Genomic DNA, 72,089 nt, shown 5'->3' with positions numbered 1-72,089 from the left:
TCCAATTGACCACTAGCAAGCAACATCGCCTCTCTCTCCTTTCTCTCTCTCTCGCTCAACACGGTGGAGAAGGATGTGGGGTCTTCGAATCTAGTGAGCTGTGACTGCTGCCTGGCTACAACAATGATAGCGGCGAAGCCACAACGGTCTACATTGGATCCTTGGCGCGACAAGGGCAGCGGCGGTGGCAAAAGCCTTGCTGGTATGCATTGTATCCATGGCACGACGGGGTTGGCATTGGCTTTGACACTAGATATAGAAGGTTTGGTGTCGCCCCATTCGCCCCTTGTATCTCGAGCAAGCGGTGTCCATCTCCCTCTTGGATCTCGGCAAGTGGTGTCCCAATCTAGCAGCCACGAGCTCAAAGGATGTTGGATCTGGCCTCCATAGGCTCTCCTTGCAGTAGCGTGCAACCATAAGCATGGTGAGTCTTCTGTCACTGATGACAATGAGTTCGAGGAGTTTGAGATTGACAAGGCATGCTAATATGGTATTCTATGGTTTTACTTGTATGTTGTGGCTCGTAGAGTTATTGTGAGTTTACTTGAATCACGTGACTAGGTTGTTCTTGTTCTTTGATGTGGATGGTGATATATGAGTGCTATAGTGATCAACACTTATTTTGATCTTCTTAATCTTGTTATGTGACATGGTGTGGATGTGAATCTCTATGGTCGCTTGGAGCATTGGCTTAGATAGAACCAATGCATCAAGCATACCTCCTTATTTTGGGGCACACATTAGGACCGATCAAACAACCGACACTAATGGGCCTCTCTCTCATTAGTGTCTTTTTGGTAGATGGCACCGGTGAACTCTTCGAACCTGCATTGATATGGACAACTATGGTAATGTCGACCAGTTAATCATCTTGCCCCTCTCTGCCTTGCTAGTATTTAATAAAAAACCCTTTAAATAGATGAGATGTAAATTATGTTTATATTATTATTCGGATACTATAATCCGAACATACCAAGAAAAAAATTATTGAATATACACGACCATTGTATTGGTTACAATTAAATCTTTATAGTAATATCGTAAGAGTAAAAGATATCGTAAGAGTAAAAGATTAAGACGCAACGTCAAATTTAATAAGTTTATTGGGTGTCAGTTTGGTTCTCGATGTTAGGGCAGGCGACGAACTATCTAGAAGCTCCCATTGTTGAGGGGTAGACGCCTGCCCAAGTGCAGCTGCCTGACAAAAGTGACTGCATTATCCTTAGCTTCTTACCCCTCTCTGCGTATGCACATCGATTTTTTTTCCATGTGGGGTTATCTTTATTGGCTTTTTAATAAAAAAATATGAAACAATATATGTGCAATGAAAAATAATTTATGAGTAAAACTTTTATATACGTGTTCTTAGCGATCTAAAAGTTAAGCTGAAAAATAAACTATGATTAAAAAACTTCAAAATTAAGATTAAAAATTAAAAATTTAGTTTATAAGCATAAGTATTAGTGAAAAGATGAGTGTCATAGATACAAAGATATCCATAGAACGAGATGAACATAGATGTATTTTTATTATTTATGTATCTTTTTATTTTTTTTAATTTTAAAACTATCTTTTTCCAAAAACTTGCTTATTTTTAAAAATTAAAAGGATCGACAGAGACAGGGAGCAATATCCATTGGACGTGTGGGCCCTCCTCCCCGTGCATGCCACGGGAGGACCAAGCTGTGGTTGGGCTAGGGTGGCATCGGGGGCGGGCGTGTGGCGGTCGCGTTCCAACGACGCGGAGGCGAGGACATACGTTTGGCTGCGCCCGACCGGGTTTCTGTCTTGCTCGGCCACAAATGCCGTCTCCACTTTATTGTTCGGTGCGGCGCACGATCGGGATATATAGATACGAGCATCGTTTGGCGTTTGTTGCTCGCGCGCTGTATACGCATATATACCTGAAGTAGGCGGTGCGTAGTATCTCCGTTTCTTGTTTCCTTCTTGTCAAAAGGACAAAAACTGAACTTGACAGTAGTTGATGACGGAACCACGAGCTAAGTAGCGATATATAGGAGGGAGACGAGACGACTACATGTGCTACCGGTGTAGGTCAGAGCATCTCCAGGAGGATGATAATGTCTAACTTTTAAAAACTCAATATTGAGATCATCTAAAAAGATTTTGGGTCCAAAAATTACCACTTCCTCCCAGAAACCCTAAAACTGAATCTTATAATTTGTTGGCTAGCCACGTAGACATGATTGGACACATGTTCCTGAGTGCTCGAGCCATGGAGGGCACAACAGTGACGCTACTCGGAGCTGATTAATCAATTAGTTAATTGTTTAGTCAATCAAGAAGGAGAAGCTAGATTAGATGATTATTGCTAAACCCAAATACAGGGTCCACACACATCATCAGATCCCCATGGCTTAGAAATATAGACCGGCGGGGTTGCGGTTGCGTGGTCTGTGAGTTGGCACGAGAGAAAAATATGGCGTGATTTTCTGAATTGGGGATGCCACCGGTTCATGGAAAATATGGCGTGGTTCATGGAACGTTGGTATTTGGGAATGCTAAAAAATTAGAAGTTACTTTGGGCAATTATTGGAGAAACATTTTTAATCTAGAATGCCAATATTTGCTTTTTAGGACTCCTATTGGATTGCTCATCTTCTCTCAGTGTAGCTTAGCTTTGACCTAAACAGATGGTGGGGTTATTATTGCACTCGTATTTTCACGCAAGGTTATACATATAAGCTAGTAAAATTTAATTTTTTAATTATAAATTTAGAGTTAGTTTTAGTGGTTTTTTTCCAATATTTGTTTTTTAATTAAAAACACATATATAAAGTTTTATCCATAAGTTATTTTTTATTTATAAGTATACTATCACATTTTTTTCATAAAAAAACAAACGATAACAACCTACTACTATATTAGTAGTAAAGGCAACACCTGCAGGAGTCGTTAATTAACAACACTACGTGGATTTGACTGGTCAGTGGCAAAAGAATTCGAATCGATGTCCGGATACATATAATCACTTATGTGTGATGACATACGTACTTCATCCGTCCAGTAGTAGTATTTGTAGCATTTGAATGTTATTTTATAATATAATTAATTATAGTACTATTCCCAACAATATTGTTTGATATAAATTAATTTTTATTCAAGATTTTTCTCATTTTATCTCCACCCACCTTCTCCCTCCTAGTTATATTCATTCCATATTTATTAAAGAACATCATAATATTTTATTCTTAACCTTAGTTTCTGTTATAGAACCTGAAAATGCTTATATTTTCTAACAGATGTTGTGTATCCTATTCTATGCACCTAAAATTGTACTTATATATATGTTAATTTGATTGTGATCCTTGACTATGGTGCATGAAAATTTTCTTATAGATTTGTTTTTGTTAAGATGTGATATGCTTTGATAATGTATCGTTAAAATACTCATATTTTTCCTTAAAAATAATATCTAATTTAGTTGCTTTTTCCCTTAAAAAACAAGTGTTAGAGTTTGGAAATGGATAGTTTTGTTCTCGTTTACTAGTATAGGGTGTCGTAGTACTTTTAATCTAACTATGGAATTTGCACGAGCAACTTACTTCCACCTCAGTTTTAAAATACATTTATTTAGTATTTAAAATTTGTACAATAATATAAGTATTCATACATGGATTTTCTTATTTCAATCAATCTTATGGTTCTAAGACCAATCAGGTGTTTAGAAACATAATAATCCAGTTAATTCAAATATTAGAAATTAACCACCAAAGTGACTGAATGAGAATATTTTGACATATCATTAATATTTGTTAAATAATATAGAAATATCTATTTTTTGGACCGGATGTAATATTCACTCCATCCCAAATTGATTGCACTCTCCTAACAAATTATTTTGGAAGGGAGGTGGTCAGTAAAAGTAGGCCAACAAATCTGGCGTGTAATTGGTTCTGTTCCAGAAAAGACTTTATGGCTTATTTGAAAATTTAGGGGACGAGAATTGAGATTTTAGAGGAGGAAATTAAATGGTGAGATTATGGGAATTCGATTTTTGGTCTAAGTCCCTTGTTGAGTAAAACGGGTAGGAATTGCGAGAAATTCATTTGTGGACTAAATTCGAAGTGACAATGGACATCTGAGATTTACTAGTCAATGTAAAAGGAAATTCCCTCCCAACTTAATTCTATGCACCTTAGGTATTAAAAAGTTAAAACGTAGGGAGTATGCCTCAATTCCCCATCCCTATACCTCTAAAACTCTCTTGATCCCTAATCAATCAACCCTTTAACTCTCCTGTTCCCTAACAAAACAAAAGAGTTAGTAGCACAATCCCTATCAACTCACATTTCCTTCTAAAAATTCCCATCAAACAAAGACACCCCTAAAGTATGCTATTGATTGGGCCTGACCCTGATTGAAGATGACTAGAAAGTCTTTGTTCTATTGTAGTGGTTGACTTTTAAGGACAATATGGTTTTCAAGTTGGCTAGAATAATTTGACTTGTCAAAAGTATGGATATCTTTATACATGCACGACCCTTTACGGATGATTCACTGCCCTGGAATATATATTTAAAATGACTAGCACGCACTGTAAAGCAGTAAAGGGTATTTAAAAGATAGAGCCGATAGGTCCCGATATAGACATAGAAATGCACATTTATTTAGAGACTTTGCTTTTTTCAATAATAGCTGAGATAACAAATACTCTAACAATTAATAGAAGAGTAAGCTTCACAAAATATGGATACACGTATCAAATTATCACAAAACTATGTATTTAAGATTTTTTGTCAGAAAACTACAGTTAAATTTAACATCAACTTTAATTTACAAAACTACATATCTCACGAAAATACATATTGCAAAATTAAGTTACCAGAAAACTACATATTTTAGAGCTTAAATCTCTACCACTATTACTGTTTTTCTTAAGTTCCAAATGGAGTTTGGTGATTAAGTTGGCATTGAAAATGTAGTTTTAAATTGGTTATAAAATATGTAGTTTTACAATATTTACCTTAAAGTTATTTGTAGTATTATGATAAAGTTAATGTTAAATATGTAGTTTTGAAATACAAAACTTAAAAATGTAGTTATGTGATAGTTTAATAAAATAAATATATTTTTGGTAAACTTTCTCTTAATATAAATTATTTCTATCCTTACCCTTTTTTTCCAGCCTTGTGCGACAAACTAACTTTCTGTTGTGTAAAGGCTAAAATTTGTATGGTAAGAGTTACTATTAAGAGCCATTGTGGGAGCATTTGCCTGCTGTTTGTGTGTGTACGAACACCATCTACAGTGCGTACATGTGACTCCACATATTATAGATCTATGCTATACACACAAACAGATTCAAGCGTATTGGGCGCCAAAGCAAATACCTACAAATATTTTATCACCTAGTGTTCGACAGGTAGTACCACCGATTCACTAACCTCCTTTTAGGCCCTCTTCGGATTAGAGGGTATTCAAAGGATTTTTGGAGGAATCCTGTTTATAGGGATTTTTTTTCCTTTTCTATCATTTGGACCATGCAAACCAGTCGTGAAAAATTGAAGGGAATATTCCTTTGTTGCTGATTTCACCGGAGAACACACGAAAGTTTTCATCCACCCCAATCTCATTTTTATTTCCTTCGCATAATACCGAGGAAATCGAACATCCTAGAAGCTCGTGAGGATAAGATCAAAGATAAGACTTTTCTGTGTGACCCATTCTTAGAGTCCAGATATAAATTAATATGTATTGCTTAGTTAGACTAAAGTATATGGATTACTGTTGATCTTGAAACTTGTGTGGTGTATATATTCCTTTGTTTTGAACGCTCAGAACCATTCAATTCTTAAGTTTTTCAATCCTCTGTTTTGCATATGAATTCCCATACTACTAGATGGATACCTCACGTGTTGCTGCAGAAGAACTCTGGAATAATGTAGTAGATACGAATTCTAAATATTTTCTTACCTACTATATGATTTTTTTCATGTGTTTATATATTTTTGTGCCTTTATTAAATATCTATAGGTTATAAATAGTTGAGTTGTATGGTGTGTTTTTTGGGGAAAAGAGATATAATTTACACTCTTGATGAATCATCCAAAGGCTAAAAACAATTGAGTTAATGTGAAGAGATGAAATACATGCTTGATGTATCATCCTAAGGCTAAAAATAATTGAGATGATGTGGCTTAATTTATATCCGCGATGTATCGTCCTAAGACAAAAAAAAATTGAGTTGATGCCGCTTCATGAGAGAAGAGATAATGACATTAACTTTATAGAAAATAGAGATTCTTGTGTTTTTCTATTTCTATATTATTCCTATCCTGTGTTCCGAATAAGCGACAACACCACATGATCGATCCTCACAGTCCAAACTGAGAGGGATCACTTGCCTGCACTTCGTAATTATCTTAATGTTTCATCCATTCTAAAATATATTTATTTTAAAATATAAGTATTTTTATATTGTTTTATAGGAATTAAGGTTAAGAAAAAAGAGCATAGTGTCTTTTAATAATGATAAATGGATAAAGATGAGAGGTTAGGTGGGGTTGAGTGGAAAAAACATTGAATAAGAAGTGATGGATGGAATAAGTAGTAATGTAAATAGTGCTAAAAATGTTTATATTTTTAAATAGATTCAAATATAAGTAATGTATATTGTAGGACGATTGGAATATATAATTATAAACAATAAAGTGTTTATTTGGCTTATATTAAGAGTGCTTACCATCTATACAACATTAGATTTATTCTACACGTCCTAAAGAAAATACAAATTTGGCTATAAGCAAGGTGTTTATTTCGTTTCTCTGTGTAGAGATTGACTTTGGAGATAGAATTTTACACCTCCATCTTTTCAATTATGTTTATATTTATAGGCTAAAATTTGATTTTTTAATCTTAAATTTGAAGCTAGTTTTGGAGCATTTTTCACTATAGTCTATTTTACGACCTTTGTTTCTATATCGTTAAGAATACATGTATAATTTTTTTTTAAAAAAATATTTTTCATTTATAAATATATCATTTTACTTTTTTCATCTATACATTCTCACAAGTAGACGACAGTAGATTCTTATCTATCAATGTTCTCATTTTTATCGATTTCTTTTTGTAACGTACTATTGTTGATTAATATTTGAGGACAGATTGAGAATCAAACAAGCGAGTTGAAATTAAGAAACCGAACGTACTGTATATTCTCATTATATATATCCTGTTTCAGCACCTCAGCGCCACGTAAAGCACTGAAGCAAATCCCAGACATTCCCATGATCCGCCCGCGTGCGATCGCCGGAATCCGCCGGAAAATGGAAGCATCAGCACTCGCCGGAATCTGCTGCGAAATGGAAGCACCAGCACACATCACTCGTCGATCCTCTTTGGTGCGTGTCAAATCCGAAAGGGACGACCGCGTGCGGATCAGGTGGCCTCCGGAATCTGCCATGTGAAAGACGCCCACCCAGTCACCCTTCCTCCTCGGCTCGGCCCGCCCCCGGATGCCTTACGGTGAAAAGCCGCGAAAGCGACGGGCCGCGCGTCGTTGCGTACGTTCATCTCTCCTATCGACCACCACCACCACAACAAGCAGCAAAGGCCAGCAGCCGCCATCGCCGTCGACGAGTCGTCGTCTTCCCCTGGATACCCTGCGCTGTCAGGCTCGGCGTGATTCGCCTGTATGGCTGTATATAGCTTGTCGACGGCGCGGCGGTTACACGGTTACAACTTTCAGCTGGCTTCGAGCCGTCGGATCTGATGCTGCGCGTTACGTGCACAGGTGTGCGGAAAAAAAAAATAAAAACAGGACGGATGACTGCCCAATGACGGGTCTTTGGATGATTTACCATTCTCCCGGATGACGCATTCCTAAATGTCACTTTCTTCGTGAACTTTAACTATTTGCCACTCGTTCTATAGGTTTTGTTGATTTAGTGCCACTTTTATTTAGTTTTATAGGATTATAGCTATATATGATCTCTTATCTTGATAATAATTATTTTCTAATTGTTAATTTAAATTTAAAATTTTATAATTATATTTTTACATGGAAACCATTTATCTATATTCTAAATTGTACTTGTTCAAAGACTCTTTTCTATATAATATTTAATTTATAATTTAAATTCAAGATACTTCTAAATTGTATTTATAAGTGGTTCAAAGTGAAATTTTAGTCTTATTGGCTTATCAACTATAACCAAAACTTGATATTTAAAACTTAATCTAAAGTTGTTTTTGGTTTTTTTATCATGGTAATCCAAAGTTGATTTTGGATTTTTTTTTACCATGGTCTATTTTTCAACATCTAAACCACTAATAATATAGATATAAAAGTTTTACACATCAATTATTTTTTACTGATTTGTTGTTTTACTGGCTATTAGCCATAGCTGATTCTGATCGCTCATTATAAAATATCAGGAACTTACACAATAAATAAGATCGGTATTTTTTTACTTAGCTTGCAATATACAGCATACATAGAAAAGACCATACGATGCCCATGTTCCATAATACAACTTGGAAATCAACAATGTGGATTGTATGATTGATTTCTCTAGTCTACATACAAAGGGATCACAAATAACTTTGATTTCAAACAGTTTTAAACTGCAACAATGCAGTGAAGAGTGTACAAATAATTTAATTTCAAATTCTTGCCTTGGACTATACCATTGCCATATCCTGAGTATTCACCGTCGGATTTCAATAACTACCTCTACTGATTCTGTCGTGTCTGGGCCATCCTGGTGGCCTATGTGATCTTGATGAACTGGGAGGAACTGAGGTGTTGGATTAACAGAACTCTCAGGGAGGGTGGGCGGTTGAGAGATGCTACGCGCAGAGGATATGGCAGCTTTTCCACCAGGCAATTCTCTCAACGAGATCCGGCATATTGGGCAAGTAGTCTGCTTCAGTAACCATGCATCTAAGCAGTAAAGGTGAAAGTTATGATGACAAGTAGGTACTATTCTTAGAATGTCCTTCTCCTTGTATTCACTTAAACATATGGAGCACCTGTTACATCAAAACACTCATTACAAAAGAAAAATCCAGAAGTATTGTAAATTCAAAAGGTATGGCAGCAAGCAGGGATGGATTGTGGTAGAAAATTGCTTGAAGTAAGACCAAACTGAACCCATATTGACTCCACACTACCAAATTGGTTCCCTATCAGATTGAACTGGTGGCCATGGCCCAAGGTACTGCAAAAAAAATGAAAAAAAAATACAGCTGTGTTGAACATGAACATAACTCTTTGATCAGCTATGATATGTCTACTCACTGTCCATATTGATTCAATATGCCGCGATTTAAGCACATCTATATTTCCACATTTTCACAAGGCTATGAAATCCACCATGGCTAATATACCGCTTAACTCATTTTGTTAATATTTTTCATGAATCAGCACATTTCAGTAACCATCGTTTTTCTAACAATTTCATTGATGTTAGAAGCAGATTATATGCATTGAACTACACTACACAGAAGTTCAACAATATTTAATTCAGATGGAGGCGATTGCACTTACTGGGTGTCGTCTTCTGAATGGAAAGTCTCACAGTTATACTTCATGGTAGGAATTGCAGCAACAGCCAACGGCCCCAATCCACTGTGGGAATGCTCCACCTGGTCAATGTAAATTCCCGTATTAACTTTCAAGTCCAAAATGAACTCGTAGGGCATTAACCATTGATTAAATTGATCTAATAACTAGCAATAGCTTCCATATGAGTTCAACAATCAACATTGTACTATATGTTCAATTTACTGTTTTATTATATGTAGTAGCTAAGATAAACTGGTACAAGACCACCAACTCTGAAAGGAAAATAGTTTGTGCAATTGTGCAGTTGACACTAAACGAACTTTGCTGAAATACATTATGGCATTATGCTTTATTGAATAGTTCCTCCGTTTTACATTGTAAGTTCTTCTAGTCCTTCCTAGAATCATCCATTGATCAATGTATATGTTTCTAGACTTTCTAGATTCATTTGCATCCTTGTGAATCTGGACAAGACTAGAAAGTCTTACATCATGGAACAGAAAGAGTAGAAATTTCACCTTTATTTTAATATATAGTAAATGGCACTCGATTTTTAACTTTAGTAAAGACTTAAAAGAGAAGAATACCCCAATTTTAACCAACAGAGGAGAGATTCAGAAACAAGGCTAGCATCCATTTGTTGATATGCCTCCTCCTCCTTTTCTCCGTTAAAACAGTTATTTGTTTGTAACCAAGTGAATATAAACCATACACACTATCAGAATGATTACAAAAGATTAGATGGTAACAGCTTAATGAGTCTCTTAAGGAGTTCCACTAAAAAAATCCAAAGCCGCTTGAAAAAAATTGCAGGACCAGGGTAAAAGAGGACTAGTGTGCTAATGTCTGTATTTATCTCCCCAGTTGATTTACTACGCATCAAGACTATCATAAATTCAGTATGGTGCATGCTAAGTATACTGCCCATGAACACAGAAAATGAAGACTACTTGTGGGCTGCGGCAAACAGGATGAAAATTGATATTCCGGTCATTTTGTGCACGCGCATGCCACTACGGCACTGACACCATCAACACGAGCAAATTACTACTCCAGCCGGTGCACTAAAATCTCAACAGTAGACTATTATTGGGAGATCGAGGTGTCAGATGTTGCAAGTACCGGGCGATCGAAATCCGAGGGAAAGTCGGCCTCGAAGTCCAACGGCGAGGGGTGCGGTCGCGAGGCTCGGGCATCCGCTCGGCGGGGGCGACAGCAGACGAACCGCGCGCAGACGAACGCGACAAAGGCTGCGGTCATGCCGAAGCCGAGCGCCGCGCTGACGAGATTCAGCCCCGGCCCCAGCATCTTCCCTGCCCCCCCCCCCCCCCCCCCTCGCTGCGTCGCCTCTCTGTCTCCTCCCAGCCCGCTACCACGAGTCCACAAGGGGGGAGGGAGAGAGACAAAGCCCCTACCGCTCGAACAGGCGGCCACCGCTGCGTCGAATCGCGAGAGCCGCGAGCTCCGGCGCAGGGGTGCCCATCGGGTGGTCGGAGGGCCCGCGGAGGGGGCGGTGTCGCCGATCCGGCACCTGGCCTGGCAGCCTGCCGCGATAGGGTTGGGGAGGCGGATCGGCCGGCGTGGTGGAAAGCGGAGGCAGCGAGCGAGAGTGGGGAAGGGGGGAGCGGAGGCGGTGGCGGTTGTCGCTGAGAGGCGGCGGCCGGGCACTTTGTTCGGCAGCAGTCTTTTCAATTTCACTTAAATCCTTTATTATTGAGAAAATTGCATATTTACAGAAAGACTAAGATAATAACATTCAGATGGAAATTAACAAAACAAAACCCATCCACGCATCCCCTACTGCTCCACCCCTCAACCCCTCCACGCTTTCCCTCCGCTCGAGCCGACCCCCTGTTGCTCCCCTTCGCTCGTCTTCCTCTGCCCGTGCTCCGCAGTCCGCACTCTACCTTCCGTGCATCATCTCCATCGGCGCCGACCTTCCACCAAGTTGCTTCCGTCCAATGTCTTCACGCACCAGCACCAAAATTCCCTCGGCTTTCTGCCTTTGCGATACCTCGCCGCTGATGTTGAGTTTGTATTCTCTGCTACCATATGATATCAGTTGATATCATCTGATACCATATGATATCGATGTCTTTAGGTTACTAATTAGTATCTAATTTGGTACCATCTCACCTAATACCAAACATAAAATCGATGCAGCTTCTGCCGGCACACGTAAATAGAGGAACGTGAACGTGAAGGTGCATAGAATGAGCCAATGAGGCGGAGACATACGTGAGGAGACGAAGACAGAGGCGTGTAAGCAGATGGAGGGAGAGGTGGGCGGGCACAGAGGCGAAAGCGTGTCTCCTCCCGGTGCGAGGAGCTGGAGACGAAGGCGTGTTGACGCAATGGCATATGCATGTCCTCCCGTCCAACGGTGTCCCGTGGTATAACCAAACCGTTAATATTATTATTTGATCGTTACGTATATTCTCTGACCACTATCTTAAAAAATAATTTATAGTAGTAAATCAAATCATAACCAAATAATTAATAACTATATAATTTTTTTAATAATATGAATTTGTATCAAATAAAAAATTTTTCAAATAAATTTACGCAGGCCAGTCTAAACCTAACTACTTGGTTAGGTCTATCCTGTACAGACATACCCATACAAAATCGAAACTAAAATACTCTTCATTTTATCAAATGTAATTGCAACGGTTCTTTTTCCAACACATTTATTTTACTACGTTCACAAAATCTAATATAACAATTATTTAAATATAAGACTATTTTGAGATAAATAAGAGAGGATAAAGATATCTTATTTTATATTTATGGAGTTGTACGTTGCGGATTTGCGGATATATTTTCACTTAGGTCCATCTTTCCGACACGTCCGAGTCGCTAATCAAGCCCAACTCGTAACAGACCCAACTTGATTCGACCGAGGCCGGCTAATGCGGCCCAACTCGATCACAGCCATTCTGCAAGAGGTTCAAAGGTTCATATTCCCTGTTCTGATTTGAAATAAAGCAGTCAACTTGATCGATGTTCACTAGTAGCAAGAAGCTCAGAGGTTCATGTCCCTATTCTAATCCGAATAAAACTAGCAGTTCACTTTACGAACTTCATTGGCTTGCATTTATATGCTTTTACTGTTACTATGACAGTCGTAAACCTGAAAGTCCGTTGGTTCTAGTTTCAGAGCTACGGGGTACGTGTTCTATATCTATATAGTGCATCCACTGAAGAGTTGAACTGAGATTCGTTTAAGATTCAGACTTGCTATATGCCTGCTAGTTGTTAGGCAAGCAGTACGAGGTAAAAGTGTTAAACCACTCCAATTCATGCAGTATGCATTGATCTGTAGGAACAATCATGTTGCATTCCCATGCTGCTGTCATAACTAAGTACTTACTCTCTTTTTTCATATTATAAGATATTTTGGCTTTGTTTATATTTCTTTATAGATCAATGTATATATATTATGTATAGAGTGATTTATTAGTATTTATATGTATATAGGATGTGTTTGGTTTCAGGTATGGGATGGGTTAGGACAGAGCCAACCCATCCCTGACCTTGTTTGGTTGGCGAATGGGTGGGATGAGTTGGACCCAGAAGAGGAATATTCTTTCCAGATCTAGGTCCAACCCATCCCACCAAAACGGTAGAACGGATCCATGCCAGGACGACCACGACGCACATAGGGATGCTCATTTTATTTATTAAATTTATTTAAAATATATTACTTGTATAAATATACATTCAATTACTTTAGGTTATTCATATACTAATCCTAGTATTTAATATTTTATTTTAGATATGAGAGGTAACCTTTATCTCATCTCATCCCTTCAACCAAAAAAACGGGTCCAACCCATCCCATCTCATCCCTTCCACCAAACGAAAAACAGGGTCTAACACATCCATTCAACCAAACAAAAAAATAGATCCAATCTATCATAATCTAGAAAAGCTAGGTTTTCTCACTTTACTTTTTCATTTTTTATATTCTATAACTACATAGCCTAAAAATCTTAGCTGTTTAAGGAACTATAGATTCTAAAAGAAGCTGCAACTGCTAAAAATTCACCTAAACAAGTCCTAGATTATGATACTCTGAGAATTAGTAACTATAAAATCTAAAAAATAAACTACCCATTATCAGAATATCTAGTTTTCCAAAAAAAAGATCCAAGTAGTACACGTAAAGGGATGAAACGGCCTAGACTTTCACGTTGCAAACAAATCTGATCGGAAAAGTAGTTGAATTATGAAGTAGATGGGCTGTATACTTTTATGTTTGTATATAGATCTGGGCTGAGAATGTCAGTGGGCTGACAATATAGATAGATTTCTCGGACTGGCGTTGTTCCTATTTCAGTGCTACGAAAATCTGATAAACGGCAGTACTCATCTCAACTACTCCCGACCGTTTTTATGTGTGATGCAGTTGAGCAGACATATATGTTTGATTATTTATCTTATTTATTTTTATAAATATATAAAATATAAGCTTAAAGTTTTCTTAATAATAAATAATTCGTAATAAAAATCAAACTTAGTTACAAGAGTCAATAAATAGCATCAAATATACAAAACTGAAGCGAGCAGTACAAATTCTGGGTTCACGGAAAGCGTGCACAATTTTATGCATGTCACTCTTTGAAGCAGAGTTACCAGGTTCGGGTTCCCTGTCGCGACGCATGATCCACCTTCGTCCTCCCGATTCGTGGTCAGTCAATGTGGTTCATTTAGCATATCACTGCCCCTTGTAGTTGCTATAGAAACAAATATAGCACACATAGAGAGGTGGATTGAATGTATGTAGGTGTGGTTAAAAGGTTTAAGATGATAAAAGTATTTATCTAGAAGATTAATAAAAATTATTTATTAAAAATATTTTAAAATAAAAAATTCCTTCCTCATGTCTCAGCTCCGTCTCTCTTTGTGGAATTGGAGAAATTTAACTTTTTATCACGTTTAAATATGAGTGATAATATATTTGTGACTCTTCTGTCACCAGGGTTAGAAGTGGGATTAAACACCTGTGGCAAAAAAGTTAAAGCCCCGTGGAATCGTGTTTGGTGTGACCTTACTTTGAAGTGGTGGCAGTAAAACATAGCACTGTTGGTCTTTTAACAAGGAAAATAAGACCAACTGTACCATTTGCCTCAAGGCTAAATTTTATAATTCATACAAATAGTCAACCGAACTAATTAAATAATAAATTGGAGATGTCAACTTTCAGGCCATCAGAACTATATTCTAATAGCATATTGTGGCGTATTTGCAGTTTATATGTTTCTCAATCAATAGCATGTAATTGGTCAGCGGCGTGCTATACACGCCCGTAATATTTTGGTGCATTGACTTTTTTTAGATGAACATTGACTGCTTATGGGTCTTTATTATTGGTCAATAAACAATGGCGATGAATTCAGCTCATAGTAAAATACTACAGCGAGGTCAGCTTCTAAAGAATTCAGAAATGGAAGAAGCCATACATCAGGTGGCTCTGTTTTACTGGCTATCCGATCAACCATCAATCTCCTGGGGAGACAAGGACGCAAGGGAACAGCGCTGCCATTTTTTGACATTTCATTTTAGAGTATTTTTACTTGCGACTTTGTGAGCTGACGAGCAGTTGTATTAAAATTTCTAAACATGTTCCTTTCTACTGTCCAAATGGAAATTACTTCTATTATCTTGCGTGGCCTATTGCAAAATTTGCAACTTCCAGGAAAACAAAAGGAGGAAAGGAACCTTTTATTTTCATCCACCGGGCCTTGCTGTTTGCATCAGGGTAATGTTGATTTACGTGTTTTGTTTGAGTTGTTACCGCTTGCCAGGGAAAGGCCAAATACTCTACCCAAGTTGTTTTTCTTTTAGTGATGGATTTCTCTGGCTTGTTGCCGCTTAGATTTCTCTGAGATTAATGGTGGATTTGATGAAATAAATCCGATGACGGAGATGTTGCATGTTTTTTCTATAAATCTGGTTTAATATGAAAATAAATGATTTAACAATTTAAAACAGATTTAGTAAGTAGTTGCTCAGATATATAACCTATCTATACTCTTTAAGAGAATGGATGATTCACCATCCCACCTGTGGTATTTTTAAATTTTCTATTTAAACTTATTGATATTAAGAAAAATAAATCAGGACAAATAGCCACACACATAATCATAATAAGGTAAATGTTCCCTAAAAAAAGGATGGGCAACACATTTACTTATTTTAGGAAATATTATAACATAGTTTCTTTTATCCATATCAATGCACATGCATTAGCTACACATTTCATTCAAAAAAAAATTTACTTATTTTAGGCAATATCATAATATAGTTTCTTTTATCCATATCAATGCACATGCATTAGCTAGTATTTTAAGACGATTTAATATCATATTTTAGCATCTAGTAATCCATCCCAAAATAGATACACTCTTTTAGTTTAAGTAATAAGTGTATTTTTTTGGTTCAAGTGTGGACTTAAACTAAATTGTACTTATTTTTTAAATAGATACACTCTTTTAGTTTAAGTAATAAGTGTATTTTTTTGGTTCAAGTGTGGACTTAAACTAAATTGTACTTATTTTTTACAGATGGAATAACATATGACAAGCACTATCTGTATGGTTTATACAAGTTAAATGGTTTATATAAGTTAAATGGTTTATATTAGGAGTGAATTGTACTTTGGATTATATGTTATCACCTAAGACCATCTCCAGGAGAATGATCGAATTACTCTTTGTACTAAATCCTAGCAATTATATTGAAAAAAAATAATATCCAAGAGATTACTCATAAGACGTCTAAATGGCCAAACTTATCCTCTCAATGGTCAAATCTAGCAAGCCCCTCTCACCGAGCTAGATGCATATCCATGGGTTCAACATGGATAAGCACACATTTTCTAGAGAAATATAGATAGTGGATATGGAGAGTTCGTCGGAAGTTTTAGAGTTTCTAAAATTTATATATAGTGGTCATTAACCGTTAGGATTTTGAAAGTGGGATAAAGAAACTATTACGGTGTATATTAATTTAGAGATAAAATCTTTTCATATAATTGGGTAGATTGAGATTTAAAGAAGTAAATTCTAGCTATCCTGTGGAGGATGCTCTAACACTTTGGACCACCAACCTCTTTTTTTACTTTAGACCTTCCGCATTTTCTTTACTTTGAATCTGATAAATGTATTGTTGTTATGGTCTGTACCAACCCTAAGACATAGTGAGAGAAGTTATTTATGGTAGTTTAAACCAAAATAATAACATAACTAAGGATGAAAGTAAAATATAAATAGTACTATACATATGGTTATTTTTTTTATTTTTAATAAAATTTTTAATAAGATAGATGATCAAACGCTAAATATAGAAAACCAGAAATTGTCTTTTTTTAAACGGAGTAGTAAGTAATAAGAGGTGGTCTAAATAATTTTTTTCCAATATGTTTGTTTCGTATAAGCATTTTTCTATTTTTAAAAAAATACGATACCAAATTTTATATATAAAATATTCTTACTGTTAACCTCTCAAGTGAATGGGTATGCCGTGAGATTATTTAAAGTGATCGGCTGTCCTCGGAAAACAGCGCCTTTACCGAACAACTTTGGATATGTTTCAATATTCTGCAAGTGCGGCTGTGCTACTTTTGGTAGATAATATCTCCTTACTTTTGTCCACATCTACAAACAGTCTTCGATGGATGATAGCACATTACCGTATATTTTTCATTTTAGATTATAAGATGATTTTGATTTTTTTTAATTTATCTGCTAACCAATATATTTTCTAATTTTTTATTTAATATCATTGATGTTTAGATTAACGTTTAACCATTTGTCTTTAATTTTTTTATAGATATGTGAATTATAAGTAATGCTTATAAAGTATTTAATAATAAGTTAAATCATAAACAATAATTAATAACCATTATTTGTTTGGAACAAGATAAATAGTTAAATATAGACTTAAAAGTTAATAATGTCATATATATATATATATATATATATATATATATATATATATATATAATGATCAGATTTATTAGCACCAATAAAAATTTAAGACAATTCGCAACATTTTATAAGATGAAGCGAGAGGTAATACTAAACAATATCACTGTGTGGTACCAAGATCGCTGACACAGGTCCATGTATATCTGCTATAGCACTAGCCACCTTCAACTGAATTGTCAATGGATGAGACCAATCCGGATGGAAATTGGTGCGGGTTCCAATCATCTAAAATCCGCACTAATAAACTGTTGAGGAGCATAACTGCATAACCAATAGTCAACCCATCTATCATCTACTTGAGTATGGCTTTTTGTTGGTCTACTTCCTTTCATCGAGATTCTGATTCCGCGATTGAAGTAATGGAGGCCTTAGTTGAGTTCTGTCCTACTACTAGGATTAAGGTGATCATGTTGTTTTACTAGCTTATCCAAACTACTGTACTTAAAAAACAGTACCGGACATAATTCCTCGCAAAGAAAAGCTTATCCATCGTAATACATTACAAATTTAGGCGGCTAATTGGCGTATTATAGAGTGGCTAGATACATTGTTATATTTATAAAATATCTTATGTCTGCAGGTCTAACTTCTGTTGTACCTTTTTGTCGTAGGGATTGATATTCTGCAGCCCAGCAAACGTGCGCTCTGAAGATGGATGAGGAATCAGGGGACAGAAAAACGCTATCTCCTCTTTCGCGCTGTACCCATCGCAAGTTGACGAGGCGTGGCTAATGAGGTAAACAAAAACATGGATTCAAACCTTAAATTATGGCATAAATCTGGCTATACAGCGCCAGCAATTCTATTGATATATTGTACAAAGTCAGCGACGTACGTACAATTGGTAAATCAAATAGGAACGAAAAACCAAACGCTCCATCATGTGGAGTGCTAATCAGAAAGATATTAGTGATGATAGGCAGGCGAGACAGAAGTACAAACGCGAATTTGTCAGAGAGAAACGGATGGCAACATGACAAGTCTGACGCTAGGATCAGGTTCAAGTCCGGAGTTAGATATATGCCAGATTTTCGAGTGCTGACTGGTTCATACGAGTGAAATCATGTGGTTCGGCGTTTTTGGAAGGAGGAGATGGGTTCCAGCGGTTCAAACCCCAGCTCGGAATCGAAGAAGCCACGGGCGAGGCGGCGCTGAATGTTTCCTCGGAAGGGACCAATTTACCGGTCCAGCTTTGCCGCGGGAATACGACGGCGGCGCCCGCGGCTCGGCCGCTGATGACCGCGCGCGCACTTGCCTGCCCCGCCGCCCGCGCGGACGTGTCCCCGCCACCGCGTCTATTATCTCCTGGGTCGCGCGCCCCGCACCAACCACGACTCTCCCTCGCGCGCGCGCGTCATGCGGTCGCCCTCACGGCTTCCCTTTCCACCGGTGAGACGCGCCATTCGATCCGATCCGACCCGATCGATCGATCGATCCATCAATCGACGCCACTACTGGACCCGCGGCACGCCTAGCGCGTCACCGTGTGCCCGCGGAATGGATGCGATAGGATTGGGCTGGATTCCCCGCTTGCTCCCCCGCCACTAGACACGCTCCCTCCCAGGCGCTAAAAACCACAAGGGACGTCACTCTCAGGTCTCAGCCTCGCAGGTGCAGGCGACGTGCTTGATTTCCCTTCCCGGTGGGAAGCGGCTTTTGCCCTGTTCAAAGGGGAAACCAACGCGGCGATGACGGCCGCGGCAAGGTAGGCACGTAACTGGAAGGGTTCGCTCGTTCGATCGCCAGCCTGCCGGCCGCCGGCCGGCCCGGCCGGGATTGCCGTGGCCGAATTGACCACAATAAATAACAGTTCGTGTTTTAGGCATCAGTGTATCCGCCGGCCGGTCGCAGCCTTTCGCTTGTTCCACCCCGCCACGCACATGGCATGCGTGCCTCAACTTCCGTCGCAGCGTCGTATTCGGAGGATACGTCACGGAAGCTGAAGCCGGTCGCCGGAAGCGAGTGATCCAACTGGTTCCACCCGGAAGCTGTTTCTTCAAGTGTTCTCCGGTTGAAAAAAAATTGTGCGAGACGAGCAGCTGAAATTAGTTACGACTGCCCTGCTCCTATCTGGTCTCTGCCGCCTAAGCATGCATCGTCGCGTGCACTGGATCTACGGAAGATGGTCACTTGCGACCAGCGTCGCTTTAACAAGTCGGTGGATGGGGCTCCATGATCTTGACAGAAATTTGCCAGGCCGGTCGTGGAGCCGGACTTTCCACAGCCGGTTCATGTATTATATGACGGAATTAAAGCCACGCAATTCAAGTGCGAGAGAAATAATTGAAATCGCGGCAAGGACGTAACCCGGCGGCAGGAGATTAGCCGAGGCATGTGTTTTTCTATTTGTATTTCCATTTAGATGATCCGGAAGAGACGTCGACCAGTCGACCTGCATGTCTCCACTCCACCTGTGAATGGATGGGAATGGGATATGCATGGACGCAGCAACTCGTCGGAGGTGGCCGTGAACTAGAAGCGAAACTAATTTCCCAAGAGATATACATGAGGTGTGAAAAGCGCCGCGTTTCGTCCATGTCTGCAAGTGGCTTACAAGAAACCATGAAGATATTATTGTCGTTAAAACAAGGTTCATAAGTTAATATGTTTTGATTGGCTCAACACTGAAACAATGTGTATGGAAAAGAATTGACAAGAAGGCAGCGAAGAGCAACATACACATATAGGAGTAATTGAGACTCGATCTTAACGATTGAACAACTAGCTTCCGCAAATATGTCATACTCTCTCGTTTTTTTATATGACATCATTGACTTTTAGAGTTATATTTGACCATTTATCTTATTCAAAAAAATTTATTCAATACAACTTAAAGTTTCTATAATAATAAATCAAATTATATTGAAATAATTAATAATTAAATGATTTTTAAATAAGATGAATAGTCAAACGTAAACCTAAAAGTCAATGGTGTCATATAAAAAGACATAGAGAAAGTAATTTTTTTAAGTAAATTTCATAACTACGTAGAGTTTGACCAAACTGTCCCATCCAAAATTAGGGAGTTCTACTATAGAATTGCACATTTAACACAAAATTTATTATAAATATAAGGTAAGTATCACAAAACTACATTTTTTACATTTAAGTCTTCACAGAACTACACATTTTAGAGTTTAAACCCCTATCATTTTTTGTTTACTATATATGTACTTTTTGAATTAATTGATCCTCAACCTATAGTTTTATGATAATTTTGTTACTAAAGCTATGGTTTTTATGATATGTCATTTTAAATATGTATTTTTGAGATTCTTTAATGCTAAATTTATAGTTTTCTGGTACACTAGCTTAAATATATAGTTTAGTGATAATTTGATTTAATTATTTATAGTTTTAAGAAATTTACTCCAGATTTTTTTTAGAAACATGTCATCTTGATTTCACACAAACATATTTTTTTATATGTACTCCTAGAGGTGAAAGTGTATAGGTGGTCCGCTCCAAATATGTCCAAAGCGAGGATTCGATAAGAGTGTTGTATTCGGTGGATATGGATTCGTATATGGTACCAATAATGTCCGACGGATGTAAGTTATTCAATATTTCAAGTAAATTATCCAAGAGACAGTTACTATATTTTTCCTATCAGAGCATCTCCAATAATATCTAATTTCTGCTCCTAAAACTTATTTTCGAAAATTAGTCTAAAAAATAATCTCCAATAGTACTCAATACATACTTGCAATTTTACATTGCTCCTTATACTGACCTAAAAATAAGTTAGATTTTGGAGGTCATTTGGTGTTACCAATTGCTTCGACTAGTAAAAGAAATCGTCTCCGCACACACTTTTTCTTTCTTGCTCCCTTTCTCCGTCCCTTCCATCGTTTGGCCACCACTGCCCATACCTAACCTCCTTTCCCTCCGTGTCGTTCCGACTGAAACTGATCGACTTGGTGCTGCTGTTGCGTCTGAACCCGGCATGGCTGTAGATGTGCGTGCTAGCTGAGAGCATGTGGATCGCGGCAAGATGGTGCATCTGCCGTGGGGGAGGCGATGGGTACTGTGAACGTAAGGAGGAGAAAAAAATCTTGAACCAAATGTCAGTCCCACCTCTGCCTACATATCAAACTAACTTATTTTGAGGATCTAAATATAAAAGCGATGTTGGAGATTTATGGAGGTAATTATCTAGGGACAAATATAACAATTTTGAAAATTAATTTTTGGTAATATTTTGAAGATGCTCTAGACATCGGTGAGCATATCCAACCATACTAGCACATGCATTAGTTAACACACACATACACACACACACATATATATATATATATATATATATATATATATATATATATATATATATATATATCCCTCACACCTAGGTAGGCTGGTGGGACCCCTACCTAACGATACAGGTGGGGCGGGTCGTGGGTGCCCAGAGCCTGTCTGTAGCGTCCGCGAGTTATATTGTGACAACCCGCTGACCCACGTCTAGCCCACTAGGCAGGGGCCCTACCTATCATCCCCACCCTCTCTCTGCCTCTTCCCTACCTTCTCCTCCCCATGCCACTTCGTGATGTATGGTACTATAATATTTACCTTTTGATTTCTCTTGTATAATGATGTTTATAGCAACAAAATCATACTCATATATAGGAAATTAGACCACATTCACTAGCTAGTCTCAAAGATATTAGTCTCGTATCTCAAAACACTGTAGATGTGTTCAAAATCCATTGGACACGATAGGTACGTCGTACGACCACTTAAAAACAGGTAAAACAAATACAAATTACTATACCTAGAGCAATCTCAATAGGTAGAGTACGTCTTGAGATAGCGCCTAGAGATGTGAGAGAGTATTAAATGTCTACTTAGACTAACCTCCCAGAATGTACATTATATTCAAGGGTTAATTGTTTGACTGTTTTATGAAAAAAAAGCTAAATGGTATATTTATTATGAAAAATAATTTACGAATAAAAATTTTATGTACGTATTTTTAGCTATATAAAAGCCAATGATGAAAGATAAACTTTGGTGAAAATCCAAAAATCAACTCTAAATTTAAGATTAAAAAAATAAATTTTGACTTATAAGCATAAGGATAATCGAAAAGATGAGGATAGGTTGTTTCAATGGAGGAAGAAAATACAACGAATATTTGTGTATAGACCATGTTATTTGTTTGGTCTAATAGTCGGATTTTATACCCGAGGTTAGCTCTTGCATTTTACCTAGGTTCACCATCTCTCCTTATTATAAGAGATGCATAGACCTCTCTCTCTCACACACACTATGGACTCCACTAGAACTAGTGGTTTTTTCTATTTTAAGAGAAATTTTATGGTTGTTAAGAAAGCACCAATATATACCAAATTTTATACCAATGCTTTTGGTTTCTTGAGACACATATCATATAGCGGTATTAGAATTTGTAGTAGGCATTAGATTTTGTACTACACATGCGGTAACTCTTGGTACTTAGAAAATGGGCAATGTTAGGCTTCAAAGAGCAATCACTAGAATGAGATCTCAGCCCAATGGGACGCGTGCATCATTCATGTATTCCGATCACTGAAGGGCCGTGGTCGCGTAAGAAGGTAAACGCAAATTCTATATCAACGGAGACACCTCTCGAGCTCGCCCAAGAACCAGGGGGCAGAACTTGTTTAAATCGGAATGATCCAATCCAAGCGACCGGGAAACCAATCATTGACTCAATACACAGAGCTTGTGTAGCATCCCATTGGCCGATGAGCTAGCCAGGCTGCCACATCTCATCAGATTCTTCGATCAACGGAGATAAACAACGGTTTGACGCCAAATGAGTGTGATTCCCTCCACGGCAGCGGCAGGTGTGATTGGGCGGGAGCACGACCTACACCCAACCATATTATCCGTTGGCTACTGGTTGCACACAACAGGTGCCCATCGAGTCGCTACTCATCAGTCGGTCTCCGATCTACGCAGCTCATTGTGCTGCTCCAAACTCCAACACCTTGTGAAAATGGCTGTATTTTATTCGATTTTTCGGTATAGATTATAGTACTCCGTACTAGCATTGCTTATGTAAGCAGGCCTGACCGTTTGAACGATGGCTTTTGGGGCCTCCGAACAGTGAGTCGGTGACAACTTCTGGGAGCTCCAAGTAGTGGCTGAGTGCGAGCGTAGCGGGTCGTTTTTTTTTTTAATGTGCAGTGCCACTGTGCCAGTGCCGGTGCCAAACGCCATCCGTTGCACGCACGCGCGAGCGGGCTGACCTGATCCGAAAGCACGGGGATCCAGCCATCCAGGTCCTGTGCTTTTCCGGCACAATCAACTGAGCGAGTGGGCGCGTACGGGGGCGTGAAACCACATTGACCCGGCGCATCGCTACTCGCCCAAGCCTTAGCGCGGGGCGCGTCTGATCGCGGTGGCGGCTGAAGCAGCGGAATCTCCCCTGGGTACCAATTCAGCTGCTCGTCTTGGTCTTTACACACGCGACCAGTTTAGTGTTACAAAAGAACTGGATAAAGCTAAAACAGAGCACAGCCAAAGTTTGTAGAGCAGACTTTCACACCCTCGTCATTTTACTTCAGTTTAGAGTTTTTTTTTACCACCGAAAAAATATTTCGAGTTACCACTTTCAGTTCCACTAGAATTTACTTTTTAAAGATGTTAAAAAAGCCCTCTGCTTATGCTTATAAAATATTGAATTGTAATCTTTAATTGTGAGTTGATTTTGGAGAATTTTTTTACCGTAGTTTATTTTCCAATCTTATCTTTTGAATCACTAAGAATACACATATAAAAGTTTTATTCACAATTTTTTTATTTATAAATATGCTGTACCCCTTTGACGGCGTGTCTTTGGCCACGGTCGTTTGAATGAGGATGTGTGTTAGTTATTCGGCGCGAAAAACGTAGTAATAGATTAGTACATAATTAATTAATTATTAATAAAATATAAAATAGATTAATATATTTTTTAAAACAAATTTCCTATAGATTTTTTTAAAAAAAATACACATTCACCAATTTAGAAAGTGTGCCCGTGAAAAATAAGGGAATCTAGGGTTACTGGCCGAACGCAGCCTCTGAGACATGCGTATGCAGATTTGTAATTTATATGGTGGATCATTCAACGCTAATCCTACATAATTTTCTCAAGTATATATAGATATATGTGACATACATGAGGGCCCTAGCCCCAAAACCAAAGAAAATCAGAGCCATCAATGGACTACAATTCTAAACTGTTGGCATTAGTAGTATCATGTTTTACAAGTCAGCCTGGCTTTGTTACAACACGTGCGATAGTTGGATTCCATAGCACTGATGTATCCGAAAAGGTTCCGGCTACCAGAAGTAAAAGCCGCGAGTGTCAACGTGACGGCCAGAAGGCCCGACGCTAAATATGGCGGGTCCCGATGGTTTGTCCAAGCCACGCGCCACGCGACTTGAGAGCTGAGACCCGGTGCTACCCCTGGTTGCCTGGTTGGCTCCGTGCCGGTGACCGAGTCGTCACGCGGCCGGCCTCCCTGGACCAGACACCGACCCGGAGCAAGAGAAAGCAAAGCCGTGAACGGTTTGCTCCTCAATTGTGAACAGAGAAAAATTCCTTGACATCGCTCATATTTCTCCAACTCTATGTTACTAATAACAATTAGCATAATCTTTACATTGCTAATTGACTGAGAACAAAATTGTCACTCTGTCAGCATCTGATTCTCTCCCACGCCGAAATTTGGAAAGCGGGAGGAAATAAAAATGGTAAAAGAAAGGGAGGTTAGATTACAATACACATGCGGCTCGCGCTGTAGCTGTCAACACCGATCGGAGTGATCGCTTGATTGCTTCATGTCCGTGTCGACGAGTAAGCGCGACGTCTTGTCCGCGGCAACTCTGTCGTCACTCTCCATGTTGGCGGCGCCTGCTCCGGTGAGCTGCTTGGACCGCTTGGCCTCGGCGGCCCAGTCCGTCCGGCCGATGACCAGCAGCATGCGCACCATGCAGGTGGCCTGCGCGGCGAGCAGACCGAACCAGAGGCCCTTGAAGTCGAAGTGGAACCAGAACGCCATGACGAGCGCCACGGGCGTCCCGACGAGGTAGAAGGAGCGCAGGTTGATGCTGGCGGCGTCCTTGGGCCTGGCACTTCCGCGCAGCACGCCGCACCCCGTCGTCTGCGGGCAGTTGCCGAGCTCACACATGCCCAGGATGGGCAGCACGGCCGCGGTGAGCGCGACGATGGCCGGGTCGGCCGTGAACATGCTCGCCCACACGTTGCGCACGAGGAACGCGAACGCGGAGGCGAAGGTGCCGAACGCGAAGCCGAGCATGAGACCCACCGTGGCGGCGCGGCTCGCCTCCTCGGGCTGCCCCGCGCCTAGCTCGTTGCTGACGCGGGTGGACACGCCGAAGCTGAGCGACGAGGGGAAGATGTATATGAGCGATGTGGTCTGGATCAGTATGCCCATGGACGCCACCGTGGCCTGCGGGTTCAGCAGCAGGCCGCACAGCAGGATCATGATCTCGTACCACCACCACTCGAGGCAGACGCTCACGCAGCTCGGCAGAGCGAGGCTGATGAGCTCTCCCCAACCACGGAAGCTCTCGGCGGACAGAACGAAACCGCCGGTGCGCTTGTGGACACCTTTCAAGAAGATGTATGCGAGGAGTAAGAGTACGAGGTTCAAGTTGGCCAGCACGGACGCCAATGCGACCCCCTTTATGCCGAGGCCGAGGAAGACAACGAGCACGTAGTTGATAGGAAGGTGGATGACAATGGCCAGGCCGGCGCACACGGTGAGGGGCAGGTTGATGGACTGCGTCCTGAGGTATATCCTCACCGGGTGGAGGAATGCCTGGAGCACGAGGTCAGGGAGAGACGCAAAAATGTAGGTCTCGGCGACCGCCGCGATGGCGGCGTCCTGGCCACAGAACAGGAGGAGAGGCCGCATCTGCAACCACAGGCCACCTATGGGGACGGCGGCCACGATGAGGAGGAGCACCGTCCGCTGCATGGTGATGCCCAGGAGCGCGTAATTGCCAGCGCCGAAGGCCTGCCCGCATATCGGCTCCATGCCCATGGCTAGGCCAGAGAGGACGGAGTAGCCGGTGATATTCGCAAAGCCGATGGCGAGGGACCCTCCGGCGAGGGCCAGCCCGCCGAGGTGGCCAAGGAAGAGCATCGAGATCATCGAGCGGAGATAGAGCAGCAAACCGGTCAGTATCATCGGGAATGCGAGGCCAAGAATGGACCGCGCCTCGTCCCGCGCGGCGCAGGAGGACATCGACGGCGCCATCGGGAACGCGACGCCCCAATAAACGGACCAGGCTTCCTTCACCGCCTTGGCAAACCGACCCGGCGGCTTGCTCGTCAGCACCGGCGCCGGCTGCTCCTCCGCCACATCACCGGCCACCAGGACAACGACCTCCTCCGCCCCCTTGCAAAGCAAGGGGGCGAAGAAGGCGCAGCCCGCCGCCTGGTCATCCCAGCATGCGACCGTGGCGCTCGCGCAGGTCGTCATACCTGAAACAGAGGAATGCTCTGCCTTGCTCCCCGCCCGTGCGTGCCCGCGCGCGTACGTGCGGTTTCGCTCCAAGCTTTTACGGAGCTGGGTGTTTGGTAACTCACCACACGCAGACAGGTTACCGAGAGAGAGAGAGAGAGAGAGAGAGAGAGAGAGGGATGCGTTTCTGCTTTCTCTCCTGTCTCCCCTTTGGAGGCTGGAGGCCGCCGTGTGAGGTGGTTGGTGGAGCTGTGTGCACTCTGAGGCCGCGCGAGGCTATGGGAAGCCTGAGCTGCCTTTATATAGAGAAGAGAGTCTCGTAGCCGTCGTAAGCACAGCACTTCGCTTTTGACACTTCTTGAACTGCTTTTATTTGTGACATTTTGGCCTTCCATTTCTTTCACTAATTCTTCTGCCGGCGCGTTCAGCAACAGCGCTCATTTAGATGTACTATTAAACGTACACTTATCTCGCTCTTTATTTTATTTTGTTCTTTTCGCAGGACATATTTTTAGTTTATCCAATACAAACATGTTGGTTGTAAGCTTGTCGCGGTGCTAGCTCATTCAATACCTTTTTTAGCTTCAGTTACGTAGCTCCAGTAAGTAGCATTGATTATCGTATTTAGTAGCAACACCGGTCAGAGTTGGTATTAAATCTTAGGTTTGGTTTAAAGGAATTTTATCCTAAAGAAATATGAAAAATAAAAAGAATAATAATGTATGCGTTACATCAGTTCATATAAATTTTATCAAGAACTTTGAGTGGATGGAAATGTTTCTATACTTTTTTTTTATAATTTGTAGGAAAGAAGAATTTTCTTTGATTTTCCTATGTTTCAGTTTTATGAATTAATGATTTTTATAGAATTAATTCTTAAAATCTAAATCTCTTACTTCTCTTCCAAACCAAACAGGCCATTAGTAGCTGAAAGTATCACTACCAATTTTACAAGAACTTAGCAAGATTCTGGAGTTGTATGCATTTCTGTTATATCCATGACAAAAACCCCAAATCAAAATATTCCGTGATGGAAAAAAAAAACTCGAACCACAGGGGCGTACAGATGTGGTTCTCTCGTTTATTATCCAGCTGTTCATGATAATGCCGGCCTGCCCCCTTTTTTTTTCTCTTGCAGTGGCCGGCGATGAGATTTTGTCAGTGCCTCGTTCTATTTGGGGTTGACCCTCATTCTTTATGGTTAAATTTTAGAACTTGTCAGAGAAGTGTCTTTTATACAAACTTTACGGTCTCCTCTTTTGGCTTATGCTTATAAGCCAGAATTTAAATTTCTAACTTTAAATTTAGAGTTGATTTTAAGGGTTTTGCACTGGAGTTTATTTTTCAGTCTTGGTTTTAAATCGCTATGAATACATATATAAATTTTTTATTCATAAATTATTTTTTGTTTACAGATACGTCGTTTAATTTTTTCCATAAAAAACTCAAACAATCACTTCAATCGACTTCTGGGCCCTGTGGTCAACTGATACTTTAAGTTTCTTTTATGCGTTGACATTGCCTGCTGCATTCTTAACGAATAATAACAATTATAGTCTAATGCAACCTTTTTGTATGACAAATTTGCGTGACAAGTTAGTGTGCAAAGTCAACAGATTTCATTAGCACCATTCTATATCCCATTGTTTGCAGTTTTAAACATGAGCAAAACTATCCAACATAATTTTGATAACTTAACATTGTCATGGTCTTTCTTTCTTGCGTACTCTCACCCTTAATTTGTTCTCATGTTAATTATATATATATAAAAGTTCTCATGTCATATGTCTCTGAACATAGAAACAACCTTTTGATCTAGCGAAAAACAAAGGATGAGTTTCCTGACTAGACTGGTTTTATATAAGACTCTGCTTAAACATTTGTATTCAAAACTAAGATCTACTATGAAATAAACAAACATGGTAAACTTAAATATGTACTGCAAAACGATCTGTGCAACTCAAAACAATCCATATACAGAGGATTGAGTTCTGGTCGGCAAAGGTCATTAGTCATATTCGTTTTGCCCACTTTAAAAAGCTATTTTAGCCACGCCTAGCTAGTAATTAAATTAAAATACTTCTTGGGATCGTTACAAAATAAGCAAGGTAAACTCTTTGAGCTTAGTTTAGTCTGAATCTGCCCCCCTAGCTAAATTCAGGACAATTAAAAATTGCCATCAAGTGGGTGGAAATGTCCAGAGAAGCATGTACTACGCTTTAAAACCAGGTGTTTGTAAAACTGGGGACTCCCTCGCTGGTCACCAGATGCAGCTGCGTGGTTTCACTTGCAGACTTTACTCGATGAGGCAATGATCTAATCATTTCTGCTTGGATGCTCTCCATATCAGGTAGCTAGCCTCACCCAACCTATTAGCTGCTTTTGGGGTCAGATGCACTATCAATAGCAATGGATCTGGCAATATGGATCATGGATGGCTTTATTGCCCGGCCACCCGGGATATAGGTGCAAGAGACACGCCATGTTCGGAATGAGGAAATCTAGGCCTCCTATGCTTTTCTTTGCAAGTTGGGTTTAGTAGCCGAAAATGCATGCAGTATGTGCGCACGCATCGGCTAGCTAAGCTCTAGGCGTACATGGAAAATGCGCCTTGGCGAACCAAGTGGCCATATATACTCCTATTATATAACCGATGGAGAAGCGCCGAGTGTGTCTTTTCTCTATTTTGGACCGGGGGGGTCCATGCATGAGTAGCAGTAACAGTATCTTTGTCTCCAACCGGTGACCAACGGGCATGGAGAGGATGATGGCCTGGCCAACGGACGAGATTGGTCGAGGGCAGCCATGCCATGCACCGTTTTTGGAGTGGTGCTAGCTAGGGATGTGGAGGGATCCAAGCTTTGGCGTTGGTGCCTCGGTGATGCGGTGGTGGTTGCGTTTTTTGTTGCATGCGTGCGCGTCGAGATGGTCCATGCCCTATGCTGCCGCGCGGCCTTGTTGTGTTTGTAGCCAGCCAGCCAGCCAGCCGGCCGGCGGAAGCTGTTATTGGCCCACCGGTTCGGCGTAAATAAAAACAAGGTTTGCTAGACGCAATAACCTCCGCCTCCCGCCCGTTTTGTCGCGAGACGCTGTACTTTTTTCTTGTTGCCTTGCTCCTGGCCGAGGCCAATCTCCATGGAGAGCAACGCAGTTGAGGCCACGGGTGCGCTTTTCCGGAGCAAAACGACGCCTGCCTGCTCTCACCTTACTTTACTAGAGACTAGACTACCAGTAGTAGTAGTTAACTGCTTATTAATCAGCTCGGCGCCTCTGTTCCTAATCACGTAGCTGCGCGAAACCCGTGGTCGCTCGCGTCGAGCGCGATGCGGAGGGTGTAGGCGCGCCGTGTTATTTTTTCGCGCATATGTTTTTGTCGACGCCAACGCGGCAGAGTAAAAGCTGTCTTTAGCCTGGTGCGACGGCGACGCAGAGGGGCGTCCTGTACTGTACCGCGCGCAAAAATAACGCCTCTTTTTGGCGCGTCTACCGCCTGCGAGCCAGCCAGCCACCACCTCGTTGTCGCCATGTAACAAGCCGCGAAGATGTGTGTGTCGCTGGGCTGTGGCTGGGCTGGGGGGCTTTCGGGTTTTGCCTTTTCCGAGTTCGTCCTGGGCGTACGTGCCCAGATCTTTGTATTCAGTGCTGCGCCGTCCCCGTCCACATGGGGGTACTTCACTGGGAAAATCTGATCGAGGAGCTGGCTAGCGGGTTCCACCCGTGCTAACGGGTAAAAAAAAAACTCCTACGATCTCGCTCCCAGTGTGTAAAACCGAATAACGGGTTACCTCGTTATTAATTAATTATTATCTTTAGTTTAATATTTTTTATAGCAACACAGTGTCTTAAAAATACATGTGTCTATGATTTTTTATTATAATAATATAAAAATAAATATTTATTTGTTTTATTGAAGTATTTTAAGACTTGTCTAGAAATATTTTTATATTGTCTTCAAACTATATATTTAAAAACTTATTAACAGTCAATTTTTTAAAAGATTGATCATATATTATCTAAAATGATAGAAAATTTTAAACTAAAGAGTTAGCTAAAAAATCTTTGAAATGCATTAATATGATTTTTAAAGCATATTTCCTTTTTTTTCTTTTGGCAAAAATGCAATGTTTAGGGCTCCTTTAAATCACATAAATGAAAAAAATGAAGGAATGAAAAAAATATAGGATTCTGACAGGAATGTAAGTGTAAAACAGATGATTTCAAAACACAGGAAAAACGTAAGAATGACCATTTGATTGGACCACAAAAAAAACACAGGAATTTGAGGAGAGATAAAGACACAAATGATTTTTCTATGAGGTTTTACCTCTTGCTAAATTTCCTCCAAAACTCCAAAACTTGTATGGGAAGAGGAATTCCATAGGAGTTTCATGAAATTTTATAGGATTCATTCCTTTGATTTAAAGGGCTTTATAGGAAAAATTTCTATAGGAATAAAATCCTTTAGAATTCCTATAAATTTGGGCCTTAACAACCCAATAACCATGCATGTAGAAGTTAGAAAGACATGGAGCCGAATACGCCTTAAATACCCATTATTAGTAACAAAGCGGTATTGAACGATAGGTCTTAAGAGTATTAAGTCGATAAAATTTGATGGATCGAGATCATTTTGTAATATTAATTAGTTTTTTTTAAACAGATTGAACCTATGAGTTGGACTTCTTTAGTTACCGTAAAGTCGTCGGTCGATTTTAAATAAAGCTCATCTAATCGACATGATAAATAAAACTTGCCACTAGAAATCAGATGGACGGTTTAGTTTTTCTTTTACCTTAACCTGAAATTGAGACTCCAAACCAAGTACAACTCACTCCCTATCAATTTCAAATTTCTAAATTATCAAACAAATGCCACTCCCTCTATTTATAAACAATCAACAAGGTTGACTTTACTATTTTAACCTCGACAACTATTTGCTCCTAAACATTACGACGGTGGACAAAATATACCGTGCTTATGTTTAAGATGTAACACGCATTGATAATATTGTAGTAGTTATATTATGTTTTTATTTGATAAGATGAATAGCGTCCACTGACATTTATTTATAAACTGGGGAGTAAAATGTGACTCCAAAATAAGAACAAATAAGTAGTGATTGGTTATGATTTTTTTAGTTATTAAATCATGTAAAAGCTGCAATTGAGCCTCAAAACTAAGCGCGAGTGCGCGACCTCAGTATTTAATTATTAAATAGTAAGGCAAGAATTGAGACTCCAAAAAGAAATAAAATTTGATATTTAAAGCAAAACCAGCGCCCTTTTCAGATCTGAATCAATGTTCTTCCCCCGAAAAGGGCCACTTCTCAGGTACGGAGTGAATCATTAGCCGGAAAGGATGAAGAGAAGATTTGGCACTGCTGTATGCTTGTCAGCATGTGCCGCTGTCGTTGTATCCTTCTAGACATCGTGTTACCTTAAAAAAGGACGAAGATTTTTTTTGCTACGGTTGTGCTGCATGGGAATCACAGAAACTAGACATCCATGTCTTCAAATGTGGATGCAGAGTAACGGAGACCACACAATCTGATGCTTTAGACTTTTTATCGTGTTGATGATCGAAGGGCTTTTGACAAATGGATGGGTACCAGTAGATGGAATCCAGTGCTCACGACTACTTAATTACGTGCGTTTGGTCTAAGCAAGGAACCAAACCACTGGCGTCCTTGTCTCTTTTTTATGTTTGTGTTTATGAGTCAAAATTTAAATTTTAACTTTAAATTTAGAGTTGATTTTAGGTTTTTTATAATATTTTTTATATCGCTAAGAATATATATATATATATGTATATATATATGGTTTGTTTTCCTAAATAAAAAAAAGATGACCCCTGTAATAGTTGGATATTGCAGTAAAAACTTCCGCCAAAAGCAACCATATTGAAATCGTACTCGGGAGACAGCATATAACAACCGGCAATCCTTATGTTGGAAAAGATATTCTCAATTTTCTAGAGTAACCATAGGTTTTTATTCCATTTGTTCATTTCATTTTTTTGATAATCATCCTTATTTCCTGATCCTTAAAGATTGCATGAAAAATATGTCTGACCGTAACGTCGTTTCAACAAACAATAATTTGCATAGAAGGAAAAGTATGTTTCACTGAAGTTGACCTTAGAATGGTAGATGTCGGTATTTGAAAAAAATCATATAGTTTGACAGACGAATGAAGACGATACCAAAATTAAGCTTGAGTTTTGATTTTCCTTTTTCTGCTTATTACGTTGCAAAAGCACACTCACACGTTCCACCACACACACGCGCGTGCACACCTGTGAGTATGATTTTAAGATTTGCTCAAGAGAAAAATGTAGGGATAAATTTATAAATGTACTTGTAGGGTCATACCTCACGTGCGTTTCAATTCTAAAGGCATAAAAAAGAATTCTAAGAAAATATTAAAAAAAAGTATATCTACATGTAGAACCATTGGATAAAATGGAAAAACACAAGAGATGCTGTTTACACGTCTATGTTTGAGGTCCTCGGAAAAAAAAAGAAAAAACTTTAGCCAAAGAATTGTGTTGTCACAGCATAGTTTGTATCTGTACCTTTGAAAATCATCTTGATGGCATCGAAAGATTGAAGGAAAATGGATATGAAATTGACCGTATTTATCTTTTCAACAGATGAACTAAATAATGAACAGCGTAAAACAAGACGACAAATTAAATATCCGCCTAGTCAACACCGGAGATCTTATTGTAGATGACAGGATACTGGTTGGCATTGAAAATGGCGTTGAGAGGTGTACAGCGAAGCTGTTTTCTGGAAACCGTTCTGAAGTCAAAAATCAGGGCAGAGGACATCCAGGTTTATCAAGAGATACATCACGAAAACAGTTTCACTAGGCAACAGTCTCTGTCCGGGGGTTCTGTCGAAGCAGTAGTCATTGCTTGGTTCAGTAATTTAAAGTGTTCATACATAATACAAGCTCAATATACTCGGGCCCTGTTTGATTGAGCCTATAATTATTAGAATTTGAATTATTCAGCTAGATTATTATAAGATGTATTATTATAAACTAAAGTAAAATACAATATGAGTTGTTCGTTTTTTGGATTGAATGAATCCTAGATTAGTGATATAATGCTAAGTCTAGAATGCTCTTAACTTTTTGTATATTGTTCTTTCTTCTGTGACTTTATACAACATAAATTTTGAAGTAGCTAAATAAAAATGTTAGACATAAATAAATTAAAACCCGCTTCTTCAACCCCGATGCATCGTCGCCTCTTGCCAGGTCCGCCGCTACCCCACTCAGTCTACCGCTTGCATAGCATTAGTTAGATTGGAGATAAAGGAGTACCGTACATGTTAAGTAATGATAGGTAGGTAATTAATTTGTATTCTCTTCATTGATATAAGATGTAATTGAGGCACTAACACAAAGACCAAAAAGTAGCTATAACCACCTCCCCATTTATATTACTTAGGTGTAGATGTAACGTGGTTGAACGTTTTGATAATGAATAATTTAAATAAATCAAATTTAGAGAAAAGATATGTGCTAGTTAATACATGCATGCTCGTCTATATTATGAGACAGAGAAAAAACTAGTTATGCATTATATTATGGGACCGAGGCAGTAGCATCTAAGTGTCTTTAGACACCCAGTAATTTAATAAGGTATATTTGAAGGAATTATTACATTATAGTAATCTAATCTAGATTATAATAATATCATAGTAATCCATGTGTTAGATAAATTAGATTACGATAATCCCCAACTGAATCAAACATGGCCATATATATAGCAGCGGATTGTCAAAATACACCGAGGTGCGTCGGTCCGTAATCTTGTCGTTTTGGACAAGGGTGCGAACAAACTTTTAAACTTAGACTATTTATAACTTAATATTTACATATATATGAGTCATAAAGCTATTTTAATTAAAATAAATTATTTATTTATTTATTGTAAAGAGTTTAATAGAAATTATAGTCAAATATAAATTATTACACTATAGGGAGTACCGCTCCTACCGATCGAAATGGATACCAAGATACGGAGTGATTAATACGGAGACAGGGCAGTTATTAGCATGTAATTAATCCCAACCGGATAGTGCGTGGAATTCGTTGCGATTAATCAAGTCGCTAGAGAGTGTGAGAATCAAAACGGCCATGTCCTTTTTTTAACACGCTTTTCAAATAGCTTTGTAAAAAGAAACTTTATATATAGAAATCATTTTAGAAAGTCAATATATATATTAAATTATTGATAATTAATACTTAATTATTATATGCTAATCTTTAGTGTGTATACAGATTAGTTGGTACGGATTAAGTCGTCCGTGTGGATTAATGGATGCACCGGGCGATCCGTCAGCATTTTCGGGCTGTGGCGTGGAACGTACGTGCTGGGGAGGGGGGTCGACGGCACGGGCAGCACACGGCTCCGGTCGCACCGGGGCGGGCGACCCGGCCGGCCGGCCCACCAACGCCGCGACGTCACCTCGGCGGCGCGATCCATCCATCCATCCACCGCCCCGCCCGACATCTCGCTGTCCCCGCATGTCGCTTCGCAGCGAGCGAGCGGGCGCGTCATGCGATCGAGGCCTTGAACGGTTCCAAGCCCGCCCCCGCCCCGCGACCCCGCAAGTGGCGCGCGATCGCCGACGTCGGTGTGTCGTGTCCCGGTTGACGGCGCCCCCGGCCGCGTCGCTCGCTCGGCTCGCTGGCGACTAGCGCGCGGCTGCGGTCGTGCTGCATACCGTTTCAAAGTCTCGGGCGTGAGCGGAGGGAGAGCCACGCTGCGCCACAGCCACCGCTCGCGCGCAGTTTCGCTTCGAGTCGCCTCCTGCCGACATGTAGCTGCGTGTGCGACGACGGGCCGTACGATGGCATGAACGTTTGTACGTGGCACCGAAGATATTCTTTCCTCTTTGTTTTGACTGGACGGAAGAGGATTTTTGTCCTTCTAGATTTCAGTCCTTTCGGAATTTTCGGAAAGAAGTACCCACTCTCACTCCGTATAACAAATAATGTCGTTAACTTATATGTTTTATATGAAAAGTTATGTTTGGTTTTTCTAATTAATTAAATTTAACCAAGTCCACAGAAAAATAAGCAACTTTTTCACATAAAATAAAATATATCATAAAAGTATATCCAATGGTGGATTTAATAAAACTAATTTGGTGTGGTGGATATTACATTAGTATATTTGTCTTCAAATTTATCAAAATTAAAGAGATTTTACCTAAAACAAACCCAAACTTATGATACAAAACGGGTGAAGTAACATTTAGCCATTTATTTTATTTAAAAATGTAGATGGGTATCATTTATGTTTGTATGGCTTGTTTTACTATTAATGAAAAATGAAACATGATTATGACTTGGGTAATCTGGTTGCACTGGAATATCCGTATTTTCAACGATGACTACAACAATAGTCCAGATGATGTCTGGGAGATTGTGTTTCAACTAGTGCGAGATAGTGCGAGATAGGGAACACGCTTTAGCTATGTAATGTTGAATGGAAGACCATGGTCCTGTGCCGGGTCTCTGTAACAAAACCTCTTTTCTCCTCCTTCCCTAATGAATGGTAGAGATCATGTCGATTGCCTAAAAAAATTAAACATGATTTATATTTTTGTTTATTTGCACTATTTTTTAATAAAATGAATAATCAAATATCAAGCCAAAAGTTAAGAGTGTCATCTATCCAGAAAACCGGAGTATTATATTCAAAATGTTAGTTTTTTTTGCTTAAGTTTTCATTATTTGTCTTTGGATTTTTAATTTGGTTATATTTCAGATCAATTATTTTGGAATAATAGCCCTTGTGGCCTCCGGGTCCAATTTAGTCCTTTACCCTTTAAATTATCCAAAGAAACCCTTAAACTGTATCATGCTGTCATATATAGCATTTGGGCCCACCAAAAATTACCAGGTGAGCGTACCAACAAATGCCATCCTCCCATGCAAATAAATGATGAAATGTCCAATTTTCCATAGGATAAAAGAGAAAAAAAATAAAAGTAGTAGAAAGAAAACAAGTGATTCATATTGAGTATTGCTAGAATTTTAACTTTCTATGTACATGTAATTTATTATTTGGTATTTTTTGTTGCAAAAACTATTTGGCATGATATTCGTATGTTTGGTGTCCACAACTAATTTAACTTCGTATTGACAGAATGTAGTGAAAAAAAGTGTGTCATATTCCCGTGTTCATATTTGAATGTTAACAGTATAACAAATATTTAATACACAAAATCACTTATTCTTTTACTATTTTAAATTATTTCTTTTTTCATAAAGTATCTTTACGGGTAAATTGGATATTTCACCATAGATTTTGTCAAAGGTATGTTACTATGTTAACGCATGCTCTTGTGGCAATTTAACGAGGCCCAAGGATTATTAGGTCATATGACAAAGTATAAGAACTCATTTGGACCATTTAAAAGGTCATGAATTAAATTGGTACAAGAGCAAAACATTAAGGACTATGTGGCCTATTTTCCTTTTTTTTATATGGAAAAAAATCTTTTTTTAGGGTAATATGGAAAACAAATCTAGATAATCGATTGTGCACTCCTTAACACGCGTGTGTAAAATTGTGAGTATTAGGACTTAAATCTAGAGAGTGGAGTTATGCATATACTTCCTTCACCCAAAATATGTTTCACCTTTTTAGTTTAAATATAAACTATAAAATGAGAGCATTTTTCTCATCCTTAAGAAGCTACCACTGTTTTCAATGTAAAATTTAGTATCTTCTAGGTACAAAGAGGTACCAAATTTTACATAAATAGTGGTATCTTATGGTACCTCCTTATGAATACAAAAATTGCTTATAAAATGAAGTGTTTGAGAAAAGTACCTACTACTATGCCAAAACATCTCTGTTGTTTTCCGGTTGAATTAATTAAATTGTATGTGTGCGTTCTATTGACTACTACTTTTTCAACCATGCGATCTATAAAAGCATGCACGTCTTTCTTATATTAGTCGTTTTCGTTATGTGAACTGAGGCATGGCATGTCAAATAAAGCTAACGCACGGCCGGACAAAATAAACTTGACTTTAAAATAAAGCTATTTTAATCACACATCTTTTTTTTCAATCCAAGTACAGTTTTCGTATCGTGTGTGTTAGCTTAACAACATAAGCAGATAAGCTTGACTTTGTTCGGTGTAAGTAAGTACTCACTCTGTATTAAAATGGATTTATTTTTACTACCCATCATTTATTCTAAAAATAAAGTTATTTCTTCATCTACCTCATCATTTCAATCACAATAATTTTTCATCTGAATTTCTCACATATTGGGGTTATTGTTTGGTTTTTTATTAAAAAAGTTAAATGACATATTTACAAATAAAAAATTATTTATTAATAAAACTCTTATATGTGTATTATTAGTGATTTAAAGTTAATGATGAAATACAAACTTCGGTGAAAAACCTAAAAATCAACTCCAAATTTAAAGTTAAAAATTCAAATTTAGCTTATAAACATAAACAAAAGCGAAGAGATGAGGGCGATTCTCTTCACAACCAATTACAATATTTCTCTAATTATTTATATATTTTTCTTGATCTCCAAACTCAGCTTAAAAATGGTTATGTTTGTGAACCGGGTAAGTACGTGTATACTCTCTCCGGTTTTTTTATGTCATTAACTTTTTATTTACATTTGACACTTGATCTTATTCAAAAATTTTGTCTAAATATGCAAAATTATAAATCATACTTAAAATTATTTTAGTAATAAATCAAATCATAATAAAAAATGTCAATAATAATATAAATATTTTGGATAAGACAAAGGATCAAACGTAGATTAAAAGATCAACGACGTAAAAAAATCAGAGGAAGTACCTGCTAGAAGAGTTGACCGATCTTTTGGTCATGCTAGTTTGGTGTTCCTCAAGCACGAGGACTGAGGAGTTAATAGATGAGCCAGGTTTTGCTTGTCATGTTATGCCGTCCAAATTGCGCACACATAGCAACGCCTGATTTTGTTCACATTTGACCATCTTATGTGTTTCTCGTTGGTAAAACAATTGCCACTCGTCAATCGACGCGTTTCTAAATGCCTATACTAAAGTTACATCGGATTAATACCTTAAGTAGTAGGATGTTCTTGTGATTATAGTGATCTAGGTAGTATTATAAGGTTATATGTTTAAATCTCTATAGAAGCATATTTTAGATTGGGTTGTCTGATAGGCTAGGTTTCTAAAGAAGCTACATATATCCCGTCTCTAAAAATTAATAATAAAAAGAATATTACTGATCTCACTCACAAGACTTCTTTGTCGAACCGAAACATCCTCTTGTCAGGAAGGCGCTCGGTCATGACTCACGACATATATAATCACCTAAGATTAGTTACACCCTAATTTAGATGGATACATCAGAAAGCAACGCATATATATGTAAAATAATATTCCTATATTTTAACTAGTTTATTAATTTGATCGCTCAAACCCCGTTTTTGAGTTCACTTTAAACCCCCTAAACAACTTGTTTGTGGTTAAACTAGAGCATTTTCATGTATAATTTTACATAGCGCTAGAACGGAAAACTAGAATTGGATTTGATATATCTTATCTATAATAGAATTCTAAAGTACAATTTGTTCTGATATGTAGTCCATAGTTTTTTCTATATATACAGCTACAATTATATCATATATATAAAATATAGTGATTAATTATCAATGTTACGAGGAACAGGGTTCCCATGACGATGACTGAGGAGCGAACAAGTGTTTCTCCCAAAGATTTGGGTCAACTTCAGGGTTTGGATGCTACATGGTTCATCACCCTGGGGTGACGGCCCTAATCTGGCCTATACATCTATAAGTGGATATATAGCTAAAAGATGTAAAATATTTGGACCTGAGCCTCGTAACTAGGGGGAAAAAAAAGGAGAAAAACAAACTAGATGGCTAAGCTTCCAAAGCACTATTGACTTGCTTCACTGTCCCACAAAACTGCACATCTTAAGAGGCAACCCAAACTCATTCAACCTTTGGTTCGACTCATCTGTTGCCATACCCTATAGCTCCTGGCGACCTTGCCAGCTTGGTGCCTTCACTTGCCGATGCCGTCCAGGAGTGGTAGAGAAGAAAAAGGTCCTTCGAAAGCCGATTGTCATTGCATGAACTCTTCTGAGCAAGGATACATATAATATGAAAGCACTTAGACCCTATGCCCAATGTCATGCCCCAACCATAGTCAGAACCCCCATTGAGCCATCCGTCAATTCATTAAAACTTAATAGTTGAAGATATTTTAGAATTTATCTTACAAATCCAATAATCTGGACCTAAAAAAACCGAAGAAATAAACACCTCACATATTATTCTACTTCATATTATCATAATTTCTCTTATAGCAATCTATCTCAATAGACTATAATAATCCTAAGTGAAAACCTAAAGACCTTAATTGGGTAGAGCCTATGTCCACCTTGTGCATGGTGTTTGGCTGCTTGCTGTTATCCTAGACCCTAGCTTAAAGTCCCATGCAGCTACTGAAACACCACACGGGCATTGCCTGTCACACCTTGACCACCCTAAAACTTCAGTATGGCACCATTGACACTGTCCTACTGTCACTATAGGTTTCGAGTGGCGAGGCAAGAAACAAAAAGGAGAATGGGGTGGTGACACCAGGGTTCGGGGAGGGGTAGGGGAACGGTTACCTCATTCAAAAGTTTATATGCTCCTTATGTCCCTAAGTACTTGTCATTTTAGATTTAAATTTTGTCCAAAAATATTGTCATTTAGAGTAGTGGTTATCCCATCGATCACCTTCAATTCAATTTTTTATTACGATCTCAACCACCATCTCATTTTTAACCATACATTATTTAATGAGAGCCGCAGTGTATATTTCTTTAAAACTTTAATTTTCATATAACAACAAAAACAACAAATATTTTTAGGATGGGGATAGTATCTTGGATTCGGAAGGGATTAAACAATCCCACGTATCCAAGAGGCTCCAAGCAAGCCGTCAGGTGTTCTTCCCTTGTTGCTGCGTCTGTGGGGAGCAATCGGCGGTGCCACAGACGGACCTGGCTCAGGGGCGCAGCTGCTGGCAGTTGGGCAACAGATCCACCCATCCTTTTTTTTCTCTCTCCATCCCACCCCCATTCGCCCATGCAACCATACATAGCACAGGGGGCGAGGCTGCAGGGATTCTCTGCAGCACCAACCCTAGATCAGATGACTGCTCCCGAGCTGGAATCATATCATAATTAATCCCCCCTGTCGTCGTGCTTATCCTGCTGGCTACTGCTACGTCCGGGACCCCTTTGGCTGGAGTTGGATTAGACTAGCAAGTTGCCGCAAAAACGACAGGCGGGCCAGCGATCGATCAGCCCCGTTTCTCTGTCAAATCTCTCAACTATAGCTCCTCCTCTGCCCACTTGAGTTGTGTAACTGTGCCCTGTAATCCGTAACAGTCTGCCCTCTCCCATGCGTGCTACCCAACCAACCATCGGCTTTACAGCTCGCTGCCCAAATTATAATTGTACCGGCCTGTTGCCCCCTGCCTTAGCCCCTATCCGTGCCATGTATGCTGCTGGCCTCCTGCCCTACCGTGCTCAATAACCCAAGGAAGCCTCTCGAGCCCGCGCCTGCAGATCGACTGATCGATCAGCTAGCGACGACCGCCGCCTGCGCAACGACGTGCCGACGACATGGGCGCCGTGCCCGCCATGTCGGCAGGCATGCACCGGCACGCACGCCATCCGTCCGTCGAGCGAGCGACTTACTACGTACCACTGATCCGATTCGTCGTCGTCGTCGTCGCGCGCGCGCGCGCCCGCGGTACGTAGTACGTACGTGATACGCACGCACGACGTGTGGCCGACGCCGGTGCAACTTGCTGCGCGAATCGAGCGCGACGACAGCGACGGCTTTTGACGTGCATGGCGCGGCCGGGATCGGATGCTTCTTTGGTTTTTTTTTTCCTTTTCTTTTCTCTCGGGTCAATGACAATACGGGAGGCTCGAGCCGATCGCTCTCTCTAGATTTTCAAACCTTGACCACGGCAGCAAGAGAAAGGCTAGCTGCAAGTACAAGAGCGGCGGTAAAAGAAATTAATTAAACCCGCTCCTGCAATTGCAATCCATGATTATTAGGGAGAAGGAATCGAAATGCATGCGAGCGAGTCGCGCATGAGATCGATTACGCTGGCTGGGCGCTGGACGCCACAGTGCCCGTCTCTGCACGCCCACACACTAGGCACGTCCTGCACCGATCAGGGAGGGGGTCACTATTGCGGCGCCAGGCCGGCCATGTCTGCGCTGCGCGCGACGAGATCGGTGGACGCCAGGGTACGTCGCATCACTGACCGCGCCTTTTTTCACCACCTCCCCCCCCCCCCCCCTGCGTATATAGCACTGTTTGCGGAGTGCAATCCCGTCGATCGCTGCAGCGCTCATGCATGCATTGCTCCCCACGGTCGACACGTCGACCAGCGCGTACTTAGCCACTGCGGCCCAGAGTACAGGAAGACCAAACATGAAGCAACCTGCACTGAACACAAAGCACAGCATTATGGATGAGATTGGACCACCAGGAGAGGCACTAGAGCGCAGGCAGGCAATTTAACGTCCACCGCTCGTGAGGCCGTGCCAGAGACAGGGGGGCGCCGGGGCCGTCATTCAGAACCAGCCCAGTATCACAGCCCCCTGCCCTGTTTGCCCTGTGCCAGGCCACCCCATCATAGTGTTCCAACGACTTCAACACAGCAACGCCATCATCGCCTGCCATCATTGCCTCCAAAAATGCATTCAAGGTGCATACCAGTTCAGTCAAAACACGGTTGCTGATTGAGCTGAGCCACTGAGACAGCAGGTTCGCCTAGCTAGCTCCGTGGATAACAACTAAGAGCAGGTACAATAGCGGATTATAAACCAGTTATAAGCATATTTTAAAAAGATGAGGGGAGAGAGAATAGAGGTGGGCTACTAGTTTATAGTCGGCTGCACACGGACTCTAAGACAGAGTGTGTGTATGACATGTGGGACCATATACTAATGTTTTGTAGGTAACTATTGTATGAATTGGCTATTAGATTGACTATAGATAAATTGAAGCTAGCAGTTGATTATACTATTGAACTTGCTCTAATGATACAGGCAGCTAAAGCCCAGTAGGCAGTAGTCGTGCCCCCACGGTCACGTACGTTCCCATCTGGCACCCGGTGTAAAAGGCATCGCAGAAGAAGAGGAGGCAGCACTAGCTTTGGCAAAAAGTAAAAAGGGCCGCCGCTCCCGGACAAAGCAAACCTACGCCTGATGGCGGAAAACCAAGCCTGATTATTATTGCCGCACGTTCTGATGGCCCGGTAATCTCGGCAACTTCCCGTTTCCCCACGACAACACGAGCGATGCATGGGCACGACCGACCACGTAAAGCCCGCGTCGGTGTGACTGTGTGAGTGCCTAATATTACCAGAAAATTACTGCATCTAAATGATGCTGGGTGCTTCCATACCTGTCTCCCTTGTGCTGGGTTACCTTTGCTTTCGTCTTCGCAGTTTCGATGGTCCTGCAACCTGATAATCTTACACAGTTATTAAGTATAAGTGCGTAGCATGCGCTCTGGTAGGACGGTTACGTGCGCTTGATGCTTGATGTGATGTATGTCCAAGAGGGAAAGGGATCAGACTGTTCAGATTGTTCTCTTTTAGACCAAAATAAAGAGATCAAAATGTAGAAAACCAAAACCCTATGGAGTATGGACGCAACGTTTTGTGTTCTGAGTTCGATCCATTAACAAACACGTACTCCTTTGCAACATTTAGCCCGCTAGAGCCCAAATAAGCATAGCCCAGAAAAATGCCCACGAGGGTCCGCCATATGTCTTCAAATCTTTGTTTTTTTTTAAAAAAAGAAACACTTCTTTAAATTTTCCAGACGAAAACAGGGGCCTTTAGTTTTTTGTTGCCATGCCAAATTTTAGAAGGGGTGAAAATGGCAACAAACTGAACAGGCCCTGCGATGTGTTTATTTTGTTGCCCTATTAAAATTTAGTAAGGTTAAGTGGCAATAAACTGAACATGCTCTTATTCATACGCTCTTCAGCTGCACGGCGCTTGTGGCAGTCATGGGCGAGAGTATTATGAGTTTGTGATGACCATGCCCATGCAAACAGTACTCAGGATGTTCAGCTGAAAGCCTCAAACAGTCAAAACTATCTAGCAAGACACGGCTAAGTAGAATAGGTAGAACAGGCTATAATAAACATTTCATCTGCCACATTATTTACAAGTAAAAAATACAACATAATCTGTACAGGGAAGGGGAAATCGTATAAATCTCACTGATGTCGGAGAACGACTATACATCTATAAGCATCACTACACCAATGATAAACAAATGAAACTGCTCTTTCTACAGATAAGATGGCAATCATAGAAGAACTTATCCTACCTACATCTAAAATCTTCCTGCTGAATACCGATCCTTGACGCCCGAACAAAACTGTTTCTGCAAGCACATTGCGCTTTGGACAAGAATGACCCTGAAGAAGGAGAACTGGATGCAGTTGTTTTCCAAAAATTAATTGCAGATTATGCAGTCCTCATGTTGATGATCCTTGGGATATATAAAAACAGAATCTACGCAAAGACCGCCTTTTGTATGGGTACAATCAATCTGCATCATGGAGAACCTGAGGTTGGTTAACTGATCTGAACTTGATACGATAAAGTCCCCGACATGGTAAACGATCCAGTTTCCTGGCTTATCCAGATGATAATGTTGAGATGTAGCATGGTGATCATCTGAAGTTGAAAGCTGAAACCTTGTCGGTTTAATGTCCCAACCGTGGATTAGCTCAGAGTCATAGACTCGACGGCCCATGCGCTTGTGAGGTCGGCCCAAGTGGAGCCGAAAGAAAAGGCTGTATGAACCAGCAGGGAAGCAGAAATCAATTTCCCCAGCCACCTCAAGCCACCATATTTGCTGAAGATATGCGACATTGTGGAATCTGTATGGTGAAAAGTATATCGGTTTAGTTGTCTGCTATTTGGTAACATAAACGAAGACTAAAAAAATAGCCCCAATGGTGGTATCTGAGAGGATTAGATGTGAAAAATTATCAAAGCAATCATTTGATATCAAACTGTGTTGGTGATGAATGAGATCAAAGAACATAGTTTTTTTTATGGTACGATTTGCATTAGAAGTTATCGGTACTATAGAACCAAAAAACCGTTGACTTCCTGAACCAGTGCAAATGAACCAGTGCAAATTTTAGTATCTCTCAGTACTTACTCAAGGACGATAAAATTGCTCTAAAGAGAAATAGGAGGCCGAAAACAAGAAGGCTTCACTGACATGCCAAAACAGTCAGTGTAATCATGTTTCCGCGTAAGCAAGAAGGTGATCATGTTAGGCTAAGTTCAAATCATGTAATTTAGACCCCAACATACAACACACAAACCAGCATGTATCCAGAGCTAATTGAATGATTTTTCTGACCTCCATACAGTGGATATTTAGTAAAACAGACCATAACCCAAAAGGTATTCGGTATTATTTCCATTTTTTCTACTCAAATGTACTATGAAAACTAACACTTGATTAGGTCTCCAAACTAACAGTTTCATGGAATTTGATTTTAACTTCAAAGGAACTTCACATTAGCCATTAGGGTTTTAAGCCATGATGGAATCACCTGGACTCCTCTGTAGAGAGGTGGCTCCAATACCTCCTATCATCTATGCCTGTGATTGCCATAGCTTTGGAGGAGATGGACAAGCAAAGGCCACCCTTGTTCTTCTCCATCCAAAATTCCTATACACGAAAAATTTTAAATTAGATCAGTGCAACACGATATACAAGAAAGCAAAAACAAGCACCATCCTCCAATATCACAAACATAGACAAACAAGCAAACCAAATTGTCAATCTAAGATCACCCCAAAGTAGCAGATCTCACTGAACACTATTAATTAGTAACACATCAAATCCACTTTCTACTAGCTGTCCCTCCACGTTGTAACTCGTCCTAGATATCCTCTCTTCCACCTAAGAAATACAACAAGAACACAGATGTATTGCCACCACACAATATAAGGTTTATAACCGAGAAGAAATGAGCTACCTTGGTGCCCCCATCGAATGGGGTGGGCCGGCACAAGCGTGCGTATACCTCCTTCTTGATCATCGGCGCGGAGGAGCAGCGGCTGCCATTTCCCTCCGTCGGGCCGTCGCTATCGCTGTCGTCGTCGGCCGCGGCGGCGAGGGCGGCGAGGTACCGGTAGTTGGCGGGGAGCTTGGCCGCCCATACGCAGTCCGCAGATGCGGCGCCCCGGAACGCCCAGTTGAGGCAGGCAACCTGGCAGATCTCCGGCGGGTCGAGGTAGAGCAGCACCGCCGCGACGCAGCTCTCCGGCATGTCGCCCAGCGACGTCTGCCCCCACCCGCGGCCGTACCCCTCCGGCCCCATCATGCTCGACGCCCCCGCCCCCATTTACGCCGGAGAATGCAACTCAGTCGAGAAGTGATTCAACGACGACGGATTGCGGCGATTGCTTGTGGATTAGCCTCCAATGCCTTCCCAATCGGGTAGTACCTTTCTTCTCTGTCCGGGCGTTAGCGGTTGGACAACCGCAAATTCCGCTTCAATTCAACAGACCCGCGGCGAGGAATCCTTCATCCGGATGTAAACCAACCGGTCACCTTATCCATAGCAACCAATCCGAATTTATCAAAAACTCGTCTCCGAATCATCTGCATGGCCCAGATCCTTGGTCATTTTTAGGCATCAAAGCAAGCTCAAAACCAAATCTTTTTTCCTCGACCTGCCCCCAAATGCTCAACTACGCACAAACCGCCTCAGATTGGAAAATGGATTGGAGCAGCATGCGCGGTAGCGCCAGATTTCGCGAATTGGAGAAGAAAAGAGAAGGCTTTGGAGGGGGAGTCTTCTCGGGTTATAACGGAAGACAGAAGAGCCAGGTTTGCTGACCTGGTGATGAGTGATGACTGTATAAAATACCACGTCTTTTTGGTTCTATAGTTTCAGACAAATGAATTGGAGCTGAAGTGGATATTGTTTCTGTAGTGCTGCCGCTGTTTAGGTGGCGCCAATCTGTGCTGCGTAACGGATTGTCGAATTGAATCCACGGTTATTTGTTTTCTGGATTAGAGATCAAGGGTTTCGGAATGTGGCTCGGCGTTGGGGAACAGGTGTTCAGGTTAGGTGCTAGTGTGCAATCAGTTTTTGATGGTGCAGTAATAGATTTCGTGTCCCTGCGCGATTCTGACAGGTTGTTTTTCATACCAAATACTGCCAGTTGGCTGCTTATCTGCAATTTCGGGGATCATGGTCCAAACGATATATTTATAAAGAAAAAATAATTTATGTATAAAATTTTTATTGTATTTTTAACGATCTATGAACCAAGGCTAGAAAATAAAATTAGGTGAAAAAATCCTAAATTAACTCTAAATTTAAGATTAAAAATTTAAATTTTAGCTTATAAATATAAACATAAGCGAAAAGATACGATAGAGATAAATAGCCTTCAGTGGAGCAGATACTACTGTATCTGTTGAAGATAAACCGTGGAAGGCTGAGAAAACGGCGTAAGAAACATCGTTGGGCAAGTACTGAAACTCAGAAAGCAACAATCGATCGAGAAAGATGAAGATACCCACGTCGTCATCTTCAGTTCTTCACCTGGATGAACTGGAGTTTTCTACCAGCACTAAATCACCCTTTTGCAATCAGAAAGGGCAAGATACTAAATTTCCTCCGGAAAGAAAAGTAAGCAATGGAATGGAGTTGTCGGTTGTCACTGATAATTGCGGGGAGGTGCTAAATATCTTCGGTTTGGATCGATTCCGTATCCCTATCAGTACAGAGAAGTTGGCCTTTTCGATCCATGCAGTGCAGCAGTAGCAAGATATCGTGTGATGCATCAGTACTGTGTATCATATCGTTTTTTGTCATCTTCCATCGATCAGGGCGGCGGCGGCGGCAGATGTCACAAACCTAATCGACTAAGAGAGAGGGTTTATCTCCGCCGGAGTATGACGAGAGTACGAGCATTCTTCGCCATTGGAGCCGATAAGCCTCAGAGCACCGAGCAACGTACACGCATGGGAGTATGAAGCCGGCCACAGATTGACCATTCTGCCAAGTTGCCGTCGAAATGTTTGGTGCAGAAAAATTGTGTTTCTCTCTTCTTTTTTTCTGATAGTACAAAATACAGGTGTCCTCTGGCTGTATGCCTGTATCAACAACATGTTGTGGTACATAAGCAGCAACGAGGTCTTGTTGTTCTTATCGACCTGAAACGCTGTTCAGCCATTGATTTCCTTTGCCCATTATTCACAATAAGCGAGAAATGGAAATTAAATGTATGCGTTTTCTGGTAGGAGGTAGGAGTATAGCCAGCGTATGTGACAGGGACCCCCTTTTCTCTCCGGATTTTCCTCTTAACAACCAGAAAATCACTCTATGATTAACACCTGGGGTCCATGTGTCCGTGTATAATCCGTCGGAACAAGGCTACGTTTACATTTGGGACCCGTGTAATTTGAGCCGAGCATTATGAAACATTTTCCAAGGGGCCCATGGGAGTGGGATCCGAGTCATCAGCTTAGCTTGGGGCCCAGCCCATTTTAGCCCTATCCACTTCGTAGATACTACTACTCTACTACACATTTCATCTGTTTAGTCATACACAATTGCATTTTCAGACCCAAATAAGATCCACGCAAATCCGTTCTAAACAACTACAGATCCATGTCGAGTTTGGTGAACTGATGTGCTATATGCTACGATTCGAGGGTGATGTCTGGAAAATGACAAGCTTCGTCATCAGGATAGGATATCTGAAACCAGCAGTGGGCGAGGCAGTCCGGCAAGAGCAGCGCCAGGATTGGTTCGATAAACTAATTAAACTAACCTAATCCAAGATGACCAAATCCAGATGAACTTGTGTAGTTGTTTGGTCAAAACGGGTACTTCGAAGCCACCTGTGATAGTTAAGTTGTTTGGGGCTTGATGGCATCCTGTTGCGTTGTGCCGTTGCGTGCATGGAATTTTTCGGTCTGAATATGGTGACGAGTTTTGTCTGGTTGTTCCCGGTGAATTTGATATTTGGTGCTCATTGCAGAAGCTTTGCTTATTGGCTACTCGCAATTTTGTCTCTCTCGCGGACTGCTTGCATGAACAAAACCTTCATTCTAACATCAGCTAGTCCTGTTTACAAGGTTTTATTTCGTTAAATGTGCGTGGGATAGTCCGATGTTTCATTAATCATTACTGATGAATTATCCAATCGCAGAAAGTTGGAAAATTCCAGTAGGTTGGCTCAGAAGTCAGATCCAGCAATCTGACCAATGACCATTCATCTAGAAGACCATGGGTGCGTTCGCAAAACGACCAAGGCTGCTATTTTTTTCTGCCTTTTGCGTACGCACCGATAAGTTTTTTTGCAAAAAAATATGTAAAACTTGCTTAAAAATTATATTAATCTATTTTCAAGTTTATAATAACTAATACTTAATATATCTTATGCTAATAACTTTATTCGTTTTGCTTGCGCTGGTTAGCAATATATATACATTGTTTGCGAACACGCCCATGCTATATATATATCTGGTTCCAGCAGGTAAAATTCGGTGACCATAAACGAAGCATAAAAGATGCTTCCATCATAAAATAAAATCATTTTTTAACATTCGTTTTGTTCCAAAATAAGTACATTACTAAGTAATCATTGTATTTAAGTTTATAAAAGTAAAAAACATAAATGATTAGAATTGGATAGAGTGGAAAACAATTGAATCGAGATTTGATAAAGTAGAGTTTTTTCCTTTTATATTGGTACGTGTGATATGGGTGAAAAATAAAATTATTTTGGGATGGAGGGAGCAGCGCACAAGCAATACTGAGATGCAATCCCAGAGAAAGTAGGCTGTCTAGCTAGTGCTAACATGCAATTAATCTTCAGTATACATATACATCCTATAATATGATACAATACTGTGTAAACTGTAAAGCACCAAATCTGAAAACTGAACAGAATCCCAGTTACTGAAGGTCCCGATAAAGCTTAAACACTGAACAGAAGCATCGATCTTTTTAGTTTTGCTGAGATTATCAGTATTCAGTAACTCCTGACAATTTTCAGATCATTAAGCAATACCATGCATTTCCTTTCCTGCAACCATGCTGCGTGCTAGTGAGTGTAGAACCGATTGAACAACAACACTTCTTAAGCCTGCTGGAACTGGTACGAAGAATAGGTAATGTTTCACTTGCACGACCCAAAAACCTCCTTGTTGCAGACAGGGCATACCTGAAAATGTGGCATTAGGCTGATAAGTTACAACACTTTCTGGATAAGAAAACTGAAAACGGTCTGAATTTTTTTGCAAATCTATCAACACGTGAACACAAGCTTTTTTGTCGAGTACCCTTTATATTACCTGTTTAAGTCTTCTTGCTCAGTAAACTACTATCGTTATTCTATCTAATCTATCCCGATTAGGCAATACAAAAGAATTTCAAAATAGCAGAGCAATTTTACGTTGAGCAAAATAATCAGGTCACATTCATTATAACAACAAAATGCACATGAAATGCAATTATCACCTACTCACACATTGGAAAGATGGAAAAGTAAATGTTAGTCTACCTTGTTGATCTTCAACCATTTGGTGACACAAGTTTGACGGTACTGATGTTCACAGGGCAATTTAGTCAGCCTATCTCGGTTCTTGTAAGCCATACAGCATATCACACATCTGTTTGTGTAAACATTCAAAGAAGTGGATGTTCAAAATACCTTCATACTTGAACAGTATAACTCAATATGAACATGTAGCCATAGATGTAAACTACTATAGGAGCTTTCTCTGCTAGCACAACACTGTAGGATGCAACTTAAGGTCAGAAAAGTATTGATCAAATATCCATGTGCAATATTAATCAGTAAAGGGGAGTGTTTCTAGGGTAAACATGTTTACTGGTAACCTGCACATAACTGCACAGAACATTTTCAAGTTTTCTCAGCATAGGTAAATGCATCTAATCAGAAAAAGAACATACTCATCATGCTTTTCTTTTCTTGAAAATATCCTAATTTTGTATGTTGAAGTAGGCAAGAGTGCTATCACATCTTCCGGCAACCCTTTGCTTTCACTACCAATAGCTTCCCCTAATTGTTGCAGTTCCTGTAATACAGATAGCATTCAACAAAGTAAAACAAAAGTAGCTTGCAACATGACATTTATATGTATTTGTTTATATAGCAACAAACTGTTAATACGGAAAAAAATACAATTCCAATATAGTAAATATGGTTAGACCACTGTCTGAAAAATGGTGGAGTCCACTTTTGTCTGAGAAAATCTCTATCATATTGTTATGCACAATATCATAGACTGTAAAAGTTATTTGATGAATGAAAGTCCATGAAACAGAAAGTTAGCTGACAATAGCATGCCACATGCATGCCCTTACAAACAGTAAAGAAAACACTAGCCAAAAAATGGTTGAAGAAATGCACCTCATAAGTCATATTATCTGGATCGATGCCATCCTCCATCACTACTTGAGGAGGTCTGCTTGCAGAAACACCACCACCATTAGATGTTGAAGAAGCTATTGGCTTTCTTCCTGAACAGATATTTTCAACATATTAGCATTTACAGGAGGAAAGATAATGACCTGTACAACATAGAAGATTACCATTGAACAACTAACCATGTTCTATTATGATGTGGTCATCAATTGATGCGCTTGCTAATTGGTCCTCCATCTGTTGCAACTCTCGAGCTAAAGCTTCATCAACAACTAGCTGTGCTTCATAACTTGCAACTCCTGATGGTTTCCTTTCATTCAATGCCCGTCCATGGCTATAACTAGAGCTAGGATTTGAATGACTTCTTGATGAACCACTACCATCATTTCTTTGAATTAATTGGTAGACTATTTCCTGAGCAGGGTGCAACCACAGGCAAGCAAATCAGAACCATTTTTTCATATGTTTACTACATTGTTGACTTGTACTACAAAAGAGAAACGTCATGATCCTACTTAAAAACATCAGCAAATAACCAGTACAAAATATTTGGTCACTGATGGTAATTAGCACCGCATAACAGTGAGAGATGAGCTTGTAGTTTTGCAACCCAAGTGTCGTCAAAAGGCTCATGAGGGTCAAAAATGTACTTTTAGGATCTACTTTAGTAACACAACATAGAATAGCCAATCACAATGCAATAGCCTAATCTATGAAATGTTTTGCTGACATTTCCATACATAATACAATAGCATTGTACGCCGCACAGTCGAAATGCACATTATTTTCATTTGGTGGAACACATTAGGTAAAGTTCTCGTCGACAATAAGGATAAGGAGAACAGCAGGGGAAAATATTCAGTAGCATAGGTACAATCAAACGAGAAGAAAGCAGATCATCACGCCCAACCTGGTCTTGGAGAACCTGCGCGAGATCAAGATCGTCTTCACAGAAGCATCCCCCATAATTCTCTTCAATCATGTACGGTAGAGGGGCGTTCATATAACAGACAACCACTTCCTTCTTCCTAGTAGTATCATGCATCACCTCCATGCTCACCTAACAAGTCAGGCATAATTATTCAACGGGCACAATAAAACTACTCCTTCCTCTGTCTCACACACACAGACAGAGTGAGAGAACAGACAGATAAACACAGATCAGTAGTTCAGTGTTTAGTAGTGTCTCGGATCTAACACTCCAAACCCTCCTCACGCGGCACAGATCAAGCACCCGACGCTCATTGTACTACCCGAATGTTAGGACCCGGCGATTCGGAACTGAAAGAAAACACTCCAATCCAGTCAACAAACACGAACATTTCAAGCGCAAACGGAACTGAACCGGCGAATCTGCAAGGACTTAAGCTGGGACAATCTGCAGTCTGGAAGCCAAGAAATAAGACGAACATCTCGTGTGCGAAAACTAAGTTGGACCACGAATCTACGAGGGTTCAGTAATGGGAGTGGATGCTTACCTCGGACTCGGAGGCACGAGGATCTCCGCGCGGATCGGAGGGAGATTTGGGAGGTTCTCGAGCTGCGACGAGCCAACGAGTGAGGTGGTGGTGCAGTGGTGCTGGTGCCGTGGAGGTACAGTCCACACTCCTCAGTCCACAGCTTCGCGTGCGTCGCTTTGCTCACAAGTGGGCCTTTGCCTTTTCCTTGATCGCGTCACCGGGCTCCCACGGCGTTGCGCCTGGGGATGACGATGAGTAAATCCCTATTACGTATTGGTATCTCATACTCATACTCACCACTGAAGTATCCACCAAAATCCTCGTACCTGTCACGGGTAAAAAAAATTCCCTAGACCCATACCCGCCTGGATAAACCTCACCCACGGGTCACTCATATACCCGCCATGGTTTAATTTGACATGACAATAAAAACAACACAAAAGGTTTGATCCAATTGAAGCAACTAGCCAATGACCAGGCATTAGTCACACAACACCATAAATCCCATCAAGTAGTACTTAAGTAGTAGTAGTAGACAATACATAAATCCACCCTTACATCAATATATAGCAGAGTAGTAGTTCAGCAGTAGACACTACAGTAGCCATTAGACAGCCAAAAGATGGTACACAAATTAATCTCCAACTTCATTAGAAGCCCGTAGAGGACAACAAACATACTGAATTGTTGATGTGGCGTTTTACTTCACTTAAAGCCCGATTGCTCTTGCTCAAAGTTCAAGTTCCTGCATGTAAATACATTTGTCATGAGCAGTTGCTATAATAACTGAATAAGATCACAGTTGCTCAATATAAGTTTAATCGTGCACTAACCTGGAGACCTTCTTGAATGTCTTGGAGGCAAGACCAGAAGGTGGCAGCTTGTTTTTCTTTCTCATCAGCTAAAAGAAAGAAACCAATAATTAACCAACATTGGACAAGAGAAAAGCAAAGTACAAAAGAAAACGATGGACATACTTTTGTACTTGTTCTTCAACCAATCCTGAGAGCACATAAGAGTCTCTATCATCATTGAAGTAAGCCTGCTGCGATGCTCGCTAAGTACTCTACCACTGGTACTGAATGCAGACTCAGATGTGACCGTGGTAATAGGAATTGCATAAATATCTCTTGCTATCCTCCTCAGAGTTGGATAACGCACACCAGCTACCTTCCACCAATCTAGCACCTTGAAGCCCTTTGTTTCTAGGGAGACCAATTCATCTTCTAGGGAGACCGTGTCCACTGCGATCCGCGTCGACGTGGTGGCGTCCCGTCGGCTGGGGAAGGCACACGGGGCCGTGGCTATGAGTGGAGGGCCCACCCGTAGAAGGTGTCGTGGGCAGGGCTGGTTAGTGGTTTTACCATCGGAGTCCCGAAGCCGTGACGGTAGGGCGGTTGTTTTTTTAAAAAATTCGTGCTAAATTTAAATTTAAAATTTTTGAATTTGAGTCCAGTGGTAACCACGGCTTGACCATGAAAACCACGTGCAGAAAACCGTGAGAGTTCAATCCCTGAATAAAAGAATCTAGAAAGTATTACAAAATTAATTTGGCATTGTCGCTATTAAAACATGGACATTCGAATAATTATATGACAATTCAGAATTGGTAATTAACATATATCATAATTGGAAGTTAAAATGCATGCCTAGACCATAATACACAAATAACAATACATGTTTTATTCCTCAAAATTAGTTGGTTTTTCATGGGCTATGATGAACTGTTTCTATTTTTCTCTTGGGCTAATAATATTTTGGACTTAATCTTTGCCAAAAAAATTACATATTTCTTTCATCAAATAACTATATAAATCAACCCTTATTAGTGGTATTTTTTAAAAAAACTTATTTTAAAATTTAAACAATATTTAGCAAACTTAAATCACGCCCTACTACTGTCGTACCCATAGTATAATATGACATAACGGATAAATCCGTGATGCGTTTGGCACAACTCCATCAAGCCCCTTTTGTAACGGTGCAACTTCATAGAGTCCATTTTAGGCCACGCTGAGAGTCTGTGACAGTGCAACAACTAGAAGCAAAAGCCCACTTTAGGTCTCTGGTCCTGTTATCAAATCTAATAGCAAACCCAGCATCTTATGCATCCTATCATCTATATTAAAAATAGACGATATGATGAAAAAAACAGGCTTTAACGGATCATATATTCCATCATACAAAAAAATATAGATGGTCATCCAAATTAAAGAGAGGTCATATAAATTTGGATGTTCTATCTCCTCCATTCATATTTCAACATCCTATTACAAAAGAAGAGAGCAATATCAACATGAGAATAGTTGGTTATAAAATATTAATAGAATAAATATAGATTATGTATTATGAATGTTCTCTTGAAATGCAAGGTGATATGAACGAGGAATCTTTTTTAGATGATCATTCAAATGATCATAGATGATCACATATGTATGAGCTGTTGGGTTTATTCTAATGTCCTCACTTCTACCCTCAGATCCAACGGCCTGTATCTCTTACGTCTAATCCAACGCTTAGATCGGCTCCTGCTGCTCTGTGTAGCCGATATCATCCTCTCGTAACCACAGCCTCGCTCTCAAATTTCATTGGAGTGGCACGTATAAGCATGTCAGCCGAAAAAATAAAAAGCAATATTGCTTTCGGATTATAGTAGTATTGTAAGATTATTAGGGATGTGGTTATCTTGGTTTGCGATTTATGAACACTTTTAAAACTCGACAAGAAGATAAAGGGCCTCAAGTGGACATTTTTCAATGATTTTTTATATAGGTTTGAATAAATTAGATATAAACTTACTACGATAATTCGTGGGCCCCGTTTGATATCTCAATTTGGCCCAGTCCAGCAGACATCTCCTCTCCGGCATCTCTCCGCAACAACTATTCGTGGGCCTTTTTCAAGCCCAGCTTATAACCGCAAGTCACTGTTACGCACAACATGAAAAGGCCTCCTTTTGAATTTTAAGGCCCATCTGGGCTTTGGTCCAAACACATTTAAAAGCATGCAGCTTCACCCAATTATGGATTTCACATCCACCCCGTTTGCTACTTGCTAGCCTCTGTTCCCAGCACCACTGTCTATTTGGCACCAATATGAACAAACGGATTCAGCTTCCAGTGTAATGACTGCTCGGTTAAGCCAACATCTTGTTCTGTTCTTTGCCGGGCACTGAAGCTACGCACAGGCTTCGTTCCGTCCTGCACGAGGAAGCGTTTGCTTGCCTCCGTCTCTACCGGCCTGATGCTAAAAGCAAGTACAACAGACTATAAACCAACTATAAATATATTTTAAAAAGATAAAAAATAAGAGATAAAGAAAATAAGATACAAATTTATAGCTAAACGTAGCACATACTCTATGTACGATATGTGGAATATGATAGTATATATTTTATAGATAGTTGTTGTATAAATTAATTATTAGATTAATTATAAATAAATTAAAGTTGTTGGCTATACTATTAAAGTTGCTCTAATGCCAGAGCAGTAGACTCATGTCGGCCTGTCGGGTAGCAGAAGGGTGGGTGCTCGATCCCATAGTTTGGTAGTAGGGTCGTAGAGAACTTCTGACGAGGGCAGCATGGCGGGTGTCCGCCCGGGTGGTTTGCACAGCCACGGAGGTCAGATCGTCGTCTCGTCGGTGCCATGACTTATCCGCTAGCTGCTGCGCGGAACAGACGATGTCCATGCACGCTGCCACGCGTGGACTATAGTACTCTCTTCGTATTTTTTATATGATACTATTGATTTTTAGGCCCACGTTTGACTATTTGTTTTATTTAAAAAATTATATAATTATTAATTATTTTACTATAATATGATTTATTATTGTAGAAACTTTAATTATACATTATAATTTTGTATATTTGAATATAAATTTCAAATAAAACGAATGATCAAACGTGATTATAAAAATTAACGGTGTAGCGAGTACCATCTAACCGGTCGATGCTGCATCTCGCAAGTTGCCTTCTGAACTTCGCAAGCTGTGCAACTGTGTTTGACCTTGCGCTGTAGTATATTAGTACTGCTGGTGATCGGAGGCTCATTAGATGCATCGATCGGAGGCGATTAGCCAGCGCCTGGTGATTGGTTGCATATTTTGGAGCAGCCCGGCTCACTATGCCTTGGTCCAAGTTTTCCATTTCTCGGTCTCCTGCGGATGGTGCCTAGATTAGACCGTTGTATACTTGTATTTGGCATCTGCCTCAGCCTCTGTAACAACTTGGTTCAGCCGTGGCATCGACCGCGCGGATGACACAACGATTTCTGCCATTTTATATTCTCGTTGCAGAAAACAGAGAGGATTTCTAATACCGGTAGCTACACTTTGCATGGAAGCACGACGAACCGAGGGAGGCTATAGGTTTGCTCAGAAAAGAACACGCTAGTAACTCTATCTTTTCGTATTTTTTATATTTATAAGTAAAATTTAGAGTTGATTTTAGACTTTTTTTAATTATAATTTATGTTTTAATTTTTATTTTTAATCATTAGAAATATATAAAAGTTTTATTTATAGATTATTTTTTAGTGATTGGTTTTTTGTCAGATAATCACCCCCGATAAACCAGAATTACTCTGTTTTAGGGCTACATGAACCACGTGAATGCTTTGGCATGTGGGTTAGTTCCCTCGTCTTTTCCAGAGGAAAGTTGTCGTGGCAGTTGGTTGAGTAGCCCCATCCAAGCAGCAACCAGAGTTACTACTACTACAGTGGTACCGAAGTGGTACGCTGGTGCCGGAGTTCTGAAGTTACATCGTCCATCTTCGAGTAAGAAAATTCTCGAGATCCAAGAACTGAGTGGTAGTAGGACTACTGTACTAGTGCTAATGATTTTTGCTGGTGGGTGCCGCAGACCAACACGGCCAACCCATGTGCCCCCAAACACTAATCTGATTATAGTACTCCAAGCGGAGGTTTCCTGGTACCCCGTACTAGAAAACTACTGTCAGACATATGGCATCCTTATCAGAGTAGAGAAGAGTAAGGCACTGTTTATTTCCTAAAAATATCACATCGAATCTTTGAACATCTAACTAAAGCATTGAATATATATGAATATTAAAACTAATTACGTAATTATAGGAGAAATCATGAGACGAATCTTTTGAGCCTAATAATTAGGGCGTTATTAGTCATAAGTGCTACAGTAATCAACATATGCTAATGATGGATTAATTAGATTCAAAAGATTTGTCTCGCGATTTCTAGGCGAAATTTGAAATTTGTTTTGTAATTAGATTATGTTTAATACTTCAAATATGTGTCTAAAAATTCGATGTGATGCTTTTCTAAAAGTTTTTGCAAACTAAACAAGGCCTAATTAGAACAAGTTTAATAGTATAGCCAACTACTCACTCCAATTCATCAATAGTTAATCTAACAGTCAATTCATATAATAATTATCTACAAACATTAATATATGGTCACATATATCATACACACATTGTGTCTTAGAGCCCGTGCTGCAACTAGCTACAAATTAATAGTTCACTTTTCTTCTCTCTTTTCTATTATCTTTTTAAAATATACTTATAGCTAGTTTTATAGCCAGCTATTGTACCTCCTCTCAAGTGATTCAATGGATCAGCTTGGGCAATGGACCAACGTCTATTAAGTACTCTCAACACGGCTAACAGCACGCAAGTCAGAAGAAGCATAATTCCACACTCCAGATGTGCATATTGCCGATTTCGTCCTAGAGTATGGGTTAGGCTGGCGTATATCCTGAAAAAGGGCGATGGAACCAAATATATGTTTCCTCTTTTACTTATAAAAGCATATACTTGTTGTACTACACTTAGCCAACCATATAGAGCAATACGGTAGCACTCGAAAAGTGCGCAATGCTCCGTTGCCTAGCTTGAAACGGCGGAAAAACATACTCCGTATCTTTAACCAAGTTAATTTTAGAGTTTTTTCGTCTAAGTGTATTTTTGCCTTTCCTTTTAAATCGCTATATATATATATATATGTTTTATTTATAAATTATTTTTTATTTACAAATATATTGTTTGACATTTTCCACATTAAATTTTTAGTTTTTGCTTGCTTGTTTGACTAGATGTGCGCTTATCAGTTATCACCTCCTAAAGTCCTAATTAGCAGTAGAGCCTTTGAAAGTTTTGAACTACTATTTCTACTAGTACTACTCTATTATCCGTTCGGTTGGTTGCTTCAGCCTCACACGAAGGTACCGTCCATAAAAATCTCAGACAGATGATGATTGGAGTAGCTTAATAATTGATCTCGCCGACTAGCATTTGTTAAAATGCAGTGTTTTTTTATATATTACTACCTCCGTCTCGAAATAATATCGTTTTTCGTTTTTTCATATTCAACATTTGACCATTTATTTTATTTGAAAAATTTGTTAAAAAATTTTAAAAAAATTAGTCACGCATAAAGTATTATTTATGTTTTATCATCCAGTAAGAATAAAAATATTAATCGTAAAAAAAATTTAAATAAGACGAAGAGTCAAAATATTATATTAAAAAATCAAAAAATAATCTTATTACGGGACGGAGGCAGTAAGTACTTACGAGTACTTCTCAAACTTAGCCATTTATCGTGTTCTTACAATCAGAATCTCGTCTAATTTGAATGTCATACTTTAGTTGGATTAGCTTAGGCATTCGTGTTTTTTTATATATTTTACACGTAGTTTATTTTGTACCTTTTGCTTAGCTAAATTTACATATATACAAGTTTTACCATGAATTTTTAATCTTCGACAAACCATTTCACCTATGTTTAATACAAGACAAAAAAGATAAAAGATATTCAGTTTTTATACTTATTTACTAGATAACTGGTAAAATTAATTATTATAAAATTAAAATATACTCTATAATAATAAAATTATATATAAAAATATATATTATTTAGCGGTTTAGAAAATATACACGTAAAATAAAAAAATCTAGTTAGAAAAACCCAGCCAATGATGACTGACAGCTATGAACAGGTGATGTAGTCTACTCTTGAACTTTTTGAATTTTGAATTGTATTTATTAAACAATTTACAAATTTAATTTTGCATTTCAAAAAATCATAAAACTAACCTCCTACCGCCCTCTAGGAGGAAGGAAAGGTGACGTGGCAAACGGCCACTCGGTTGCCACCAACGGCGACATGGCGAATTTTGCATTTAAATCCTTTCCGCCCTCTGTAAGGGCCTAAATGCAAATTTGCCATGCCGCCCATGAATTTTACGATTAAACCGAGAATTTTTCGATTGAACCGCGGTTTAATACATATATATGTATATTGTATGTAATTATTTAATCACAAGAACTAGTTTGGTCATCGTTCCACTCTTTCATTCAAGAGACCATGGGTTAAATCCTACCAAGAGCATATTTTCTTTGATTTTTTCTTGGGCTGGCAAAAATAGAACAAATATGCTTTTGCAAGGATAGAACAGGAAGAGGATTGATTAGAAAATTCTATACATCATAGATATTGTATCAAATCACAATTAAATCATAAAATTTTCGGACGCGCGGCAAATTTTGCACTTAGGCCGTGTCACCGTTTTCGGCCGTTGCTCGCGACCGAGTGGCCGTTTGTCATGTCACCTTTCCGTCCTCGTAGAGGGCGGCAGGAGGTTAGTTTTATGATTTTTTAAAATACAAAATTAAATTTATAAATTATTTAATAAATAAAATTCAAAATTTAAAAAGTTCCTCTTCGACTCATCAAGCGGTCATGACTCATGAAGGGCCTTCTACAGCCTTTGCTGACTGTAGCTGGTAGTGGGACGGTACTACAAGTCCGATACCGTTTGCAGTGGGTACCTAGTAGCTACTGCTGTTTGTGCGAGCGCTACAGGATGGAGGCGGTCGTACCAGTGTACCTCAGCAGTCCAACAGATGCGTCAGGTCCAAGTCAAAAGACGGTGTACCGTCCGTAGTTCCCTAGTTATACATCAATCGTAGCGCATGGCGTTTTACCGTGCCGGTCGCGCGCGGCGCGTGCGCATCCAGGCGGCAGCATGGACAGGAGCCATTCACCGTCGGCCGTGGTGTGGTGGTCACGAGAACAGCCAGGGGGGGCTGGCTGGCGGTGTACTTTGCGGGGTCGCGGAGTCCAGTAGTGGAGTAGTAGGTACTTTGCTCGTGCAGATCGCAGGTTTACGCCGCGCCGGTTGCTCCACCTGCGGCCTGGCCCCCGTGTCAGCCAGAACTGCCGCGGCGTTGTTTGGTTCGAGGTTGATCGGGGAGTAATTCACTAGTAATTCTATCGGGTTGCGCCGTGCTCGTGCGAGTCCGGTTGGTCGGTTGCGGGTTGTCCGCCCCGACCGCCCGTGTACACCGTATGTGGGGGCGGCTAGCGTGGGGCCGGACTTCTTATCTTCTCGCGGTAAATACGGGGGAGCGTTTCTTCGTGTATCCGAGAATATAAAGGGTGGCGGACTAGGGCGATGGAGGCGTGGACCACGTCACTAGGAATTTTTTGGCCGTCTGATCAAGTTGGTTGGACAAAAAGCGGTTGGATGTTAAATTATGGGCGATTGTTCGGTTGTTTTATGAAAAAACAAACGATGTATTTATAAAAAATAAATTATAAAAACAAATGATTGTTCAGATTGTTCGGCTTTCTTAAGTTTTTTGGAGCTTTCTTAGGCTTTTTTGAATTTTTGAGCCTCAACATCTAAGCCCCGGGATAACCCGATGCATGGTTAGGCTTGGGCTGAAGTCTATTTTATGATACCCAACAACATACCACAAGTCTCATTTATTCTCGTAAGTATATTAGCATGCTACCCACACTCTATCCCTGCCCTGTCTTGAGCTAGCACCAGACATCAACACTAGTGGCATCAGTAGCAATAAGGAGTGAGGATAGAGCCAAGAGGAAGATGGGAAAATGAGAAGAGGCGTTAGTGCCAGATGGCCTGCTGCCAAGAGTGGTAGCACATGTGTCCTCTATTCACACCTAACTTAATTGATACCTTGCATGTACCAGGTCTAATACATGTAGGTATCCATATATACCATTATTGACATTAAAATGTGAACGTTGACGTGTCACACACGAAGAACTAAAAGTTGTTTCTCAGCATGCTCTAGTGCAGGACTTAAATATTAGAAACAAGGGCGTGCCAGTCAGCTTGATCCTGTAACTAACAAGATATAAAACATGAAAAGCAGTTAAACCCTAAACCGCTATCAGCTGGACAACCGATACCGCTTCAGGACCCTAGCCGATACGTTGAACAATCGGCTTTATAGGAATTTCATGGCATTATGTAAAAGTATGCCCTATCGGTTGGATTATGAATAGGATAATCACCAAATGGTTCAATCAACTAACTCATCTTAAAAGATCAGACTTAACCGAGACAGTTCTAAGATCAACCAGTCGATCGGACCGATTTAACAATTATCGCACATGCAATTAGTAGCTGATAGGACACTAAACGTGTAAAGTAGAATAAAACTAGCTTGCTATACCAATTACTAACATGAAACAATAATAACCATACATACTCATGTTAGACCTAGAAGATCGGACTAAACCAAGACATTTCAAATCTACCATAACCTTGGACGAAATCAATGCAATATTGCAACGCACAAGTAATTAAACACCAAACCAGCATAGTCCATTAACCTGCCTGCTAAACCTAGTATATCAGACAAGCTTCTATAAGCAGATCGGACTAAACTTATATAGATCGGACCAAACCGAGATAGTATACGATCAGATTCGATATGACTATAGAAAACATGAAGATCCACAAGCCTAACAGATAAGTCAATTAATTACTTAAGGTAATGTTGTCTAGAAGCCTAGAACCCTAGCAATAAGCCCTCACGAGTACCCGACCATCAATACAAACCTAGCCAACTAGATTGATTGAACTAAATCGAGGCAGAATAGTGTTGAACAGATTCATATCGACAGGTTGAATAAAGACTTGCGAGGACTTGATCGAGAACCTACCGCTACTTCAAATCAAGAACAAATCAAAAGTAACAACAAGCCTGAGATAAATCGTCGAACAACTAGGTAGAAGATCGAACTAAATCGAGACAGTGCTGTTCTAGCCGATCGACGGGTTGACAGACACGAACTACATTGCGAAGTTGACAAACCTCATGCCAAGAGGTCGCTCTTGTCAAAAAGTTGGCGATGCACCGAAGATGTGCATTGAACTGTTAGTTGTTTTTATAAAACTACGGGGTACCCTATTTATATCCCATAAATTAACTAACCTAACGGGATACGGATTCGTATTAATAACTAACCTATTACACACGGACTCTAATTAGAGATAAAATCCTAAACAAACTCTAAGATACGAATAAAACTAATTTACACGGACTGTGATTAATTCCGAATCTATCTATAACCATCCGGGCCCAATCGGGCTCTAATTCTTGTCTGATCCAGACTCTATCAGCTGAACCCGAGTTGTCTTCCGCTTGGTCTTCGGTCCGATTACCCTGTTTCCTATCCGATTCGGTCTTTAGTCGTGAGTTAACCCATAACGGCCATTTGCTAAAATCCATCATTAACAACCATACACTCGTGTCGGATATGATACCTAGGTACCACATGTATCAGACTTGGTATATGTGTGTACTGAGTCCGATACATGAGTGTCAATTGTGATATCATAGGTTCTAGGCACAATATCTATAGGTAACAGATACCCATGATACATTAAATGATATACATACACACAATGTTAGTAAGAAGCATGATGGCTCACCACCACATTGTTGCCAAATGAATCTTTAGATTCAACAACTTCATTGGTCGCACCCTTTCATCACCATCGACAATGTGTCTAGAAGGAGCCCACACTGGTTGGCATCCTTCTCGATGGCCTCCCTTCTTCCTAGTTGCACCCTCTCAATGTGATAGTTGGATTCTATGGACAACACCATTCCTCAAACACGTGAGATGGAGGAGGAAGCCACAATATGTGCACTCGGGCTAGATCCGATTCGGTGGCCTACTCCATAGCCACCATGCCTATGCATGAAAAAAACTCTTTATGGGAAGGAGGAGAGGAGCACAACACCACAATGAGAAGAGAAAAAAAGAGTAGGATGAATAGGGAGATAAAGAGTAGGGTACATAAGAGGAGATGATAAATATCTTATCAATTTATCACACACATTGAAGGAAACACTGACACGTAGATTTTCTGTTAATCAAATTATTGATTATTTGAATATATGTGAGATAGCTAAACAAGGTATGGTTGGGTTGTGACTAAACCGTTGGTGTTTTGAAACAAATCATGACTATTTTGGAATGCAAGATTTCTGAAATATTGGAACCAAGAAAACATAAGAATATGATGTTGCACCTATAGATTCCTATATGGTTTCAAAGCACGGAAGTTCAAGAGTTAGTGTATGTATTGTTTCATACTTGATCATCATATAAGGTCTTGATACAAAGACAAAAAATCTATTTACGGGGTGTTTGTTTGGAGGGGCTAATCCATAAGTCTCATCACTTTAGCCCCTAAAATAACAAACAGGAGAGACTAAAATATACTAAAATTATCTAGATCCATAAGTCCCTATGGGAGGTGCTAAAAAGGACTAAAGGCCATAGTACAAATACTCTACTACTCTAAACCTATGGCTATGTGTATGCTGTGTACTATTGAGTAGGTCATTTAATAATATTTTAGTCCCTCCAAACAAACATGTAGGACTAAAAGTGACATATGTTTTAGTAGCTATGTTTTAGTCCTAGGACTAATTTTTTCCTAGGACTTATGGAAACAACCATTCCCTTAAACATTGAAAAACTAGAGAGTCATAGATCCCAATTTGCAGATCACATCGAACCCGATTGGATAGATATATGTAAACATTTAATGTGTGAGTGAACCAAAGAGTTGTTCGAACTGCAATTAATGCATAATAGACTGTCTTCTCTTATATGATGATCAATTTAAGATCTCTCTTTCTCTCTTATATGATGAATAATTTGGAATGAAGTGAGTAGGAAATACAACACAGAGAAAAATGTTTTGTGGAAGAGAACGTTAAAGAAAAGAGAGAGATTACATTAGGGGTGGACAGAAAGCTCGTGGCTCGTTAGCTCGCTTGAGTCGTGACAAACTCGACTCGGCTCGTTTCATTTTTCTAACGAGCCGAGCTAGCATTTTAGCTCGTTAGAGATAACGAGCCAGCTCGAGTTGGCTCGTGAGCTGCTCGCGAGCCTAACGAGCTAGACCAAAGACACAAGATTCACCGGCGTTCATTGATTTCACCCTGTAATGCATGTGTTCAGTACTTCTAGGTTCACCATATGATTTGTTGGTTCAAACCTTAATATTAAAATACAATTTCATATGATTTGCATGTTTGAAATGAAAAATTGTTTGCATAACCTACTGAAAAATTGTTTAGGCTAACTTTTTATGCATGGCTCACGAGCCTAACAAGCCAGCTCGAGCTTTATAATGAGCCGAGCCGAGCTGAGTTTCTAGCTCGTTACGATAACAAGCCGAGCCAGCTCGTTATCTTAACGAGCTGGACCGAGCCGAGCCGAGCCGAGCTGACTCGTTATCCAGCCCTAATTACATGATATCCCATTGTTTCGAAGGAGCTCATAGAATTTTTTTTCAAGTATGAAAATTCTCCGAGTCTTCTTTACCTTCAATCCATTGAAGTACTAAACATTGTTAAGTGCTGAGCTATGCGGTTATAGTTTTGTTAGCTTCTTTCCTTTTCTCCGGGTTGAAAATATTCTCGGATTTGTACCTTTTAATAGTGGCGTCAACCAAGATCGCATCAAGAGAAAATAGGAGTATACAGTAACTCCACCGAGTTTAATGCTTACTGAAACTGCTGCTGCCGCGCCGCCGAATACACCAGCGCACGCGCCAGCGGCAGCAAGCAACCCGCTGGCCAACCGCATTCAGCGTGGCGCGTGTAGGGCGGTGGTAGCGAGCGTAGTGTTCCCAAAGCGCAACCCTTTGCATGCTCCCAAGAGTAATAAACCGGCCGGTCCGGTGTAATAAACGCTCCTCCGACGCACGATTAATAAATCAAAAACCGGGTGCATGTGCGGCTCCCTTTCACGGCCCCCCTCCCTCGGACTCACTCCCCCCGTCTCCACCTCCACCTAATCAATCAATCCCCACGCCCCAATCCTTCGAGGCGAGCGCTTTAAGCAGCCAGCAGGGGGGGCAGTGGTGCAGAAAGGCGAAACGCCCCAAATCCCAGAAGAGGCGAGGGGGAGGGAGGAGGAGAGCGGCGGCGCAGCAGCAGCAGAGCCGCCAGCCATGGCGGTGGGCGCGACCGCCACGAAGCTGCACCTGCCGTCCGCCGGCGGCCGCCGCCCGTCCCTGCTCCACCTCGCGGCCGTCGCGGTGCTCTGCACGGTGTCGTACCTCCTCGGCATCTGGCACCACGGCGGCTTCTCCGCCGCCCCGGCCGGCGGCGTCGCCTCGTCCGTCTCCATCGCCACCACCGCCTCCGTCTCCTGCGTCTCCCCCACCCCGACGGTCCTCGGCGGCTCCTCGTCATCCGCGCCGCTCGACTTCGCCGCGCACCATACCGCGGAGGGGATGGAGGTGGCGTCCGGGCAGGTGCACCGCACGTACGAGGCGTGCCCGGCGAAGTACTCCGAGTACACGCCGTGCGAGGACGTCGAGCGCTCGCTGCGGTTCCCGCGGGAGCGGCTCGTGTACCGGGAGCGGCACTGCCCGTCGGAGGGTGAGCGGCTCCGGTGCCTCGTGCCAGCGCCCAAGGGGTACCGCAACCCGTTCCCGTGGCCGACGAGCCGCGACGTAGCGTGGTTTGCCAACGTGCCGCACAAGGAGCTCACCGTCGAGAAGGCGGTGCAGAATTGGATCCGCGTCGACGGTGACAGGTTCCGGTTTCCTGGTGGCGGCACCATGTTCCCCCACGGCGCCGGCGCGTACATCGACGACATCGGCAAGATCATCCCCCTCCACGATGGATCCATCCGGACCGCCATCGACACCGGCTGTGGGGTAGGTCACTTCATACATAAACCCACCCTGCTCCATTTCCTTACGATAAATGACATGCGCGCACAATTAACGCGATTTTAAGTAATCATTCGTGGCAAAGTTTAGGGGGGGGGGGGTTAGCAATTCCCGTTTTTAGTTTGTACCAGATGCACTACTGCTCTACTAGAACACGAGGCGGAGATCTCGGCAACGCCGGAATGGAGTTTGCTTTGCGCGTGTCGGAAGTTTCCAGTCCCGGTGCTCCCGCACGACCGAAGTCTGGGCCTTTCCATGTGGGCAAACGGGTCCGACCCTGGAACAAGCTGCGGCTCCGACCCAGAGGGGCATTTGTTCGGTTTCCTTCCGTGATTAGGCAGGACATGCTGTAGAGTACAGTGACGCATCGTTTCGTCGGAGTGCTGAACTGAAGCACTGTTCATGGTGGAATAGTAGTAGATCTGTAATCTTTGCGGTAATGCTGCTAGGAGTACAATAGTATTAGTATTTTTTTTTCATAGTAGTCCTTTGTGTGAAGCATATCCCACGTGCACGCGACACTATAGCTAGACATTTCAAGATCCACATTTGCAATTGCAGTCTTTGATCAAATTCTCCAAGTGGATTGCAGATAGGAGGGTCCTGTTGTGTGCACTGCGGTAATGTCATTGAAAACTTGAAATGGAATGGACCTCTTTATACAGTGTCACGCACTCACACATGACAGCATTTTCACATGTAGACCAAACTGTGCCAAACCGCCACTAGTTGCCATTTTGACCTCGGCATTTTGATCTACTGTACTGCTAGATATGCAATGCAAACTGAGATTTTTATTCAGGCTTGATGGGGCAAGTCAAACCTGTCTATAACCCGATGCCTATAGTTGCCTAATAACAATAATGCGTTGCATTTTACATGGTGCAGGTGGCGAGCTGGGGCGCATACTTGCTGTCACGCAACATTCTGGCAATGTCCTTCGCACCACGGGATTCTCATGAGGCACAGGTTCAGTTTGCACTGGAACGCGGTGTGCCAGCGATGATTGGCGTTCTTTCATCCAACCGGCTCACCTATCCGGCTCGTGCCTTTGACATGGCTCACTGCTCTCGCTGCCTCATTCCCTGGCAGCTCTATGGTATATGAACATTTTGTCCAAAAATTCACCATGTGTTGGTGAGGCTCTCTTGATCCCTTACTAACTCATTTGCAAACTAAAACGCAGATGGGCTGTACTTGATTGAGGTGGATCGCATTCTGCGGCCAGGAGGGTATTGGATTTTGTCTGGACCTCCAATCAACTGGAAGAAGCATTGGAAGGGATGGCAAAGGACCAAGGAAGACCTGAATGCAGAGCAACAAGCTATCGAGGCAGTGGCCAAGAGCCTTTGCTGGAAGAAGATCAAGGAGGATGGTGACATTGCCATCTGGCAGAAACCTACTAATCACATTCACTGCAAGACCTCCCGCAAAATCATCAAGTCCCCACCCTTTTGCTTGGATAAAAATCCAGATGCTGCGTGGTAATTGCTATACTAATTACTACATCTAAATTTTGAAGTCGACTCACGTTTATGGTTCAGGATAAAACATATTCGTGAGTGATTGTAGGTATGACAAGATGAAGGCTTGTATTACTCCGCTCCCGGAGGTTAGTGATATAAAAGAGATTGCTGGTGGTGAGTTGAAGAAATGGCCAGAGAGGCTCACTGCAGTGCCACCCAGAATTGCCAGTGGTAGCATTGAGGGTGTCACTGATGAAATATTCATGGAAGACACCGAACTATGGAAGAAGAGAGTTGGGCACTACAAGTCCGTGATAAGTCAATTTGGACAGAAAGGACGGTACCGCAACTTGCTTGATATGAATGCGCGCTTTGGCGGCTTCGCTGCGGCATTGGTGGATGACCCTGTGTGGGTCATGAATATGGTCCCAACTGTTGGCAATTCAACAACTCTTGGGGTAATATATGAGCGTGGGCTCATCGGAAGCTACCAAGACTGGTGAGTTCTTGTACTGCAAACTGACCCTCTCTGAGTCTGAAAATGATGGCGTTCATGTTTTTGTTGGTGTGTGACTTGTATCCGTGGTGCTCTCTGCAGGTGTGAGGGCATGTCCACGTACCCTCGGACCTACGACCTAATTCATGCCGATTCAGTGTTCACGCTATACAAGGACAGGTAATCATAGTCTGCAGTAAAATTCAGTCCATCACAGCAACAGTGACTTCTGTTCTTGTCCGTGGTGGCTATGCAACAAAACTATATGCAATAGAAACTGCACATTCTTTATGCATGTACCAGATCAAATCTAGTACGGGCGTTAACTGTCTAGAAAACTCTGTTTTGCCCCCAGCATTAGACTGATAATCTTCGTCTCTTTTCAGATGCGAGATGGATAACATTCTGCTGGAAATGGACAGAATACTTAGGCCTGAGGGTACGGTGATTATAAGAGATGATGTTGACATGCTGGTGAAAATAAAGAGCATTACGGACGGGATGAAATGGAATAGCCAAATCGTTGATCACGAAGATGGTCCGCTCGTCCGGGAGAAGCTCCTCCTTGTTGTTAAGACATACTGGACACTCGAGGAAGATAAGCAATAGGAATAACGTGAAATAAAGCGTTAGAATGATTTGACTTATTGGGCAAATCTCATAATCGGGCTTTTCAATTTGCCTTGTGGATTTGAAGTTTCTTTTCTTTTCATTCTTTGGGTGGAATAGTTCACATAATGGAGTTCAGCCCTCAATGTTTAGGTGTAAAAGAGGGGCGCATATGAGAAGGGAACCTGCAAAGTTTTTGACATGAAAGGACAGCCAAAGTGTTCCAAGTGGGTAAATAGAAGCTATAATTATGGTGTCAATTCTTTTTGTTACTTTTTGGTTCCTGTTATGATCGAAGGGCCTGTTTGGTTCCAGCCGTAGTTTTGCCATCATCTGCCAAGAAGAAAAAAAATCTGACTACGTTACTCGTAGGAAGGAGCATTCTTAGCTATATGCGCTGTCATCATATGCTTTAGTGCCACCCAAATGGTCTGCACTACTTTTACGTTTGCTCACACATGCTACTGTAGTGCTGAACTTAGGCGTCGTTCAGTTCCTAAAATTTTTTTCCAAAAATATTACATCAAATTTTTGGACATCTAAATAAAGCATTAAATATAGATAAATCAAAAAACTAATTGCATAGTTACAGAAGAAATCTGAAGACGGATCTTTTGAGCCTAACTAGTCCATGATTAGCCATAAATGTTACAGTAACCAACATGTATTAATGACGGATTAATTAGGCTCAAAAGATTCGTCTCGCGGTTTCCAATCTAGCCGTGAAATTCGCTTTTCATTCGTGTCCAAAAACCCCTTCCGACGTCCGATCAAACATTTGATGTGCCACTTTTCCTAAAAATTTTCTCAATCTAAACACCACTTTAACCTTTCAGTTAAAAAGTTGGTGTCCCACACTGAACGTATCATGCGTCTGTCAACACCTAACTTCAGGTGAATAGGTGAGCACAGAAAATTGTTACGGTGTAGCTGAACGTTAGGCACACTACTAGTAGCTACTAAGCCCTCCTTGGCAACCTAATATTCAGAAGAAAATGGTACTAGAATCGACTGGATGCCTATAAATGAGACAAAGCGGTTGCAGTAGTATATTCAGCGTCGACATCCCTTCGTCCTTCGTTGTTTTCTGCCTCCGTCAGCGTCGGTGCTGGGAGTGGCACTGGAAGACAAGCCACGCAAAACATCCCAAAAATCTGACCGAGAGTCAGTCAAGTTGAGAAAAAGGACCGAAAGACCCCCCAAGTCCTAACCACTTAAATCAGGATCTGGGAAATATACTTGCTTAACTATAAAACTAGGTTGTCATTGTCATGCTATAATGTTCATGTGCTACTTATTAACGAGTACCCATTTTTTTTAAAAAAAACTTTGTGAATATCTCTGAATTTTTCTCTTAAAAGCAAATCTCAGTATATTTAACATAAGTAGTTTGTTAATATTCAGGGCATACATGTACCATAAAGAAGATAACCTTAGCTGTCTAGTTTCAGATTTTGCAAGTAATGGGCTAATGGCTAATTAAAGAGTTCATCTCGATTGGCTTGCATACAAAAGACGCAATGCGACGGTCACAGAACGCACTGGTCCCCGACAGAAGGAGCAAAAGAAACAAATCACTTGTGGACGATCGGTGCATGAATTGAAATGATGAAGACATTTGACAGAGCACGAGGTCCCCCTGTCACAACTCATAAGGCTTGATCTGAGATATCCCTCATTATCCTCTGGAAGAACAGTGATGCGTCCCACCTTACAGCTAGCCAAAGTGTTAAGCTCACCTAACGCTGCAATAACAGAGCTCTTAACAGTGGCGTCTCTTAAGATCAGTACTATACAATAGGCTACTGATTAGCTCGCAACAGTGTCATCTCTAAGATGTTCTTATTATTGGCTACTGGTTAGTACGGGTAGTTTGTTACACTTGATAGCGGCTGAGCTAGCAATGTCAATCACTACTTGAGCTATATAGGATTCTAGTGGTAGTGGTTAAGACTTAAGAATCTTTGTCACGGACTTGCATGGAAAAATAATTGACGTTTATGATGCAACACTACTAGAGTTTGTAGTAATGTCGTAAACCCTCTCTTTTCGTATCTGCTTATGTCATAAGTTAAAATTTAATTTTTAAATTTAGAGTTGATTTTAAGGTTTTTTTACCGAATCTTATTTTTCAGCCTTAACTTTTATATAAAAATTTTATTTATAAATTAGTTTTCGTTTGCAAGTATAGCGTACAAGCATCCCTGGCCAGAGCAAATAATACAGTAAACTGTCATGTTCGACAGACATGCTGCATGATGAACTTGGTACTGATTAATTAGATTGTACGAGGGATAAGTATGAGTAATTTGTACAGTCACTGCCTAAAAACAACAAGGGGCAGCACCAGGATGTTTTGACAAGGGACCAGCCTAGGCATTACCTTTGGGGATTGGTGTAGCAAGTACTTCTGATGCTGATATCTTCTGTCAGATTACACTGGGTCCCATATTCCTGTTTTGAGGCTATGTATACCTTTGAATGAAGACCGTGGCTCTTATTAGAACATTT

At 40.7% G+C, this 72,089-nt stretch overlaps 5 protein-coding genes across 7 annotated transcripts; 1 reads left to right on the top strand and 4 right to left on the bottom strand.

Moving 5' to 3' along the window:
• Positions 1-8,424: 8,424 nt before the first annotated feature.
• LOC102705427 (RING-H2 finger protein ATL68-like) lies at positions 8,425-11,038 on the bottom strand. Its single transcript, XM_006652602.3, has 3 exons — positions 10,655-11,038; positions 9,515-9,612; positions 8,425-8,997 (listed from the first exon to the last, which is right to left on the bottom strand). Exons 1-3 carry the CDS (start codon positions 10,838-10,840, stop codon positions 8,673-8,675), a joined length of 609 nt encoding a protein of 202 aa, XP_006652665.1. The 5' UTR covers positions 10,841-11,038; the 3' UTR covers positions 8,425-8,672.
• A 14,061-nt stretch (positions 11,039-25,099) lies between these two features.
• LOC102705154 (protein DETOXIFICATION 49-like) lies at positions 25,100-27,253 on the bottom strand. The gene has a single exon (XM_006652601.2). The coding sequence runs from the start codon at positions 27,003-27,005 to the stop codon at positions 25,302-25,304; it is 1,704 nt and encodes a 567-aa protein (XP_006652664.2). The 5' UTR covers positions 27,006-27,253; the 3' UTR covers positions 25,100-25,301.
• A 16,967-nt stretch (positions 27,254-44,220) lies between these two features.
• LOC102704883 (F-box protein PP2-A13-like) lies at positions 44,221-46,963 on the bottom strand. Its single transcript, XM_040523441.1, has 3 exons — positions 46,103-46,963; positions 45,674-45,792; positions 44,221-44,983 (listed from the first exon to the last, which is right to left on the bottom strand). Exons 1-3 carry the CDS (start codon positions 46,469-46,471, stop codon positions 44,554-44,556), a joined length of 918 nt encoding a protein of 305 aa, XP_040379375.1. The 5' UTR covers positions 46,472-46,963; the 3' UTR covers positions 44,221-44,553.
• Positions 46,964-49,835: 2,872 nt separating this feature from the next.
• LOC102704607 (E3 ubiquitin-protein ligase RLIM-like) lies at positions 49,836-53,162 on the bottom strand. 3 transcript variants are annotated; one of them, XM_040523349.1, is made up of 8 exons: positions 53,021-53,162; positions 52,796-52,927; positions 52,453-52,602; positions 51,725-51,956; positions 51,528-51,637; positions 51,068-51,192; positions 50,655-50,763; positions 49,836-50,315 (listed from the first exon to the last, which is right to left on the bottom strand). In XM_040523349.1, exons 2-8 carry the CDS (start codon positions 52,862-52,864, stop codon positions 50,271-50,273), a joined length of 840 nt encoding a protein of 279 aa, XP_040379283.1. In that variant the 5' UTR covers positions 52,865-52,927; positions 53,021-53,162; the 3' UTR covers positions 49,836-50,270. The 3 variants fall into 3 exon arrangements, with proteins under 3 accessions (XP_040379283.1, XP_015691804.1, XP_006652662.1); XM_015836318.1 differs by having other exon boundaries at positions 52,863-52,927; XM_006652599.2 differs by lacking the exon at positions 52,796-52,927.
• A 12,872-nt stretch (positions 53,163-66,034) lies between these two features.
• Positions 66,035-69,838, top strand: LOC102715659 (probable methyltransferase PMT15). The gene is made up of 6 exons (XM_015836061.2): positions 66,035-66,992; positions 67,896-68,106; positions 68,194-68,491; positions 68,580-68,972; positions 69,072-69,149; positions 69,356-69,838. The coding sequence occupies exons 1-6, from the start codon at positions 66,279-66,281 to the stop codon at positions 69,576-69,578; spliced, it is 1,917 nt and encodes a 638-aa protein (XP_015691547.2). The 5' UTR covers positions 66,035-66,278; the 3' UTR covers positions 69,579-69,838.
• Positions 69,839-72,089: the final 2,251 nt, after the last annotated feature.

This window comes from Oryza brachyantha, chromosome 4, assembly GCF_000231095.2.
Source record: "Oryza brachyantha chromosome 4, ObraRS2, whole genome shotgun sequence".
NCBI classification, from domain to species: Eukaryota; Viridiplantae; Streptophyta; class Magnoliopsida; order Poales; family Poaceae; genus Oryza; species Oryza brachyantha.
This window is presented reverse-complemented; position numbering and strand designations above follow the sequence as displayed.

Bases quoted from the DNA above. Each gene is read 5' to 3' on its own strand.
- LOC102704607 (XM_040523349.1), bottom strand. From the start codon at position 52,864: ATGTTCGTGTTTGTTGACTGGATTGGAGTGTTTTCTTTCAGTTCCGAA. The intron at 52,603-52,795 runs GTAGTACAATGA...CTGACTTGTTAG, and splicing joins CGCCGGGTCCTAACATTCGG to GTGAGCATGGAGGTGATGCA. The intron at 51,638-51,724 runs GTTAGTTGTTCA...ATATCTGTTCAG, and splicing joins CCACATCATAATAGAACATG to GAAGAAAGCCAATAGCTTCT.
- LOC102705427 (XM_006652602.3), bottom strand. From the start codon at position 10,840: ATGCTGGGGCCGGGGCTGAATCTCGTCAGCGCGGCGCTCGGCTTCGGC. The intron at 9,613-10,654 runs GTACTTGCAACA...TACATTGACCAG, and splicing joins CCTCGGATTTCGATCGCCCG to GTGGAGCATTCCCACAGTGG. The intron at 8,998-9,514 runs GTAAGTGCAATC...TTGATGTAACAG, and splicing joins CATTCAGAAGACGACACCCA to GTGCTCCATATGTTTAAGTG.
- LOC102715659 (XM_015836061.2), top strand. From the start codon at position 66,279: ATGGCGGTGGGCGCGACCGCCACGAAGCTGCACCTGCCGTCCGCCGGC. The intron at 66,993-67,895 runs GTAGGTCACTTC...TACATGGTGCAG, and splicing joins CCATCGACACCGGCTGTGGG to GTGGCGAGCTGGGGCGCATA. The intron at 69,150-69,355 runs GTAATCATAGTC...GTCTCTTTTCAG, and splicing joins TTCACGCTATACAAGGACAG to ATGCGAGATGGATAACATTC.
- LOC102705154 (XM_006652601.2), bottom strand. From the start codon at position 27,005: ATGACGACCTGCGCGAGCGCCACGGTCGCATGCTGGGATGACCAGGCG.
- LOC102704883 (XM_040523441.1), bottom strand. From the start codon at position 46,471: ATGGGGGCGGGGGCGTCGAGCATGATGGGGCCGGAGGGGTACGGCCGC. The intron at 45,793-46,102 runs GTAGCTCATTTC...TTTCGTGTATAG, and splicing joins CATTCGATGGGGGCACCAAG to GAATTTTGGATGGAGAAGAA. The intron at 44,984-45,673 runs GTGATTCCATCA...TTCACCATACAG, and splicing joins CTCTCTACAGAGGAGTCCAG to ATTCCACAATGTCGCATATC.